This window comes from Chiloscyllium plagiosum, unplaced genomic scaffold (genome assembly GCF_037043375.1).
Source record: "Chiloscyllium plagiosum isolate Xiang-an unplaced genomic scaffold, Cpla_swu_hap1 HiC_scaffold_21, whole genome shotgun sequence".
Lineage (NCBI taxonomy): Eukaryota > Metazoa > Chordata > Chondrichthyes > Orectolobiformes > Hemiscylliidae > Chiloscyllium > Chiloscyllium plagiosum.
In genome coordinates this window covers 58,779,721-58,851,304 of record NW_028270159.1, presented here as the reverse complement: position 1 = coordinate 58,851,304, position 71,584 = coordinate 58,779,721, and the positions used below count along the sequence as shown (strand labels likewise).

Genomic DNA, 71,584 nt, shown 5'->3' with positions numbered 1-71,584 from the left:
TTTTTATGAACATAGATCAGGGCTTCTCGGAACATCTGGCTCAGGCAAATGACGGAGAGTGAAATTCAGTGAAACAGAACAGACCCCAGTTTCCAGCTTTGTAAATCTTTCAAAATTTTTCATGTACCAAGTGGAAGAAAATGGTTGAATAATCCGTCAATGGACAGGGCCCAGTCCCAGGGGAAAGGATACACTGGAAACAGAATGCAAAGGAGATGTTCTTGAAACTCTTCCCAGCTTCAAATTCCTGGAGCAAGGTGGGATGGACTTCGCTCTGAGCCAGTCTCAGCTGATAAGGCAAACGCTGCCCATTTTATCGGATGGTTCGTTGGAGGAACTCTGTGGTTCCCGCTTCGGGCTTTGTTATATTGGACACATGGGAGAGGTCAGCAGTTCCAATCCCGGACGAGCTCTTGTTGCTTGTTGCGACAAAATGCACGATCCGCTTTTCAACAAAATAGCTTCGCTCAATGCGGTTGGATTACCTGAAGTAGAGATGGGGCATTGGCTATCACTTGATCAAAGTGAAAACAAGTGTCTCCGAGTGTTCGCCCCCGCCATCCGACTCTGAGTGAATCCCCCCAGCTGCACCTTTGCTGAATTATGGGTGTGAAACGTCAGGAAGTGGTGAAGTGGTTGGAGACAGATTCAGAGGAAAGGTGCAGTGTTTGAGGAATGTCAGCAATGAAGAGAGATTGGGAAGTAGAGACACTTCTCCTTGGAGAACAGAAAGCAAAAGCTGGTCTGATTGAAGCTTTCCAAGTCATGGGGGATCTGGACAGAGGAAATACGGGAGTGAAAATTCTGCCACACCTGAAAGGATCGAGAACGATTAGACAGAGATTTGAAGTCTCCAGGAAAAGGAGTAAAAGTGCCATGAGGAAGACTGTTTTCACACAGGGAGTGGTCCGGGTCTGTGAGCGAGCTGCATGTTGCTGCATGTGTGCCCCGTCCCCGTCAGTGTTCCTCTGTAACACAACTCTGTTCTACTCACTGCATTTTTAATCAGCTTTCTGCTTCCCGTCACTCCATGGATCTGAAATAAGTCTTTCACATTGATACACGGGCCACATTTACACAGGGTGGGGTGAGGCGCTTGTGAAGGTCTGGATGCTCTTCTGTTCTCAATGGGTCTGCTCTGATCAATTTGCAAACGCTGCTCTCTGAGGCTGGAATAAATGGGTGAAGGTGAAAAACATCAGCTACGATGTGTTTGATGCTCAGGATGCCCTGCAGTAATTCCCCACGGTGTTTCACACAGCAACCTCCTCCCGGTGACATGGAAAGCGGTGAATGACAAGACGATCAGCATGTCAGAGATCACATCACCGCACAGACACAGTTCCCCATTATTCAGACAGATATCACCGATTGTGAATAACCTCAGAGAGATTGTGGTGACAGATAGCCGCCTTGGACACGATGGGCTGAACGGCTTCTGTCTGAGTGGGAATGAAACCACATGTTTGTGATGTCCCTCTCCCTGTCTCTGGGACAGAGCGGCTGAGGGAGAAACAATGGCCCATTTTTAACCCTACCTTCCGCGTTTGACTGTCTGCAGCCCCCTCCCCCGCCCCTCCCCCGAGCTCCAAACCGTGGGGGTGACTCTCCGGGAGTGAGGGGTTCCATCGGATTCTCCTAATCTGGGACCGTTGGGGATCAGATACTAACTGTTGCCCGATCACAGCAGAGAAAGCGACCCCCGCATTGTGAAGATCTCTCTGCAGGAATACTGTGTGAAGACGGATCCTCAACAGCAAACAGACTGCATAGAAAGATCCCATATTAAGTTACCCATGTGTCCCTGGTGTCCATTTATCTCTTTCCCACCAGCTCAGCACCTTTCTCTCTGTCTCAGGTAAATGAGGAAGTTCACAATCAAAGTTGGAGGAAGCAAAAGGGCAGCATTTGCCCTTCCCTGCCCTGGCGCTGCCTGTCAGTGGGAGAAAATGACTGAATTCTCCGCTAATGGAGACAGCTTGGTCCGGGGAGAAGGGGCAAACAGCACCGTCCCGAGAGCAAGGAGACTGAACGAGAAGCAGATATTCTTGACATTCTTTGCTGCTTGGAATTCCTGCTGCAACGTGGGATGTACTTCGCTCTGAGCGACTCTCAGCTGGTTCGGTGGTGGAAGTGCCACAGTTTCACCGGCTCCTTTGTCTCGGGGCACGATCGTCGCTGGGGAGCTTGTGTTAAACTGGCCTGACTTCATGATTTGGAGATGCCGGTGTTGAACTGGCGTGTACAAAGTTAAAAATCACACAACACCAGGTTATAGCTCAACAGGTTTATTTGGAAGCACACTAGCTTTCGGAGCGACGCTGCTTCATCAGGTGATTGTCCGCCGGCTTAAAGTGGAGAGGATCTCCAAGAAGATTGTACATATCGACACAGACAAAAAAGTACACCCCAGTCCAACACCAGCATCTCCAAATCACATCTGTTTGAATGACCGTGATAGTTTCACTGCTTTCATATGTAAATCGCAAAATATTTTTAAAAAGTTACATTCTCAAGTGAACTTTAACAATTGGTGTCAGCACAGATAATGTATTGGGTATTAGCACCTCTGTGTGCTGCTCTCTGTGCCAAAATATTTGGACTGATTCTAATCTAAAAATAATGAATTAACACTATCTTACATGGATTCATGCAGTTTTTCAGCAAAGCATCTACGCTGACCCCTGTCTTCGTTTAATTTTCAACATAACCTAACATCATCCTGATACCATTGCCCTTGCTTAGGATTTAAACGATCGGCTTAGGGCCAACCTTCTCTCCCTCAAAGTAAACGGGAAACTCAGTTACAGAGGGGGTCCTGCACTCTGAGGTCATTAATTACCTCTGTTTCATTTTCGTGGTTGCAGCTCGACAGTACTGCTCTGATAAATTAATAATTTACCTTCATGAACGAGCAGCACTCCCAAAGCTTGTGATTTCAAATAAACCTGATATCGTGAGACTTTTGACTTTGTCCATGCCAGTCCAACACCGGCATCTCCACATCGTCTTCATGAATGAGATTGGTTGAAATAGTTGGAAAAGTAAGGTGGTTTGATAAATTATGTGATAGCAATATATAGAACGGGATTCAAAAGGGATAACAGTGAGTGATAGCATTCTCAGAATTTGGTAAATCATTGTCCACAGTGAGTCAGTCAACTACATAATTCAGGAAAATTTACCATCCACAAACAAACGACAATGAGGAATGTAACTGTTGGGACAGCCTTTCTTGGAATCAGATTGTGAAATCTGGATATGACTCGAACTGCAATTGCCTTGGTTTTAATGAGCACACCGATGTCGGCCAGTGCGGTGATGATTACCAAACCCGGAGAAGGAGATACTCGCCTTCAAGATCATATCAGAAATATTCAGTGGATTCAGAGGAATGAGAAGATTGTCCTCGTCCTCTGGGAGCATACCAATAAAATCCGTCCATGTGCCATGGAGTTTAGAATAATGAGAGTTGAGGACAATATCTTTATCCACAAAAATTAATCATCGTGTAGAATTCAACAAAGGGAAAAATGAAGTGACACTGACACAAACGGGACACTGACACAGAAAGACAGCACACGATATATAGGACAGGTTTTTATTGAAGTGTCGATTTCCTAATCATAATGACAGTTTGAAGGTATTTATTGTCCTTATTCAACCTGCAGTAGAAGTGATTATATCCCACAGTGAAGTGGTTGAATCTCACTTACGTTTTGAAATAGTTGAAGTCACTCAGGTCACGGGGATTGACCTTCCAAGCCAGTCCCATATTCTATGAAAGTACAAAGAGAAGTGAGTGGAAAGATCTTGGTCGCCATAGAGACAATGTTCATGATGTGGTAAGATAATGAATTAGATTCGGGCTGAAAATGTGTTGCTGGAAAAGCGCAGCAGGTCATGGAGCATCCAAGAAGCAGGAGAATCGATGTTTCGGGGATAAGCCCTTCTTCAGGAATGAATTGGATTACTTGAGTTTATAAATGAATAAATCATACTACAGAAGCGTATAGATCATTGTACAAATGTATTATCCTTGGTTGAGCCTCACTTAGAGCATGGTGTGTAATCCTGATCTTCAATCTTCACCCACAAATGTGAAAAGTTTGGAAAGGACACAGAAGCGTTTCCTGGGATATGAAGACATCGAAAGGACACAGACGGGGTTTATCGGCATGGTGGGAAGGATGAAGGATTTTAGTCGCGAGATATTGGAAATGCTGTTGCAGAAACTTGAAAAATTGGTAAGTAAACTAATAGATTTTCCAGATGATGTGATGTTCGAACGAACTGAGTAGGAAGTGAAGTCCCTCTTTCAGGTGAATCAATAAGTTAGAGATTTAAAGTGGTGTATGATAAATATAGGGCGAGAGCAGAGTTTCTTTCACTCAGAGAATTATTTATCTCCTGAATGTTTTGTTTTTCTTTTCCCAGAAACTGTATACAGAAGCTGATTCCAGCATGTTTTAAAATTCACACGAGCATAGAATCACAGAATCATACAGCACTAAAACAAATGTTTCGGTCTAAACACTCCATGCCGAACACAATCCCAAACTAAACTCGTCCTACCTGCCAGATCCTGCTCTCTGTCCCTCTAAACTTTTTCCTATTCATGTACCTGTTCAAATGACTCTTAAACGTTGTAATTGTACCTGCATCCACACTTCCTCAAGCGGTTCATTCCACACGCAAAGCACCCTGTGTGAAACAAAAAAAGCCTCTCATGTTTTTTTAAAATATCTCTCAACTTAAAAATGTGCCTCTGCATCTTCAATCCTCCCGACCTAGGGAAAAGACAACTCTCGTTAACATCACCTATACCTCTCATGATTTTATAAACTTTTCTCAAGCTCCCCTCTCCATCTCCTATCCTCGAACACAAAAAGTCCCAGCCTGACCAACCTTCCTTTATAACTCAAATCTTCTATACCATGCAAAATCTTGGTACAGATCTGAAAATGTGTTGCTGGAAAAGCGCAGCAGGTCAGGCAGCATCCAAGGGGAAGGAAAATCGACGTTTCAGGCATGAGCCCTTCTTCAGGAATGAGGAAAGTGTGTCCAGCAGGCTAACTCTGAACCCTCGACAGCTTGATAATGCCCTTCCTATAACTGGGCAACCAGAACAGGATACAGCATTCCAGAAAAGCCCTCACTGGTGTCCTGTACAATCTCAACCTGGGTTCCGAATTCCATTCCTCTAACACTGAGCCAACGAAGGCAAGCTTACCAAAAGACTGTTAAACATTCTGTCGACTGTGCCTCAAACTTCAAAGAATTATGTGGCAGCACACCCCATTCCCTAAGGAGGGAATTTAACAGTGGGAGAAAGTCGATTAGTGGATGGGGAACAACTCTGAATTTCTTTGACTTCCCGTGTGGAGAAGTTTATTGAACACTTGTAGCTGTGTCGGATTGAGTATGAAAAAAGCTGATGGTTTTGAAAAGTTAGACCCTCGTGAGCCTGAAGTGAACCGTCTCTCGGAGATGCAATCCCGGCTTTACCCTGGTGCCTTAAAGGTTTGATCACACTCAGATGATGCTCGGTCCATTTGGAACACTCTGATCTCCGCCCAAGAAACCCACAAACAAGGCTCTGTCTTTTTCATTTTGAATCCTGTTCTTCTCAGCAGTTCTGTATTTGAAGCTGATAAATGTTCCAAAGTTGAAAACAACATTCACACTGTTCAATGAGATAAACCTAATTCATTTTTGATTATTAAAACGACCTGTGCGAGTTTGCTGCAAATTGAACTAAAGAGATACCAGCTAAACAGCTTTTCCCCGCAATTTAACTCAGTGCAGTCAGCTCTCTGAGAATCAACTTCGAATTGAACAAGATCACCTTCTCTTGCTTCGCCCGATATATTTCTTCACGTTTTGATTATTTCCAGGATGTGTTGGTTGATTGGTGAGCCATTTCTCAATCTACGGAAACTGGTATTTTTTAGACAACTCAGCATCGGCGATGAGAAGATAAAACTGCTCCAGGTGATGCTTAAACTCAGAACCTCGGCATAGCTCACTCTGCCATATAAGTACGGCGCGCTGTCCGATGACTCCACGGGAGCGAGATGCTTTTCGATTGCTTCATATGTCGGGTTATACCTCAGCGGTTGACAAATTGGCTGTGATGTACCATTTTCCGGTTCACATGTGGTTCCTCACTTATTTGAGGAATTTGCTTCATTACACAATGCTAAACTGGATTGATATTGAAAAATGTATTTTCAACATTTTCCTTGATTGTTCTCTGACCAGTTGAGGCCTTTAGTCAGTAGAAACCATACAATCTCATTCAGGGATAGACTCAATTACTGATCACCACCGTATCTTGGGCACCAAGTTCAAGAATTTGATCTTGCTCTGAGTTTTGGCAAGACAGACAAATAGAAACATACCCTTCGGTCCAATCCGTCCATGCCGAGCAGATATCCTAATCTAACCTAGTCTGTATGCCGGCATTTGTCCTATATCCCTCTCAAACGTTCCGATGTGAATGTGTTCAGAAAAGATTTACAAGGATGTTGCCAGGTTTAGAAGACTTGAGCTAAAGGCCGAGGGTGAACAGTCTTGGGCTGTTTTCCCTGGATCATTGGAGGCTGAGTGCTGACATTCAAACAACGTGTCTACGTGTGCCTCAAACCTCAAAGAATTATGTGACTACAACCCTCGGTTCCTCAGGAGGGAATTTAACAGTGAGAGAAAGCCACTTGCGGTGGTTGGGGAACAATTTCGAATTTCTTTGACTTCACGTGTGAAGAAGATTATTGAACACTTAAGATTGAGTATGAAAAAAGCTGAGAGTTTTGAAAAGTTAGACCCCCATTAGTCTGAAGTGAACCATCTCCCGGAGACGCACTTCCTACTTTACCATGGTGCCTTAAAGGTTTGATCACACTCACATGATGCTAGGTCCATTTGGAACACTCTGATCTCCGCCCAAGAAACCCACAAACAAGGTTCTGTATTTTTGCATTTTGATCCTCTTCCTCTCAGCAGTTCTTTATTTTAATCAGACAAATGTTCCAAGCAAAGCCGAATATAACATTCACACGGTTTAATGAGATAAATCTAATTCCTTTTTGATTATTACACCGACCTGTGTGAGTTTGTAGCCAATTGAATAAAGAAATACCAACTAAACATGGCTTGCCGGCAATTTAAATCAAGCAGGCCGCTGATTCGAAGCATTTTTGAGCTGAACAAGATCACCTGCTTATGTTTCTCCCGAGATATTTCTTCACGTTTCAAATATTTCCAGGAAAAGTTGGTTGATGGCCGAGGCATTGCTCAGGAAAGGTCATTTGTGAATCCAGAGAAACTTGTGTTTTCTAATAGACTGTTTGGTCATGAGGAGATAAAACTGCTCCAGGTGAGACTCAAATTCACAACCTTGCCATTGCTCTCGCCGCCAAACGTACCACGCGCTGACCGATTGCGCCAGTGGAGGTGCACGGCATTGCTAGTCCCAATATCACAAGTTATACGTCACCGGTTGACAAATTGACAGTGATGTAAGATTTTCCGGTTGTACTCACATGTGGTTCCTCACTTATTTGAGGAATTTGCTTCATTACACAGTGCTAAACTGGATTGATATTGAAAAATGTATTTTCAATATTTTCCTCGATTGTTCTCTGAGCCATTGAGGCCTTTCGTCAGTGGAAACATTACAATCTCATTCGCGGGTCGACTTCATTACTAATCACCACCGTATCTTGGGCACCAAGTTCCAGAAGTTGATCTTGCTCTGAGTTTTGGCATCACAAATAGAAACATACCCTGGCTGTGGAGTAAAAGAAAGACCTTGTAGATTGGAGATCAGGAGAAACCTCTTCAGCCAGAGAGTGGTGGAATTCAAAAAGCTGTAGAGGCCAGTGGGTGATTGAGTATGTTTAAGATTGAGATAGATTGGTTCCTGAGTATCAAGGGGATCCAGGCTTATGGGGAGCAAGCGGGAGAATGGAATTGAGAAACTTATCAGCCATGATTGAATGGAGGAGATTACTCGATGGGCTGAATGGCCTATTTTCTGCTCCTATGTCTAATGGTCTTATGGTCTACTCACCAAGTGAACATATGAAAGAATATTTTCATTTTAAACATAACAAATGCAAATAACACATGCAGCCACTCAGCCCATCGAACCCGCCTCACTGTTCAGTGAGATCATGGGCCGCTCCTACATCATCGCTACTTTTCTGTACTATCCCCTGAGCTCTTGGTGTTTTCAATCCATCAAAAACTACCAATCTTATTTGAAAACTCTGAGGCCTCGAATTCCATAGATTCCTCCCAATCTGAGTTCCCTCATCTCAGTGCGGGATTTGGTGAGTTTTTCTGGTGTTGTGTTTCCGGTGCTGCCCTTGGCATCTCCTCCAGCCCTGCATTGATTTGATGTTTCCTGGCGGCAGATTGCGTGGCGCCGAGATTGTACAATGGTTGGTATTCTGTGTTGTTTCAAATCCTGGTCATGGTCATGGGCACTGCTCCCTTTTCTTTCTCTTAACATGAGCAGCCGGAACACAGTTTGGGAATCAATTAATATTGCAATAAAACATTTACAAGGAGGCGTGGGAAAATGCCACAGCTGTCAGATCAAGTCTCACCCAAAGCAGTTATTATAAACATAGATCAGGGATTCGTGGAACATCTAGCTCAGGCAAATGACGGAGAGTGAAATTCAGTGAAACAGAACAGACCCCAGTTTCCAGCTTTGTGAATCTTTCAAAACTCTTCATGTACCAAGTGGAAGAAAATGGCTCAATAAACCGTCAAAGGACAGGGCCCAGTCCCAAGGGAAAGGACACACTGGAAAAAGAATGAGAAAGAGATGTTCTTGAAACCCTTCCCTGCTTCAAATTCCCGGAGCAACGTGGGATGGACTTCGCTCTGAGCCAGTCTTAGCTGATAAGGCACACGCTGCCCGTTTTATCGGATGGTTCGTTCGTGGAAGCCTGTGGTTCCCGCTTCGGGCTTTGTTATATTGTACACATGGGAGAGGTCAGCAGTTCCAATCCCAGACGAGTTCTTGTTGCTTGTTCTCAGTTTCGCCAAAATGCACGATCCGCTTTCCAACAAAACAGCTAGCTCAATGCAGTGGGACTACCTGAAGTAGAGATGGGGCATTGGCTATCACTTGATCAAAGTGAAAACAAGTGTCTCCGAGTGTTCTCCCCACCAGCCGACTCTGAGTGAATCCCCCCAGTTGCATCTTTGCTGAATTCTGGGTGTGAAACGTCAGGAAGCGGTGAAGTGGTTGGAGACAGGTTCACAGGAAAGGTGCAGTGTTTGAGGAATGTCAGCAATGAAGAGAGATTGGGAAGTAGAGACACTTCTCCTTGGAGAACAGAAAGCTGAAAGCTGGTCTGATTGAAGCTTTCCAAGTCATGGGGGATCTGGACAGAGGAAATACGGGAGTGATAATGCTGCCACACCTGAAAGGATCGAGAACGATTAGACAGAGATTTGAAGCCTCCAGGAAAAGGAGTAAAAGTGCCATGAGGAAGACTGTTTTCACACAGGGAGTGGTCCGGGTCTGTGAGCGAGCTGCATGTTGCTGCATGTGTGCCCCGTCCCCGTCAGTGTTCCTCTGTAACACAACTCTGTTCGACTCGCTGCATTTTTAATCCGCTTTCTGCTTCCCGTCACTCCATAGATCTGAAATAAATCTTTCACATTGATACACGGGCCACATTTACACAGGGTGGGGTGAGGCGCTTGTGAAAGTCAGGATGCTCTTCTGTTCTCGATGGGTCTGCTCTGATCTAATTTGCAAAACGCTACTCTCTGAGGCGGGAATAAATGGGTGAAGGTGAAATACATCAGCAACGGTGTGTTTAATGCTCAGGATGCCCTGCAGTAATTCCCCACGGTGTTTCACACAGCAGCCTCCTCCCGGTGACATGGAAAGCAGTGAATGACAAGATGATCAACATGTCAGAGATCACATCACCGCACAGACACAGTTCCCCATTATTCAGACAGATATCACCGATTGTGAATAACCTCAGAGAGATTGTGGTGACAGATAGCCGCCTTGGACACGATGGGCTGAACGGCTTCTGTCTGTGCGGGAATGAAACCACGTGTTTGTGATGTCCCTCTCCCTGTCTCTGGGACAGAGCAGTTGAGGGAGAAACAATGGCCCATTTTTAACCCGACCTTCCGCGTTCGACTGTCTGCAGCCCCCTCCCCCGCCCCTCCCCCGAGCTCCGGGCCGTGGGGGTGATTCTCCGAGAGTGAGGGTCTCCATCGGATACTCCTAATCTGGGACCGTTGGGGATCAGATACTAACTGTTGCCCGATCACAGCAGAGAAAGCGACCCCCGCATTGTGAAGATCTTTCTGCAGGAATACTGTGTGAAGACGGATCCTCAACAGCTAACAGACTGCACAGAAAGATCCTATATTAAGTTACCCATGTGTCCCTGGTGTCCATTTCTCTCTTTCCCACCAGCTCAGCACCTTTCTCTCTGTCTCAGGTAAATGAGGAAGTTCACAATCAAAGTTGGAGGAGGCAAAATGGCAGCATTTGCCCTTCCCTGCCCTGGCGCTGCCTGTCAGTGGGAGAAAATGGCTGAATTCTCCGCTAATGGAGACAGCTTGGTCCAGGGGGAAGGGACAAACAGCACCGTCCTGAGAGCAAGGAGACAGAACGAGCAGCAGATATTCTTGACATTCTTTGCTGCTTGGAATTTCTGCTGCAACGTGGGATGTACTTCGCTCTGAGCGACTCTCAGCTGGTTCGGTGGTAGAAATGCCACAGTTTCACCGGCTCCTTTGTCTCGGGGCACGATCGTCGCTGAGGAGCTTGTGTTAAACTGGCCTGACTGGGAGTGAGAGGCGAGCCCGAGCTGGTGGTTACACCTTTGCCAGGTCGCCTCATCAGCGTTTCAAAGACAAACACAGGTGCAGTCCTTGAAATAAGACTGAGCTTCGGGGCCAGAGGAATGGTTGGAGCGAACATGGCACATCAGAACACGCACTGAAAGGGAAAACAAGTGTTTCCGGATTTTCGCCTCCCAATCCGATATTCATTCAATCCTCCATCTGGATTACCGCACAGTTCAGGCGTCAGGCTTCAGGAAGCGGATAGGTGGTGATTGGAGAGAGGGCTGAGCAGGCTCATGGGAATGATGCCGTGTATAAGGAATGTCAGCAATGATGATAGATTGGAAATCTGGGACAGTTCTCCTTGGAGAATGGAAGGCTGATAACTGATCTGATAGAAGCTTACCAAGCCGTGAGGTGTCCAAACAGAAGAAATAGGGAGTCGATGTGCCCATACCTGAAAGGATCTAGAGCGATCAGGCAGAGATTTACAGACATGAGGTAAAGACGAAAAAGTGACATAAGGAAGAATGTTTTCACACAGGGAGTGATTCGCGTCTGTAAATCACTGTCTGACAGGGACAAAGAGGCAGATTCAATCGAGTTATTGAAAATGGAATACGACGGCTATGTTAAAAGCAATAATGTGCAGAGAGACAGGAGGAGGGAAGAAACTGATGCTAAAAGAGACACTCATTTCCGCACTGTGGAGAGCTAGCACAGCAAAGGTGGGCTGAATGGCCTCCGTCTGCACTGTGACCAATTTGAGATCCTGAGTCAAACAAAGTTCGAATGTGAGGAGTTGACACAGGCGGGACACAGCTACACAACAGAATATTACACATGTCCATGTCTCAGGGAGGATGGCGCTGTCTGAGTCAATGTGGGGGGTCCTGGGCATCCGACACAGTACACTGTACCATTCAGGGAATGTCAGAGTGAGAGAGCCAGAGAAGGCCAATCGGTCCATCATACCTGTGTCAGCTCGGGCGGTGGTGCAAAGGATTCGTGAAAGTGGAAACACGTGATAGATTTATTCGGCTTCGAAGTGTTCGCAGGAAGTTGGAAGGAGAGTAAGATATGGGGTGAAGCGATTGAGATTTGACTGCAGGAGCAGCAAAGACACTGTACAGTGCAGAGGAGAGCTTTTTTGTATTGAATTGGGGATGATGGGCACAGCATGTTTTCACTCGGCCATGCTGCTCCAGGAGAGAGTATGTCAGTGCGTCTCAGCGCTGTCATGTAGCGAGGCAAATATTCAGCTGCTCACCACAGTTACACTGCAGGAAATTCAGTTTCTCCAATGTGACTGCAGTCTGTATGGAGCAGAGGTTATATTAAGAATTCTTTCACACAAATAATTACACTTCACCTCAACGTGTTACATGTCTCCTTGACACTTAGTCTGGCAGTGTGCCTGTGTCTTTCTGTGGCTCTCTTTGCATGACCCTTACCCTCTGGGTGATGTGACGCAGGGGAATTGTGACGTCAGATTTAGGCTGCAAAAAAAAAATGTCCTTATCTTCAAACTGATAGAAATCTGACAAAGACCTTAAATTTTTGGAATATTCTGAAATATTCCTTATGCCTCCTTCTGAGTCTGCCATTGCATCTACATTTTCCACTTAACATCACCCTAACTCCATCCTGATATCTTTGCCCTTGTTTAGGTTTTAAACATTCATCTTAGATCCAACCTACTCTCCCTTAAAATTCAGTGAGTCTGTGATCACTGCCCCTGTACTCTGAGGTCATTAGTCGTCCCTGTTTCATTTTCGGTGTTGCTTCTAGATAGTACTGATGTAATAAATTTTAAAATTATCATGATGAACGTGCCGTGCTCCTCAAGCTTGTGATTTCAAAATAACTATTGGATTATAACCTGATGTTGTGTGACTTCTGACTTTGTCCCTCCCAGTCCAACACCAGCATCTCCACATCGTCATCACGAATGAGATTGGTTGGAATAGTTGGAAAAGTAAGATAAACTGACAAATTATGTGATGGCAAAATCTAGAACTGGATGCGAAGGGATCACAGTGAGTGATAGCATTCTGAGAATTTTGAAGATCACTGTACACAGTGAGTCAGGCAAACCGCACAATTCAGGAAAGTTTACCATCCACAAACAAAAGACAATGAGGAATGTAACTGTTGGGACAGCCTTTCTTGGAATCAGATTGTGAAATTTGGATATGACTCTAACTGCAATTGTCTTGGTTTTAATGAGCACACCGATGTAGGCCAGTGCGGTGATGATTACCAAACCCGGAGAAGGAGATACTCGCCTTCAAGATCATATCAGAAATATTCAGTGGATTCAGAGGAATGAGAAGATTGTCCCCCGGGAGCATACCAATAAAATCCGACATGGAGTTTAGAATAATGCGAGTTGAGGAGAATGTCTCCATTCACGAATTAATCATTGGGTGGAATTGGATAAAGGGAAACAGGAAGTGATGTAAAAGGGGACACCAACATAGAAAGACAGCACGGGATCAATAGGACAGCTTTTGGTTATTGAAGTGTAGATTTCCGATTCATAACAATTAAAGGCCTTCACTGTCCTTATCCAACCTGCAATAGAAGTGACGATAGCCACACAGGGAGGTGGTTGAATCTTACTTAGTTCAAATTCACACAATACCAGGTTATACTCCAACATGTTTAATTGGAAGCACGAGCTTTCAGAGCACCGTCCTTTTATCAGATGGTTGTGGAGGACGCAAATGTCAGACACAGAATTTATAGCAATATTTACAGTGTGATGTAACTGAAGTTATGCATTGAAAAATACCTTGATTGTTTGTTGAGTCTTTCATCTGTTAGAATGACCGTGATAGTTTCACTTCTTTCATACGTTTTTTTTAAGTTACATTCTCAGGTTAAGTGTAACAATTGGTGTCAGTCAGATAATATGTTGAAGGTGTTCGCCCCCTGTTTCCCTGTCTGTGCCATAATGTTTAGATTGATTCTAATATAAAAAGTGAGTTAACAGAGTCTTACATGGATTCATGCAGTTTTTGAGAAAAGTACTATGTAACTCTGCAAATACAAATTTACCCCACAAACGTATATGAAAATATGTGCATATGGAGTGTGGGGTTGTGAGTGTGAGAGAGAGTGTATATGTGTGTGTATAGGAGTGCCTGTGAGTGTGCGTGTATAGGAGTGCCTGTGTGTGTATGTATAAGAGTGCCTGTGTGTGTGTGTGTATAGGAGTGCCTGTGTCTGTGTGTGTTTATAGGAGTGCCTGTGTGTGTGTAGGAGTGCCTGTGTGTGTGTGTGTGTGTGTGTAGGAGTGTCTGTGTGTGTATAGGAGTGCCTGTTGTGTGTGCATGCTGTAGGGTGACATTAACCCAAGATCCAGGTTGGGGCCCTCCCTATGAGTATGGGAATTTAGCTATCAGCCACTTTACGCTGCTGCCTGTCCTGAAGTCCACCTTGGAGGATGGTCACCAGAAGGTCCGAGCTCGGATTTCCTGGACCACTGAAGTATTCCCCAACTGGGAAGGATCACTCCTGTCTGTTGATTGATGAGCGGTGCCCATTCATCTGTTGACCGTAGCCTTTGCTCAGTTTCCCCAGTGTACCATGCCTCAGGGCATCCTTGCCTGAAATGTATAAGATAGACAAAGTTGGCTGAGTCACACGAGTACGTGCCACGTACCTGGTGGGAGGTGTCCTCATGTGTAATGTTGGTATCCATGTCCACACTCTGACACGTCTTGCAGTTCCTACCGTGAGAGTGTTGTTTGGAGTTGTCCTGAAGGCCGGGAAGCTTGCTACGAACAATGATCTGGTTGAGGTTTGGCGGTTGTTTCAAGGCGAGCAGTGGAGGTGTGGGGAATGTCCTGGGAGGTGTTCATCCGAATTGTGTAGTTTTCAGCTACTGTGAAATACTGGACAACAAAGGGAACCCTGTCGGTTGAAGATCGTGTCCATCCCCTGAGGAGATCATTATGGATCCTTGCTGAGTCAGGTCGGAACACGTGTGGACACCTCCCACCCTGCAAGTGGCAGGAAATCGTGTGACTCAGCCACCGCTGTCTATCTTACACATTGCAGGAAAGGATACCCTGAGGCACGGTACATTGGGGAATTTCGAATTTCTGTGGCATCACATTTGTAGAAGATTATTGGACACTGAAGATTGAGTATGAAAAAAAGCTGCTAGTTTTGAAAAGTCACTTTACCCTTGGCTTGCCCGGAATTTAAATCGAAGCAGTCCACTGGAGCTGCCTGTGGCCAGCCCTTCCAATATCACAAGTTATACCTCAACAGTTGACAAATTGGCCGTGATGTAAGATTTTACGGTTGTATTCACATGTGGTTCCTCACTTATTTGAGGAATTTGCTTAATTACACAATGCTAAACTGGATTGATATTGAAAAACGTATTTTCAATACTTTCCTCGATTGTTCCCTGACCAATTGAGGCCTTTAGTCAGTAGAAACCATACAATCTCATTCAGGGACAGACTCAATTACTGATCACCACCGTATCTTGGGCACCAAGTTCCAGAAGTTGATCTAATGTATATGCCAGCATTTGGTCCATATCCCTCTCAAACCTTCCGATGTGAATGTGTTCAGAAATGATGTACAAGGGTGGCTTGCCCGCGATTTAAATGGAAGCAGTCCACTGTTTCGAAGAGTTACGAACTGAACAAGGGGATCTGCTCATGTTTCTCCCCAGATATTTCTTCATGTTTCAAATATTTCCAGGATAAGTTGGTTGATTGCCGAGGCATTGCTCAGGAAAGGTCATTTGTCAATCCAGAGAAACTGGTATCTTCCAATAGACTCTTTGGTCATGAGTCGATAAAGCTGCTGCAAGTGAGGCTCGAACTCACAACCTGAGCATTGCACACGCTGCTATACTGACATATGAACATCGCGCGCTGACTGATCGCTCCACGTCCTGCACTGCCCTGCGTCGGGAAGCAACGACAATAGTATTTTTGTGGAAACACCCTGTTCAGAGATGCTATTGTGCAGCTCTGAAGCAGATGGAGCTTGAATCCGGGGTCCTGCATCCGAGGTGGGGACATTGTCACCGTCTGAGTGTCACTGGGTTTATATCAAAGACAGCTATGGCATGGCGCACTCGTTGCTCTCCCGGTACGATTCTCGCTTGGGGTAAACTTTCGCATCTGTGAGATGTCCCGGGTTCAAATCCCCCACGAGCCCTGTCTCTTGCTCCCGTTGTGTGTGGAGTACATGACAGCTGTTCTAAACCTGCTGATACGTTTCAGCTGTTCTTGACTTGCAGCACTGTTGGGTTTTGTTAAATATCTCACGTTGTTTGCCCTCGCAATCCGACCTTGAATGAATCCTCCATAATAAATGCGTGAAGGTGAAACACATCAGTTACAGTGTGTTTGATGCTCAGGACGCCCTGCAGTAATTCCCCACGTTGTTCCACACAGCAGCCTCCTCCCGGGAAGATGGGAAATTGTAAATAACAACATATTGGAGACAGCATCACCACACAGACACAGTTCCCCATTATTCCGACAGATATCACCAATTGTGAATGACCTCAGAGAGACAGAAGCCACAGACAACAGCCGTGGATTCGATGGGCTGAACGGCTTCTGTCTGAGTGGGAATGAAACCACGTGTTTGTGATGTCCCTCTCCCTGTCTCTGGGACAGAGCAGTTGAGGGAGAAATAATGGCCCATCTTTAACCCTACCTTCCGCGTTCGACTGTCTGCAGCCCCTCCCCCGAGCTCCGGACCGTGGGGGTGACTCTCCGGGAGTGAGGGGCTCCATCGGATTCTCCTAATCTGGGACCATTGGGGATCAGATACTAACTGCTGCCCGATCACAGCAGAGAAAGCGACCCCCGCATTGTGAAGGTCTTTCTGCAGGAATACTGTGTGAAGACGGATCCTCAACAGCAAATAGGCTGCTTAGAAAGATCCCATATTAAGTTACCCACGTGTCCCTGGTGTCCATTTATCTCTTTCCCACCAGCTCAGCACCTTTCTCTCTGTCTCAGGTAAATGAGGAAGTTCACAATCAAAGTTGGAGGAGGCAAAATGGCAGCATTTGCCCTTCCCTGCCCTGGCGCTGCCTGTCAGTGGGAGAAAATGGCTGAATTCTCCGCTCATGGAGACAGCTTGGTCCAGGGGGAAGGGACAAACAGCACCGTCCCGACAGCGAGGAGACAGAACGAGAAGCAGATATTCTTGACATTCTTTGCTGCTTGGAATTCCTGCTGCAACGTGGGATGTACTTTGCTCTGAGCGACTCTCAGCTGGTTCAGTGGTAGAAGTGCCACAGTTTCACCAGCTCCTTTGTCTCGGGGCACGATCGTCGCTAAGGAGCTTGTGTTAAACTGGTCTAACTTCATGATTTGGAGGTGCCAGTGTTGAACTGGCGTGTACAAAGTTAAAAATCACACAACACCAGGTTATAGCCCAACAGATTTATTTGGAAGCACACTAGCTTTCCGTGTGCTGCTCCTTCAGCAGGTGGTTGTGGAGTCCACGATTGTAAGACACAGAATTTACAGCAAAAATTGACACTGTGATGGAACCGGAATTATAGATTGAAAAATACCTTGATTGTTTGTTAAGTCTCTCATGTGTTAGAATGACCGTGATAGTTTCACTTCTTTCATATGTGAATCGCAAAATATTTTTTAAAAAAAGTTACATTCTCAAGTGAACTTTAACAATTGGCGTCAGCCCAGATAATATATTGGCTATTAGCACCTCTGTGTGTTGCTCTCTGTGTCAAAATATTTGGACTGATTCTAATCTAAAAAAATGAATTAACACTATCTTACATGGATTCATGCAGTTTTTCAGCAAAGCATTTACGCTGACCCCTCTCTTTGTTTAATTTTCAACTTAACTTCAGCCCTAACATCATCCTGATACCATTGCCCTTGTTTAGGATTTAAACGATTGGCTTAGGGCCAACCTTCTCTCCCTCAAAGTAAACGGGAAACTCAGTTACAGAGGGGGTCCTGCACTCTGAGATCATTAATTACCTCTGTTACATTTTCGTGGTTGCCTCTAGAAAGTACTGCTCTGATAAATTAATAATTTATCTTGATCAATGAGCAGTGCTCCGAAAGCTTGTGATTTCAAATAAACCTGATATCGTGAGGCTTCTGACTTCGTCCATGCCAGTCCAACACCGGCATCTCCACATCGTCATCATGAATGAGATTGGTTGGAATAGTTGGAAAAGTAAGCTCGTTTGATAAATTATGTGATAGCAATATATAGAACGGGATTCAAAAGGGATAAGAAAAGTGACTTTTACTCTAGTAATGGAGAGGGATAAGTGTACACTGCAGGGCAAGAGTTATAGCTGGGGGCAGGGAAATTATGATGCGGTGAGGCACGACTTAGGATGTGTGGCTTGGAAAAGTCGGCTTCAAGGGAAGGGCGCAATTGGTATGTGGAGCTTGTTCAAGGAGCAACTATTGAGTGTCCTTGATAAGTATGTACCTGTCAGGTAGGGAGGAAAGGGTCGTGTGAGGGAGCCGTGGTTTAATAGGGAATTCGAATCCCTTGTTAAAGGGAAGAGGGCGGCATATGTAAAGATGAGGCGGGAAGGTTCAATTGGGGCGATTGAGAGTGAAAAGGGAGCCAGGAAGGACCTGAAGAGAGAGCTAAGAGCAGCAAGGAGGGGACATGAAAAGTCCTTAGTTGGTAGGATTAGGGAAAACCCAAAGGCTTTCTGTAGGTATGTCAGGAATAAAAGAATGACTAGGGTAGGATAGTAGTGGGAAGTTGCGTGTGGAGGCTGAAGAGATTGGGGAGACACTGAATGAATACTTTTCGTCAGTATTCACTCAGGAACAGGACATTGTTGTCGATGTGAATGCTGAGTCACAATTAATTAGAATGGACGGCTTTGAGGTATGTAGGGAAGATGTGTTGGAAATTCTGGAAAGGGTGAAAATAGATAAGTCCCCTGGGCCTGATGGCATTTATCCTAGGATTCTCTGGGAAGCAAGGGAGGAGATTGCCGAGCCATTGGCCTTGATTTTTATGTCCTCGTTGTCTACAGGAAAAGTGCCAGAAGACTGGAGGAGAGCAAATGTGGTTCCCTTGTTCAAGAAGGGGAGTAGGGATAACCCTAGTAACTATAGGTCAGTGAGTCTGACTTCTGTTGTGGGCAAAGTCTTAGAGAGAATTGTAAGGGATAGGATTTATGAACATCTGGATAGGAATAATGTGATCAAGGAGAGTCGGCATGGTTTTGTGAAGGGCAGGTCGTGCCTCACAAACCTTATTGAATTCTTTGAGAAGGTGACTAAGGAGGTGGACGAGGGTAAAGCGGTAGATGTGGTGTATATGGATTTTAGTAAGGCGTTTGATAAGGTTCCCCATGGTAGGCTACTGCAAAAATACGGAGGCATGGCATTGAGGGTGAGTTGGAGATTTGGATTAGGAATTGGCTGGCTGGAAGAAGACAGAGGGTAGTAGTTGATGGTATAGGTTCATCTTGGAGTGCAGTTACTAGTGGTGTTCTGCAGGATCTGTTTTGGGACCATTGCTGTTTGTCATTTTTATAAATGACCTGGAGGAGGGGCTAGAAGGTTGGGTGAGCAAGTTTGCGGATGATACGAAAGTCGGTGGAGTGTGTCCCAGATCAGGTCAGTGCAGGACTGTATCCCAGACCAGACCAGTGCAGGAGTATGTCCCAGACCAGGCCAGAGTGGAAGTGAGTCACAGACTAGGCTAGTGTGTGGTGAGTCCCAGAACTGACCAGTGCGGGAGTGTGTCCCAGACCAGGCTAGTGTGGGAGTGAGTCTCAGACCAGGCCAGTGCGGGAGTGAGCCCTCGACCAGGCCAGGGCAGGAGTGTGTTCCACTTCAGGCCAGTGAGTAAGTGAGTCCCAGACCAGGCCACTGCGGGAGTGTGTCCCAGACCTGTCCAGTGCGGGATTGAATCCCAGACCAGGCTAGTGTGGGAGTGAGCCCCAGACCTGTCCAGTGCGGGAGTGATTCCCAGAACTGACCAGTGCAGGAGAGTGTCCCAGCCCAGGCCAGTGCGGGAGTGAGTCCTAGACCAGGCCAGGGCGGGAGTGTGTTCCAGTCCAGGCCAGCGTGGGAGTGAGTCCCAGACCAGGTCAGTGCGGCAGTGTGTCCCAGACCAGGCCAGTGCATGAGCGAGACCCATACCATGGCAGTGCAGGAGTGAATCACAGACCAGGCCAGTTTGGGAGTGAGTCCCAGACATGTCCAGTGTGGGAGTGAGTCCCAGACCAGGGCAGTGTGTGAGTGAGTCCCAGAACAGGCTAGTGTGGGAGTCAGTCCCAGACCTGTCCAGTGCGGAAGTGAGACCCAGAAAGGTCCAGTGCGGGGGTGAGTCCCAGACCAGGCCAGTGCAGGAGTCTGTCCCAGACCAGGCCAGTGCGGGAGTGTGTCCCAGACCAGGCCAGTGCGGTAGCGTGTCCCAGCCAAGGCCAGTGCGGGAGTGAGTCGCAGACCGGGCCAATGCAGGAATGAGTCCCAGACCAGCCCAGGGCAGGAGTGAGTCCCACACCAGGACAGTGTGCGAGTGAGTCCCAGGCCGAGCCAGTGCAGGAGTGTGTCCAGGACCAGGCCAGGGTGTGAGTGGGTCCCAGACCAGGCCAGTGTGGGAGTGTGTCCCAGACCAGGAGGGTGCAGGCGTATGTCCCAGACCAGGCCTCTGCAGGAGTGAGTCCCAGACCAGGCCAGTGTGGGAGTGAGTCCCAGACTTGCAAGTGTGAGAGTGACTCCCAGACCAGGCCAGTGCGGGAGTGTGTCCCAGACCGGGCCAGTGTGCGAGTGCGTAGCAGAACAGGCCAGTGCAGAAGGGAGTCCCAGACCAGACCACGCAGGAGTGAGTCCGAGATCAGGCCAGTGCGGGAACGTGTTCCAGACAAGGCCAGAGCGGGAGTGCGTTCCAGACCAGGCCAGTGGTGGAGTGAGTCTCAGACCAGTCAACGCAGGAGTGAGTCCAAACCAGGAAAGTGTCGGAGTGTGTCCCAGACCAGGCCAGTGCGGTAGTTAGTCCCAGACCAGGCCAGGGCGTGAGTGAGTCCCAGACCAGGCCAGTGCAGGAGTGTGTCCCAGACCCGGAGAGTGTAGGAGTGAGTCACCGAACAGGCCAGGGCGTGAGTGAGTCCCAGACCAGGCCAGAGCAGGAGTGTCTCCTAGACCAGGAGAGTGCAGGCGTGTGTCCCAGACCAGGCCTCTGCAGGAGTGAGTCCCAGACCAGGCCAGTATGGGAGTGAGTCCCAGACCAGGCCAGTGTGGGAGTGAGTCCCAGACCAGGCCAGTGCAGGAGTCTGTCCCAGACCAGGCCAGTGCGGGAGTGTGTCCCAGACCAGGCCAGTGCGGTAGCGTGTCCCAGACCGGGCCAGTGTGCGAGTGCGTAGCAGAACAGGCCAGTGCAGAAAGGAGTCCCAGACCAGACCACGCAGGAGTGAGTCCGAGATCAGGCCAGTGCGGGAACGTGTCCCAGACAAGGCCAGAGCGGGAGTGTGTCCCAGACCAGGCCACTGCAGGAGTGTGTCCCAGACCAGTCCAGTGCGGTAGTTAGTCCCAGACCAGGCCAGGGCGTGAGTGAGTCCCAGACCAGGCCAGTGCGGGAGTGTGTCCCAGACCCGGAGAGTGTAGGAGTAAGTCACAGAACAGGCCAGGGCGTGAGTGAGTCCCAGACCAGGCCAGTGCAGGAGTGAGTCCCAGACCAGGCCAGTATGGGAGTGAGTCCCAGACCAGGTCACTGCAGGAGTGTGTCCCAGACCAGGCCAGTGCGGGAGTGTGTCCACGACCAGCCAATGTGGGAGTGCGTAGCAGAACAAGCCAGTGCAGGCGTGTGTCCCAGACCAGACCACGCAGGAGTGAGTCCGAGATCAGGCCAGTGAGGGAGCGTGTCCCAGACCAGGCCAGTTCAGGAGTGAGTTCCAGATCAGGCCAGTGCGGCGATGTGTCCCAGACCAGGCCATTGCAGGAGTGTGTCCCAGACCAGGAGAGGGCAGTCGTGTGTCCCAGACCAGGCCTGTGCCGGAGTGAGTCCCAGGCCAGGCCAGTGCGGGAGTGAGTCCCAGACCAGACCAGTGCGGGAGTGTGTCCCTGACCAGGCCAGTGTGGGAGTGAGTCGCAGACCAGGCCAGTGCAGGAGTGAGTCCCAGACCAGGCCAGTGCAGGAGTGAGTCCTAGACCAGGCCAGTGCAGGAGTGAGTCCCAGACCAGGCCAGTGCTGGAGTGAGTCCCAGACCAGGCCAGTGTGGGAGTGAGTCCCAGACCAGGCCAGTGCAGGAGTGAGTCCCAGACCAGGTCAGTGGAGGAGTGAGTCCCAGACCAGGCCAGTGCAGGAGTGAGTCCCTGACCAGGCCAGTGTGGGAATGAGTCCCAGACCAGGCCAGTGCGGGAGTGTGTCCCAGACCAGGCCAGTGTGGGAGTGAGTCCCAGACCAGGCCAGTGCAAGAGTGAGTCCCAGACCAGGCCACTGCAGGAGTGAGTCCCAGACCAGGCCAGTGCAGGAGTGAGTCCCAGACCAGGCCAGTGCAGGAGTGAGTCCCAGACCAGGCCAGTGCAGGAGTGAGTCCCAGACCAGGCCAGTGTGGGAATGAGTCCCAGACCAGGCCAGTGTGGGAGTGAGTCCCAGACCAGGCCAGTGTGGGAGTGAGTCCCAGACCAGGCCAGTGCAGGAGTGAGTCCCAGACCAGGCCAATGCAGGAGTGAGTCCCAGACCAGGCCAGTGCGGGAGTGTGTCCCAGACCAGGCCAGGACGGGTGTGAGTCCCAGACCAGGCCAATTCAGGAGTTAGTCACAGACCAGACCAGTGTGGGAGTGACTCCCAGACCAGGCCAGTGCGGGAGTGTGTCCTAGACCCGGGCAGTGCGGGAGTGAATCCCAGACCAGGCAACGCGAGAGTGAATCCCAGACCAGGCCAGTGCGGCAGTGAGTCCCAGACATGTCCAGTGCCGGAGTGTGTTCTAGACCAGGGCAGTGTGCGATTGAGTCCCAGAACAGGCTCGTGTGGGAGTGAGTCCCAGACCAGGCCTGTGCGGGAGAGAGTCCCAGACCTGTCCAGTGCGGGAGTGAATCCCAGACCAGGCTAGTGCGGGAGTGATTCCCAGAACTGACCAGTGCAGGAGTGTGTCCCAGACCAGGTTCGTGTGGGAGTAAGTTGCAGACCAGGCCATTGCGGGAGTGAGTCCTAGACCAGGCCAGGGCGGGAGTGTGTTCCAGTGCAGGCCAGTGTGGAAATGAGTCCCAGACCAGGCCAATGCGGGTGTGTGTCCCAGACCAGGCCAGTTCAGGAGTGAGTCACAGACCAGGCCCGTGCGGGAGTGAGACGCAGACCATGCCAGTGTGGGAGTTAGTCCCAGACCAGGCCAGTGTGGAAGTGAGTCCCAGACCAGGCAAGGCAGGAGTGTGTCCCAGACCAGTAAAGTGTCAGAGTGTGTCCCAGACCAGACCACTGCAGGAGTGTGTCCCAGACCAGTCCAGTGCGGTAGTTAATCCCAGACCTTGCCAGTGCGGGAGTGATTCCCAGACTAGGCCAGTGCAGGAGTGAATCCCAGACCAGGTCAGTGCAGGAGTGAGCCCCAGACCAGGCCAGTGTGGGAGTATGTCCCAGATCAGGTCAGTGCAAGAGTTAGTCCCAGACCAGGCCAGTGCGGGTGTGAGACGCAGACCAGGCCAGTGCGGGAGTGAGTCCCAGATCAGGCAAGGCAGGAGTGAGTCCCAGACCAGGTCAATGCGGGAGTGTGTCCCAGACCAGGCCAGTTCAGGAGTGAGTCCCAGACCAGGCCAGTGCGGGAGTGAGACGCAGACCAGGCCAGTGCGGGAGTGAGTCCCAGACCAGGTGTGTGCAGGAGTGAATCCCAGACCAAGCCTGTGCAGGAGTGTGTCCCAGACCAGGCCAGTGCAGGAGAGATTCCCAGACTAGGCCAGTGCAGGAGTGAATCCCAGACCAGGTCAGTGCGGGAGTGAGCCCCAGACCAGGCCAGGGCGGGAGTATGCCCCAGACCAGGCCAGTGCAAGATGGTGCCCCTGACCAGGCCAGTGCGGGAGAGTGCTCAAACCAGGCCAGTGCGGGAGTGAGTCCCAGATCAGGCCAGTTCGGGAGTGAGTCCCAGACCAGGCCAGTGCGGGAGTGAGTCCCAGACCAGGTGTGTGCAGGAGTGAATCCCAGACCAAGCCTGTGCAGGAGTGTGTCCCAGACCAGGCCAGTGCAGGAGAGATTCCCAGACTAGGCCAGTGCAGGAGTGAATCCCAGACCAGGTCAGTGCGGGAGTGAGCCCCAGACCAGGCCAGGGCGGGAGTATGCCCCAGACCAGGCCAGTGCAAGATGGTGCCCCTGACCAGGCCAGTGCGGGAGAGTGCTCAAACCAGGCCAGTGCGGGAGTGAGTCCCAGATCAGGCCAGTTCGGGAGTGAGTCCCAGATCAGGCCAGTTCGGGAGTGAGTCCCAGACCAGGTCAATGCGGGAGTGTGTCCCAGACCAGGCCAGTTCAGGAGTGAGTCCCAGACCAGGCCAGTGCGGGAGTGAGACGCAGACCAGGCCAGTGCGGGAGTGAGTCCCAGACCAGGTGTGTGCAGGAGTGAATCCCAGACCAAGCCTGTGCAGGAGTGTGTCCCAGACCAGGCCAGTGCAGGAGAGATTCCCAGACTAGGCCAGTGCAGGAGTGAATCCCAGACCAGGTCAGTGCGGGAGTGAGCCCCAGACCAGGCCAGGGCGGGAGTATGCCCCAGACCAGGCCAGTGCAAGATGGTGCCCCTGACCAGGCCAGTGCGGGAGAGTGCTCAAACCAGGCCAGTGCGGGAGTGAGTCCCAGATCAGGCCAGTTCGGGAGTGAGTCCCAGACCAGGCCAATGCGGGAGTGTGTCCCAGACCAGGCCAGTTCAGGAGTGATTCCCAGACAAGGCCAGTGCGGGAGTGAGACGCAGACCAGGCCAGTGCGGAAGTGAGTCCCAGACCAGTCAACGCAGGAGTGAGTCCCAAACCAGGAAAGTGTCGGAGTGTGTCCCAGACCAGGCCATTGCAGGAGTGTGTCCCAGACCAGTCCAGTGCGGTAGTTAGTCCCAGACCTGGCCAGTGCGGGAGTGAGTCCCAGACCAGGCCAGTGCGGTTGTTACTCCCAGACCAGGACAGTGCAGGAGTGATTCCCAGACGAGGCCAGTGCTGGAGTGAATCCCAGACCAGGTCAGTGCGGGAGTGAGACCCAGACCAGGCCAGGGTGGGAGTATGTCCCAGATCAGGTCAGTGCAAGAGTGTGTCCCTGACAAGGCCAGTGCGGGAGAGTGTCCCAAAGCAGGCCAATGCGGGAGTGAGTCCCAGATCAGGCAAGGCAGGAGTGAGTCCCAGACCAGGCCAATGCGGGAGTGTGTCCCAGACCAGGCCAGTTCAGGAGTGAATCCCAGACCAAGCCTGTGCAGGAGTGTGTCCCAGACAGGCCAGTGCAGGAGTGATTCCCAGACTAGGCCAGTGCAGGAGTGAATCCCAGACCAGGTCAGAGCGGGAGTGAGCCCCAGACCAGGCCAGGGCGGGAGTATGTCCCAGACCAGGCCAGTGCAAGAGTGTGTCCCTGACCAGGCCAGTGCGGGAGAGTGCCCAAACCAGGCCAGTGCGTGAGTGAGTCCCAGATCAGGCCAGTTCGGGAGTGTGTCCCAGACCAGGCCAATGCGGGAGTGTGTCCCAGACCAGGCCAGTTCAGGAGTGATTCCCAGACAAGGCCAGTGCGGGAGTGAGGCGCAGACCAGGCAAGTGCGGAAGTGAGTCCCTGACCAGGCAACGCAGGAGTGAGTCCCAGACCAGGTCAGTGCGGGAGTGTGTCCCAGACCCGGGGAGTGCAGGAGTGATTCCCAGAACAGGCCAGGGCGTGAGTGAGTCCCAGACCAGGCCAGTGTGGGAGTGTGTCCCAGACCTGGAGAGTGCAGGCGTGTGTCGTGAACAGGCCTGTGCAGGAGTGAGTCCCAGACCAGGCCAGTGCAGAGGTGAGTCCCTGACCAGGCCAGTGTGGGAGTGAGTCCCAGACCAGGCCAGTGCATGAGTGAGACCCAGACCATGGCAGTGCAGGAGTGAATCCTAGACCAGGCCAGTTTGGGAGTGAGTAGGTTGAAATCTTTGAGGAGAAAGTGAGGTCTGCATCTGCATCTGCATCTCCAGCATTTGCAGACCTCACTTTCTCCTCAAAGATTTCAACCTACTGCGAATCCTCTTACAAGGATGCCTTCCTTGAAGAAGCTCTTTTCCTCCCTCTACATCTCCAGCATCTGCAGACCTCACTTTCTCCTCAAAGATTTCAACCTACTGCGAATCCTCTTACAAGGATGCCTTCCTTGAAGAAGCTCTCTTCCTCCCTCTACATCTCCAGCATTTGCAGACCTCACTTTCTCCACGCAGGAGTGAGTTCCAGACTAGGCCAATGCAGGAGTCTGTCACAGACCAGGCCAGTTCAGGAGTGTGTCCCAGACCAGGCCAGTGCGGTAGTGAGTCGCAGACCAGGCCAGCGCGAGAGTGTGTCCCAGACTGGGCCAATGCGGGAATGAGTCTCAGACCAGGCCAGTGTGGGAGTGAGTCCCAGGCCGAGCCAGTGCAGGAGTGAGTCCCAGATCAGGCCAGTGCGGGAACGTGTCCCAGACCAGGCCAGAGCGGGAGTGAGTCGTGACCAGGCTAGTGTGGGAGTGAGTCCCAGACCAGGCCAGTGTCAGAGTGTGTCCCAGATCAGGTCAGTGCAGCAGTGTATCCCAGACCAGGCCAGTGCGGAAGTGAGTCCCAGACATGTCCAATGCAGGAGTGAGTCCTAGACCAGGGCAGTGTGCGAGTGAGTCCCAGAACAGGCTAGTGTGGGAGTGAGTTCCAGACCAGCCCAATGCGGGAGTGTATCCAAGACCAGGCCAGTGCGGGAGAGAGTCTCAGACTTGTCCAGTGAGGGAGTGAGTCCCAGAACTGACCAGTGCGGGAGCGTGTCCCAGACCAAGCTAGTGTGGGAGAGAGTGCCAGACCAGGCTAGTGTGGGAGTGAGTCCTAGACCAGGCCAGTGCGGGAGTGAGTCCTAGACCATGCGAGGGCGGGAGTGTGTTCCAGTCCAGGCCAGCGTGGGAGTGAGTACCAAACCAGGCCATTGCAGGAGTGAGTCCCAGACCAGGCCAGTGCGGGAGTGTGTCCTAGACCAGGCCAGTGCGGGAGTGAGTCCCAGACCAGGTCAGTGTGGCGGTGTGTCCCAGACCAGGCCAGTGCATGAGTGAGACCCAGACCAGGGCAGTGCAGGAGTGAATCCCAGACCAGGCCAGTTTGGGAGTGAGTCCCAGACATGTCTAGTGTGGGAGTGAGTCCCAGACCAGGCCAATGCGGGAGTGAGTCCTAGACCAGACCAGGGCGGGAGTGTGTTCCAGTCCAGGCCAGTGCGGGAGTGAGTCCTAGACCATGTGAGGGCGGGAGTGTGTTCCAGTCCAGGCCAGCGTGGGAGTGAGTCCCAAACCAGGCCATTGCAGGAGTGAGTCCCAGACCAGGCTAGAGTGGGAAAGAGCCCCAGACCAGAGCAGTGCGGGAGTGAGTCCCAGACCAAGTCAGTGTGGCGGTGTGTCCCAGACCTGGCCAGTGCATGAGTGAGACCCAGACCAGGGCAGTGCAGGAGTGAATCCTAGACCAGGCCAGTTTGGGAGTGAGTCCCAGACATGTCCAGTGCGAGAGTGAGTCCTAGACCAGGGAAGTGTGCGAGTGAGTCCCAGAACAGGCTAGTGTGGGAATGAGTCCCAGACCAGGCCAGTGCGGGAGTGAGTCCTAGACCAGGCCAGGGCGCGAGTGTGTTCCAGTCCAGGCCAGTGCAGAAGTGAGTCCCAGACCTGCCAGTGCAAGAGTGTGTCGCTGAACAGGCCCGTGCGGGAGAGTGTCCCAGACCAGGCCAGTGTGGGAGTGAGCCCCAGACCAGGCCAGTGCGGGAGTATGTCCCAGACCAGGCCAGTGCAAGAGTGTGTCCCTGACCAGGCCAGTGCGGGAGAGTGTCCCAAACCAGGCCAGTGCGGGAGTGAGTCCCAGATCAGGCCAGTTCAGGATTGTGTCCCAGACCAGTCCAATGCGGGAGTAAGCTCCAGACCGGGCCAGTGTGGGAGTGCGTAACAGAACATACCAGTGCGGGAGTGTGTCCCAGACCAGGTTAGTGCAGGAGTGAGTCCCAGACCAGGCCAGTGCAGGAATGAGTCCCAGACCATGCCACAAAGGAGTGTGTCCCAGACCAGGCCAGTGCAAGAGTGTTTCCCTGACCAGGCAAGTGCGGGAGTGAGTCTTAGATCAGGCCAGTTCAGGAATCTGTCCCAGATCAGGCCAATGCGGGAGTGTGTCCCAGACTGGGCCAGTTCAGGAGTGAGTCCCAGACCAGGCCAGTGCGGAAGTGAGTCCCAGACCAGGCAACGCAGGAGTGAGTCCCAAACCAGGAAAGTGTCGGAGTGATTCCCAGACCAGGCCAGTGCAGGAGTGAGTCCCAGACCAGGCAAGTGCAGGCGTGTGTCCCAGACCAGGCCTCGCAGGAGTGAGTCCCAGACCAGGCCAGTGCGGGAGTATGTCCCAGACCAGGCCAGTGCAAGAGTGTGTCCCTGACCAGGCCAGTGCGGGAGAGTGTCCCAAACCAGGCCAGTGCGGGAGTGAGTCCCAGATCAGGCCAGTTCAGGATTGTGTCCCAGACCAGTCCAATGCGGGAGTAAGCTCCAGACCGGGCCAGTGTGGGAGTGCGTAGCAGAACATACCAGTGCGGGAGTGTGTCCCAGACCAGGTTAGTGCAGGAGTGAGTCCCAGACCAGGCCAGTGCAGGAATGAGTCCCAGACCATGCCACAAAGGAGTGTGTCCCAGACCAGGCCAGTGCAAGAGTGTTTCCCTGACCAGGCAAGTGCGGGAGTGAGTCTTAGATCAGGCCAGTTCAGGAATCTGTCCCAGATCAGGCCAATGCGGGAGTGTGTCCCAGACTGGGCCAGTTCAGGAGTGAGTCCCAGACCAGGCCAGTGCGGAAGTGAGTCCCAGACCAGGCAACGCAGGAGTGAGTCCCAAACCAGGAAAGTGTCGGAGTGATTCCCAGACCAGGCCAGTGCAGGAGTGAGTCCCAGACCAGGCAAGTGCAGGCGTGTGTCCCAGACCAGGCCTCGCAGGAGTGAGTCCTAGACCAGGCCAGGGCGGGAGTGTGTTCCAGTCCAGGCCAGTGCGGGAGTGAGTCCTAGACCATGCGAGGGCGGGAGTGTGTTCCAGAGCAGGCCAGTTCAGGAGTGTGTCCCAGACAAGGCCAGTGCGGTACCGAGTCCCAGACCAGGCCAGTGCGGGAGTGAGTTGCAGACCAGGCCAGCGCTGGAGTGAGTCCCAGACCGGGCCAATGCGGGAATGAGTCCCAGACCAGCCCAGGGCGGGAGTGAGTCTTAAACCAGGCCAGTGTGGGAGTGAATCCCAGACCAGGCCAGCACTGGAGTGAGTCCCAGACCAGGCCAATGCGGGAGTGAGTCACAGACCAGGCCAGTGTAGGAGTGTGTCCCAGATCAGGTCAGTGCAGGAGTGTGTCCCTGACCAGGCCAGTGCAGGAGTGTGTCCCAGACCAGGACAGTGCGGAAGTAAGTCCCAGACCAGGCCAGTGCAGGAGTGTGTCCCAGACCAGGCCAGTGCAGGTGTGAGTCCCAGACATGTCTAGTGTGGGAGTGAGTCCCAGACCAGGCCAATGCGGGAGTGAGTCCCAGACCAGGTCAGTGTGGCGGTGTGTCCCAGACCAGGCCAGTGCATGAGTGAGACCCAGACCAGGGCAGTGCAGGAGTGAATCCCAGACCAGGCCAGTTTGGGAGTGAGTCCCAGACATGTCTAGTGTGGGAGTGAGTCCCAGACCAGGCCAATGCGTGAGTGAGTCCTAGACCAGACCAGGGCGGGAGTGTGTTCCAGTCCAGGCCAGTGCGGGAGTGAGTCCTAGACCAGGCCAGGGCGGGAGTGTGTTCCAGTCCAGGCCAGTGCGGGAGTGAGTCCTAGACCATGCGAGGGCGGGAGTGTGTTCCAGTCCAGGCCAGCGTGGGAGTGAGTCCCAAACCAGGCCATTGTAGGAGTGAGTCCCAGACCAGGCTAGAGTGGGAAAGTGTCCCAAACCAGGCCAGTGCGGGAGTGAGTCCCAGATCAGGCCAGTTCAGGATTGTGTCCCAGACCAGTCCAATGCGGGAGTAAGCTCCAGACCGGGCCAGTGTGGGAGTGCGTAGCAGAACATACCAGTGCGGGAGTGTGTCCCAGACCAGGTTAGTGCAGGAGTGAGTCCCAGACCAGGCCAGTGCAGGAATGAGTCCCAGACCATGCCACAAAGGAGTGTGTCCCAGACCAGGCCAGTGCAAGAGTGTTTCCCTGACCAGGCAAGTGCGGGAGTGAGTCTTAGATCAGGCCAGTTCAGGAATCTGTCCCAGATCAGGCCAATGCGGGAGTGTGTCCCAGACTGGGCCAGTTCAGGAGTGAGTCCCAGACCAGGCCAGTGCGGAAGTGAGTCCCAGACCAGGCAACGCAGGAGTGAGTCCCAAACCAGGAAAGTGTCGGAGTGATTCCCAGACCAGGCCAGTGCAGGAGTGAGTCCCAGACCAGGCAAGTGCAGGCGTGTGTCCCAGACCAGGCCTCGCAGGAGTGAGTCCCAGACCAGGCCAGTGCGGGAGTATGTCCCAGACCAGGCCAGTGCAAGAGTGTGTCCCTGACCAGGCCAGTGCGGGAGAGTGTCCCAAACCAGGCCAGTGCGGGAGTGAGTCCCAGATCAGGCCAGTTCAGGATTGTGTCCCAGACCAGTCCAATGCGGGAGTAAGCTCCAGACCGGGCCAGTGTGGGAGTGCGTAGCAGAACATACCAGTGCGGGAGTGTGTCCCAGACCAGGTTAGTGCAGGAGTGAGTCCCAGACCAGGCCAGTGCAGGAATGAGTCCCAGACCATGCCACAAAGGAGTGTGTCCCAGACCAGGCCAGTGCAAGAGTGTTTCCCTGACCAGGCAAGTGCGGGAGTGAGTCTTAGATCAGGCCAGTTCAGGAATCTGTCCCAGATCAGGCCAATGCGGGAGTGTGTCCCAGACTGGGCCAGTTCAGGAGTGAGTCCCAGACCAGGCCAGTGCGGAAGTGAGTCCCAGACCAGGCAACGCAGGAGTGAGTCCCAAACCAGGAAAGTGTCGGAGTGATTCCCAGACCAGGCCAGTGCAGGAGTGAGTCCCAGACCAGGCAAGTGCAGGCGTGTGTCCCAGACCAGGCCTCGCAGGAGTGAGTCCTAGACCAGGCCAGGGCGGGAGTGTGTTCCAGTCCAGGCCAGTGCGGGAGTGAGTCCTAGACCATGCGAGGGCGGGAGTGTGTTCCAGAGCAGGCCAGTTCAGGAGTGTGTCCCAGACAAGGCCAGTGCGGTACCGAGTCCCAGACCAGGCCAGTGCGGGAGTGAGTTGCAGACCAGGCCAGCGCTGGAGTGAGTCCCAGACCGGGCCAATGCGGGAATGAGTCCCAGACCAGCCCAGGGCGGGAGTGAGTCTTAAACCAGGCCAGTGTGGGAGTGAATCCCAGACCAGGCCAGCACTGGAGTGAGTCCCAGACCAGGCCAATGCGGGAGTGAGTCACAGACCAGGCCAGTGTAGGAGTGTGTCCCAGATCAGGTCAGTGCAGGAGTGTGTCCCTGACCAGGCCAGTGCAGGAGTGTGTCCCAGACCAGGACAGTGCGGAAGTAAGTCCCAGACCAGGCCAGTGCAGGAGTGTGTCCCAGACCAGGCCAGTGCAGGTGTGAGTCCCAGACATGTCTAGTGTGGGAGTGAGTCCCAGACCAGGCCAATGCGGGAGTGAGTCCCAGACCAGGTCAGTGTGGCGGTGTGTCCCAGACCAGGCCAGTGCATGAGTGAGACCCAGACCAGGGCAGTGCAGGAGTGAATCCCAGACCAGGCCAGTTTGGGAGTGAGTCCCAGACATGTCTAGTGTGGGAGTGAGTCCCAGACCAGGCCAATGCGTGAGTGAGTCCTAGACCAGACCAGGGCGGGAGTGTGTTCCAGTCCAGGCCAGTGCGGGAGTGAGTCCTAGACCAGGCCAGGGCGGGAGTGTGTTCCAGTCCAGGCCAGTGCGGGAGTGAGTCCTAGACCATGCGAGGGCGGGAGTGTGTTCCAGTCCAGGCCAGCGTGGGAGTGAGTCCCAAACCAGGCCATTGCAGGAGTGAGTCCCAGACCAGGCTAGAGTGGGAAAGAGCCCCAGACCAGAGCAGTGCGGGAGTGAGTCCCAGACCAAGTCAGTGTGGCGGTGTGTCCCAGACCTGGCCAGTGCATGAGTGAGACCCAGACCAGGGCAGTGCAGGAGTGAATCCTAGACCAGGCCAGTTTGGGAGTGAGTCCCAGACATGTCCAGTGCGAGAGTGAGTCCTAGACCAGGGAAGTGTGCGAGTGAGTCCCAGAACAGGCTAGTGTGGGAATGAGTCCCAGACCAGGCCAGTGCGGGAGTGAGTCCTAGACCAGGCCAGGGCGCGAGTGTGTTCCAGTCCAGGCCAGTGCAGAAGTGAGTCCCAGACCTGCCAGTGCAAGAGTGTGTCGCTGAACAGGCCCGTGCGGGAGAGTGTCCCAGACCAGGCCAGTGTGGGAGTGAGCCCCAGACCAGGCCAGTGCGGGAGTATGTCCCAGACCAGGCCAGTGCAAGAGTGTGTCCCTGACCAGGCCAGTGCGGGAGTGAGTCCCAGATCAGGCCAGTTCAGGATTGTGTCCCAGACCAGTCCAATGCGGGAGTAAGCTCCAGTCCGGGCCAGTGTGGGAGTGCGTAGCAGAACATACCAGTGCGGGAGTGTGTCCCAGACCAGGTTAGTGCAGGAGTGAGTCCCAGACCAGGCCAGTGCAGGAGTGTTTCCCTGACCAGGCAAGTGCGGGAGTGAGTCTTAGATCAGGCCAGTTCAGGAATCTGTCCCAGATCAGGCCAATGCGGGAGTGTGTCCCAGACTGGGCCAGTTCAGGAGTGAGTCCCAGACCAGGCCAGTGCGGAAGTGAGTCCCAGACCAGGCAACGCAGGAGTGAGTCCCAAACCAGGAAAGTGTCGGAGTGAGTCCCAGACCAGACCAGTGCAGGAGTGAGTCCCAGACCAGGCAAGTGCAGGCGTGTGTCCCAGACCAGGCAACGCAGGAGTGAGTCCCAAACCAGGAAAGTGTCGGAGTGAGTCCCAGACCAGACCAGTGCAGGAGTGAGTCCCAGACCAGGCAAGTGCAGGCGTGTGTCCCAGACCAGGCCTCGCAGGAGTGAGTCCCAGACCAGGCCAGTGCAGGAGTCTCTCCCAGACCAGGCCAGTGCGGGAGTGTGTCCCAGAGCAGGCCAGTTCAGGAGTGTGTCCCAGACAAGGCCAGTGCGGTACCGAGTCCCAGACCAGGCCAGTGCGGGAGTGAGTTGCAGACCAGGCCAGCGCTGGAGTGAGTCCCAGACTGGGCCAATGCGGGAATGAGTCCCAGACCAGCCCAGGGCGGGAGTGAGTCTTAAACCAGGCCAGTGTGGGAGTGAATCCCAGACCAGGCCAGCACTGGAGTGAGTCCCAGACCAGGCCAATGCGGGAGTGAGTCACAGACCAGGCCAGTGTAGGAGTGTGTCCCAGATCAGGTCAGTGCAGGAGTGTGTCCCTGACCAGGCCAGTGCAGGAGTGTGTCCCAGACCAGGACAGTGCGGAAGTAAGTCCCAGACCAGGCCAGTGCAGGAGTGTGTCCCAGACCAGGCCAGTGCAGGTGTGAGTCCCAGACATGTCTAGTGTGGGAGTGAGTCCCAGACCAGGCCAATGCGGGAGTGAGTCCCAGACCAGGTCAGTGTGGCGGTGTGTCCCAGACCAGGCCAGTGCATGAGTGAGACCCAGACCAGGGCAGTGCAGGAGTGAATCCCAGACCAGGCCAGTTTGGGAGTGAGTCCCAGACATGTCTAGTGTGGGAGTGAGTCCCAGACCAGGCCAATGCGTGAGTGAGTCCTAGACCAGACCAGGGCGGGAGTGTGTTCCAGTCCAGGCCAGTGCGGGAGTGAGTCCTAGACCAGGCCAGGGCGGGAGTGTGTTCCAGTCCAGGCCAGTGCGGGAGTGAGTCCTAGACCATGCGAGGGCGGGGGTGTGTTCCACTCCAGGCCAGCGTGGGAGTGAGTCCCAAACCAGGCCATTGCAGGAGTGAGTCCCAGACCAGGCTAGAGTGGGAAAGAGCCCCAGACCAGAGCAGTGCGGGAGTGAGTCCCAGACCAAGTCAGTGTGGCGGTCTGTCCCAGACCTGGCCAGTGCATGAGAGAGACCCAGACCAGGGCAGTGCAGGAGTGAATCCTAGACCAGGCCAGTTTGGGAGTGAGTCCCAGACATGTCCAGTGCGAGAGTGAGTCCTAGACCAGGGAAGTGTGCGAGTGAGTCCCAGAACAGGCTAGTGTGGGAATGAGTCCCAGACCAGGCCAGTGCGGGAGTGAGTCCTAGACCAGGCCAGGGCGCGAGTGTGTTCCAGTCCAGGCCAGTGCAGAAGTGAGTCCCAGACCTGCCAGTGCAAGAGTGTGTCGCTGAACAGGCCCGTGCGGGAGAGTGTCCCAGACCAGGCCAGTGTGGGAGTGAGCCCCAGACCAGGCCAGTGCGGGAGTATGTCCCAGACCAGGCCAGTGCAAGAGTGTGTCCCTGACCAGGCCAGTGCGGGAGAGTGTCCCAAACCAGGCCAGTGCGGGAGTGAGTCCCAGATCAGGCCAGTTCAGGATTGTGTCCCAGACCAGTCCAATGCGGGAGTAAGCTCCAGACCGGGCCAGTGTGGGAGTGCGCAGCAGAACATACCAGTGCGGGAGTGTGTCCCAGACCAGGTTAGTGCAGGAGTGAGTCCCAGACCAGGCCAGTGCAGGAATGAGTCCCAGACCATGCCACAAAGGAGTGTGTCCCAGACCAGGCCAGTGCAAGAGTGTTTCCCTGACCAGGCAAGTGCGGGAGTGAGTCTTAGATCAGGCCAGTTCAGGAATCTGTCCCAGATCAGGCCAATGCGGGAGTGTGTCCCAGACTGGGCCAGTTCAGGAGTGAGTCCCAGACCAGGCCAGTGCGGAAGTGAGTCCCAGACCAGGCAACGCAGGAGTGAGTCCCAAACCAGGAAAGTGTCGGAGTGAGTCCCAGACCAGGCCAGTGCAGGAGTGAGTCCCAGACCAGGCAAGTGCAGGCGTGTGTCCCAGACCAGGCCTCGCAGGAGTGAGTCCCAGTCCAGGCCAGTGCGGGAGTGGGTCCTAGACCAGGCCAGGGCGGGAGTGTGTTCCAGTCCAGGCCAGTGCGGGAGTGAGTCCTAGACCATGCGAGGGCGGGAGTGTGTTCCAGTCCAGGCCAGCGTGGGAGTGAGTCCCAAACCAGGCCATTGCAGGAGTGAGTCCCAGACCAGGCTAGAGTGGGAAAGAGCCCCAGACCAGAGCAGTGCGGGAGTGAGTCCCAGACCAAGTCAGTGTGGCGGTGTGTCCCAGACCTGGCCAGTGCATGAGTGAGACCCAGACCAGGGCAGTGCAGGAGTGAATCCTAGACCAGGCCAGTTTGGGAGTGAGTCCCAGACATGTCCAGTGCGAGAGTGAGTCCTAGACCAGGGAAGTGTGCGAGTGAGTCCCAGAACAGGCTAGTGTGGGAATGAGTCCCAGACCAGGCCAGTGCGGGAGTGAGTCCTAGACCAGGCCAGGGCGCGAGTGTGTTCCAGTCCAGGCCAGTGCAGAAGTGAGTCCCAGACCTGCCAGTGCAAGAGTGTGTCGCTGAACAGGTCCGTGCGGGAGAGTGTCCCAGACCAGGCCAGTGTGGGAGTGAGCCCCAGACCAGGCCAGTGCGGGAGTATGTCCCAGACCAGGCCAGTGCAAGAGTGTGTCCCTGACCAGGCCAGTGCGGGAGAGTGTCCCAAACCAGGCCAGTGCGGGAGTGAGTCCCAGATCAGGCCAGTTCAGGATTGTGTCCCAGACCAGTCCAATGCGGGAGTAAGCTCCAGTCCGGGCCAGTGTGGGAGTGCGTAGCAGAACATACCAGTGCGGGAGTGTGTCCCAGACCAGGTTAGTGCAGGAGTGAGTCCCAGACCAGGCCAGTGCAGGAATGAGTCCCAGACCATGCCACAAAGGAGTGTGTCCCAGACCAGGCCAGTGCAAGAGTGTTTCCCTGACCAGGCAAGTGCGGGAGTGAGTCTTAGATCAGGCCAGTTCAGGAATCTGTCCCAGATCAGGCCAATGCGGGAGTGTGTCCCAGACTGGGCCAGTTCAGGAGTGAGTCCCAGACCAGGCCAGTGCGGAAGTGAGTCCCAGACCAGGCAACGCAGGAGTGAGTCCCAAACCAGGAAAGTGTCGGAGTGAGTCCCAGACCAGACCAGTGCAGGAGTGAGTCCCAGACCAGGCAAGTGCAGGCGTGTGTCCCAGACCAGGCCTCGCAGGAGTGAGTCCCAGACCAGGCCAGTGCAGGAGTCTCTCCCAGACCAGGCCAGTGCGGGAGTGTGTCCCAGAGCAGGCCAGTTCAGGAGTGTGTCCCAGACAAGGCCAGTGCGGTACCGAGTCCCAGACCAGGCCAGTGCGGGAGTGAGTTGCAGACCAGGCCAGCGCTGGAGTGAGTCCCAGACCGGGCCAATGCGGGAATGAGTCCCAGACCAGCCCAGGGCGGGAGTGAGTCTTAAACCAGGCCAGTGTGGGAGTGAATCCCAGACCAGGCCAGCACTGGAGTGAGTCCCAGACCAGGCCAATGCGGGAGTGAGTCACAGACCAGGCCAGTGTAGGAGTGTGTCCCAGATCAGGTCAGTGCAGGAGTGTGTCCCTGACCAGGCCAGTGCAGGAGTGTGTCCCAGACCAGGACAGTGCGGAAGTAAGTCCCAGACCAGGCCAGTGCAGGAGTGTGTCCCAGACCAGGCCAGTGCAGGTGTGAGTCCAAGACCAGGTCAGTGCAGGAGTGAGTTCCAGAACTGACCAGTGCGGGAGCGTGTCCCAGACCAGGCTAGTGTCGGAGTGAGTCCCAGACCAGGCCAGATTGGGAGTGAGTCCTAGACCATGCGAGGGCGGGAGTGTGTTCCAGTCCAGGCGAGCGTGGGAGTGAGTCCCAAACCAGGCCAGTGCGGGAGTGTGTCCTAGACCAGGCCAGTGCGGGAGGGAATCCCAGAACTGTCCAGTGCGGGAGTGAATCCCAGACCAGGCTTGTGTGGGAGAAAGCCCCAGACCAGTCCAGTGCGGGAGTGAGTCCCAGACCAGGTCAGTGTGGCGGTGTGTCCCAGACCAGGCCAGTGCATGAGTGAGACCCAGACTAGGGCAGTGCAGGAGTGAATCCCAGACCAAACCAGTTTGGAGTGAGTCCCAGACATGTCCAGTGCGGGAGTGAGTCCTCGACCAGGGCAGTGTGCGAGTGAGTCCCATAACAGGCTAGTGTGGGAGTGAGTCCCAGACCAGCCCAATGCGGGAGTATATCCCAGACCAGGCCATTGCAGGAGAGAGTCCCAGACTTGTCCACTGTGGGAGTGAATCCCTGACCAGGATAGAGAGGGAGTGAGCCCCAGACCTGTGCAGTGCGGGAGTGATTCCCAGAACTGACCAGTGCAGGAGTGTGTCCCAGACCAGGCTGGTGTGGGAGTGTGTCCCAGACCAGGGCAGTGCGGGAGTGAGTCCTAGACCAGGCCAGGGCGCGAGTATGTTCCAGTTCAGGCCAGTGCAGAAGTGAGTTCCAGACCAGCCAGTGCAAGAGTGTGTCGCTGAACAGGCCAGTGCGGGTGTGAGCCCCAGACCAGGCTAGTGCGGAAATGAGCCCCAGACCAGGCCAGTGCGGGAGTGAGTCTTAGATCAGGCCAGTTCAGGAGTCTGTCCCAGACCAGGCCAATGCGGGAGTGTGTCCCAAACCGGGCCAGTTCAGGAGTGAGTCCCAGACCAGGCCAGTGCGGAAGTGAGTCCCAAACCAGGAAAGTGTCTGAGTGAGTCCCAGACCAGGCCAGTGCGGGAGTGTGTTCCAGGCCAGGCAAGTGTGGGAGTGAGTCCCAGACCAGACCAGTGTGGGTGTGAGTTACAGACCAGGACAGCGCAGGAGTCTGTCTCAGACCAGGCCAGTGCGGGAGTCTCTTCCAGACCAAGCCAGTGCGGGAGTGAGTCCCAGACCAGGCAAGTGCGGGGGTGATTCCCAGACCAGGCCAGTGCGGGAGTGTGTCCCAGACCAGGCCAGTGCAGGAGTGAGTCCCAGGCCAGGCCAGTGCGGGAGTGTGTCCTAGACCAGGCCAGTGCGGGAGTGAGTCCCAGGCCAGGCCAGTGCAGGAGTGTGTCCCAGACCAGGCCAGTGCGAGAGTGCAGAGGGATCTGCGTGTCCTTGTGCATATCATAGAAAACCCTCTCCACTGGGTGGAGTGTGGGGTCTGTACTGACATTGAATCTGTGTATGAGCTGACCCTGGTGGAGTGTGGGGTCTGTACTGACATTGAATCTGTGTATGAGCTGACCCTGGGTGGAGTGTGGGTTCTGTACTGACATTGAATCTGTGTCTGAGCTGACCCTGGGTGCGGTTATGGGGGATTGCGTTCACAGTGAAACTGGGTCTGAGCTGACCCTGGGTGCAGTATGGTGTCTGTATTCATAGTGAATCTGAGCTGAGCCAGGATGTGGTTATTGGCGATGGATTCGCAGTGAATCTGGGTCTGAGCTGACCCGCGTGTACGAGGGGGGCTGTATTCACATTGAATCTGGGTCTGAGCTGACCCGGGTGTACGAGGGGGGCTGTATTCACATTGAATCTGGGTCTGAGCTGACCCGGGTGTAGTATGAGGCCTGTATTCACAGTGAATCTCGGTCTGAGCTGACTCTGGGTGGAGTATAGTGTCTGTATTCACAGTGAATCTGGGTCTGACCTGACCATGGTTGGGGTATGGGGGCTGAATCCACAGTGAATCTGGGTCCGTGCTGACAGTGTGTGCAGTGTTGTGTCTGTATTCACAGTGAATCTGGGTTGTGAGCTGACCCTTGTTGGGTATGGGGTCTGTATTCACAGTGAATCTGGGTCTGAGCTGACCCTGTGTGATGTGGGGAGGATGTATTCACTGAATCTGGATCTGAGCCTACATTTTTTGGAGTATGGGGGCTGTATTGACATTGAATCTGCGTCTGAGCTGACAGTGGGTGCGATTATGGGCAATACATTCACAGTGAATCTCAAACTGAGCTGACCTGGGTGAGGTATGGAAGCAGCATTAAGAGTAAACCTGGATTTGAGCTGAACCTGGGTGGGGTATAGCATCTGTATTCACAGAGAATCTGGATCTGAGCTGAACCTGTATGTGCTGGGGGGCTGTATTCGCAGTGAATCTGGGTCTGAGCTGATCCTGGGTGGGGGATGTGGGCTGTATTTGCAGGGAAACTGGGTCTGAGCTGACCCTGAATGGGTCTGGGATTGGCTTCACAGTGAATCTGTGCCTGAGCTAATCATTGGTGTATGATGGCTGTATTCACAGTGAATCTGGGTCTGAGCTGACCCTGGGTGTGGTGTGGTGTCTCTCTTCACAGTGAATCTGGGGGTGAGCTGACCCTTGTTGGGGTATGGGGACTGTATTCACAGTGAATCTGGGTCTGAGCTTACACAGGGTGGGTATGGGGGCTGTATTCACAGCGAATCTGAGTCAGAGCTGAACACTTGGGAGGGTCGGGGGATGCATTTGCAGTGAATTGGGGTCTGGGCTGACCCGGGTGTAGTATGAGGCCTGTATTCACAGTGAATCTCGGTCTGAGCTGACTCTGGGTGGAGTATAGTGTCTGTATTCACAGTGAATCTGGGTCTGACCTGACCATGGTTGGGGTATGGGGGCTGAATCCACAGTGAATCTGGGTCCGTGCTGACAGTGTGTGCAGTGTTGTGTCTGTATTCACAGTGAATCTGGGTTGTGAGCTGACCCTTGTTGGGTATGGGGTCTGTATTCACAGTGAATCTGGGTCTGAGCTGACCCTGTGTGATGTGGGGAGGATGTATTCACTGAATCTGGATCTGAGCCTACATTTTTTGGAGTATGGGGGCTGTATTGACATTGAATCTGCGTCTGAGCTGACAGTGGGTGCGATTATGGGCAATACATTCACAGTGAATCTCAAACTGAGCTGACCTGGGTGAGGTATGGAAGCAGCATTAAGAGTAAACCTGGATTTGAGCTGAACCTGGGTGGGGTATAGCATCTGTATTCACAGAGAATCTGGATCTGAGCTGAACCTGTATGTGCTGGGGGGCTGTATTCGCAGTGAATCTGGGTCTGAGCTGATCCTGGGTGGGGGATGTGGGCTGTATTTGCAGGGAAACTGGGTCTGAGCTGACCCTGAATGGGTCTGGGATTGGCTTCACAGTGAATCTGTGCCTGAGCTAATCATTGGTGTATGATGGCTGTATTCACAGTGAATCTGGGTCTGAGCTGACCCTGGGTGTGGTGTGGTGTCTCTCTTCACAGTGAATCTGGGGGTGAGCTGACCCTTGTTGGGGTATGGGGACTGTATTCACAGTGAATCTGGGTCTGAGCTTACACAGGGCGGGTATGGGGGCTGTATTCACAGCGAATCTGAGTCAGAGCTGAACACTTGGGAGGGTCGGGGGATGCATTTGCAGTGAATTGGGGTCTGGGCTGACCCGGCATAGAGTATAGAGGCTGTATTCACATGACCAGGATATGAGCAAACACTGGCTGTGGTCTGGAGGATTTGTTCTCACTGAATGGGTCTGAGCTGATCCTGGGTGTGCTATGCGGGATGTATTCACAGTGATTCTGTGTCTGAGATTACCGTCATTGGGGTATGGAGGATGTATTTACAGGAAACCTGCAACTTAGCCGGCCCTCAGTTGGTATGCGGACAGTATTCAAAGTGAATCTGGGACTGACGAAACCCTAGTGGGGTATGTGAGCTGTATTCACATTGAATCGGGCTGAGCTGACCCTTGGTGGGGAATGGGGGCGGTATTCAGAGTAAATTTGGGTCTACGCTGACGCTGGTTGGGGTATGATGTCTGTCTTCACAATAAATCTGGGTCTGAGCTGACCCTAGTTGGGGTATGGGGGCTGTATTTACAGTGAATCTGGCTCTAAGCTCACTCAGAGTGGATTTGAGGGCAGTATTCACAGTCAATCTGGGTGTGAGCTGACCCTGGCTGTGGTAAAGGCAATGTATTCACAGTGAATCTGGATCTGAGCTGACCTTGTGTGACGTATGGGGGCTGTAATAACAGTGAATCGGAGTCTGAGCTGACCCTGGGTACGGTTATGGGCGATGCATTTGCCGTGAATCTAGGTCTGAGCTGACGCTGAGTGAGATATGGGGACAGCATTACCAGTGAATCTGGGTCTTAGCTGAACTTGGGTGCACTAGGTGTGTTGTATTTACAGTGAATCTGGGTCTGAGCTGACCCTGGGTGAGGAATGTGGACTGTATTTGCCGGAAATCTGGGTCTGAGCTGACACTGAGTGGGTATGGGGGTTGGTTTCACAGTGCATTTGTTTCTGAGCTAACCATCGGTGGCGTATGTGTGATGTATTCGCAGTGAATCTGTTTCTGAGCTGACCTTGGATGGGATAGCGGGGCTGTATTTATAGTGAATACTCTATACCTCTCACTCGCAGTACAAGAAAGATTGAAACAAATTAAAATCTGAGATTACAAAAAAGATATATGAAAGGTGAGCAGATTTGTTTGTCTAAAATAAAGAATATTAAATTTGGGAGGGCGAATAGCTTGCGCTCTTGTCCTATTGGTGATTGGAGGCAGATGTTCAAAGGTAAAGGGACGGCTGGAAAATGGGAAGCCTTCAGGAATGAGATAACAAGAATCCAGAGAAATTATATTCCTGTCAGGGTGAAAGAGAAGGCTGGTAGGTATGGGGAATGCTGGATGACTAAAGAAATTGAGGGTTTCGTTAAGATAAAGAAGGAAGCATATGTCAGGTCTCGACAAGGATTGATCGAGTTAATCCTTAGAAGAGTATAAAGAAAGTAGGAGTATACTTAAGAGGGAAATCAGGAGAGCGAAAAGGCGACATGAGATAGCTTTGGCAAATAGAATTAAGGAGAATCCAAAGGGTTTTGCAAATATATTAAGGACAAAAGGGTAACTAGGGAGAGAATAGGGCCCCTCAAAGATCAGCAAGGTGGCCTTTCTGTGGAGCCACAGAAAATGGGGGAGTTACTAAACGAATATTTTGCATCAGTATTTACTGTGGAAAAGGATATGGAAGATATAGACTGTAGGGAAATCGATGGTGACATCTTGCAAAATGTCCACATTACAGAAGAGGAAGTGCTGGATGTCTTGAAACAGTAAAAGGTGGATAAATCCCCAGGACCTGATCAGGTGTACCCGAGAACTCTGTGGGAAGCTAGAGAAGTGATTGTTGGGCCTCTTGCTGAGATATTTGTATCATCGATAGTCATAGGTGAGGTGCCGGAAGACTGGAGGTTGGCAAATGTGGTGCCACTGTTTAAGAAGGGCAGTAAAGACAAGCCAGGGAACTATAGACTGGTGAGCCTGACCTCAGTGGTGGGCAAGTTGTTGGAGGGAATCCTGAGGGATAGGATGTACATGTATTTGGAAAGCAAGGACTGATTAGAGATAGTCAACATGGCTTTGTGCGTGGGAAATCATGTCTCACAAACTAGATTGAGTTTTTTGAAGAAGTAACAAAGACGATTGATGAGGGCAGAGCAGTAGATGTGGCCTAGATGGACTTCAGTAAGGCGTTCGACAAGGTTCCCCATGGGAGACTGATTGGCAAGGTTAGATCTCATGGCAAGAAGGGAGAACTAGCCATTTGGTACAGAACTAGCTCAAAGGTAGAAGACAGAGGGTGGTGGTGGAGGGTTGTTTTTCAGACTGGAGGCCTGTGACCAATGGAGTGCCACAAGGATTGGCGCTGGGCTCATGACTTTTTGTCATTTACATAAATGGTTTGGATGTGAGCATAAGAGGTACAGTTAGTAAGTTTGCAGATGAGACCAAAATTGGAGATGTAGTGGACAGTGAAGAGGGTTACCTCAGATTAAAACAGGATCTTAACCAGATGGGTCAATGGGCTGAGATGTGGCAGATGGAGTTTAATTCAGATAAACGCGAGGTGCCGCATTTTGGGAAAGCAAATCTTAGCAGGACTTATACACTTGGTGGTAAGGGCTGAGGGAGTGTTGCTGAACAAAGAGACCTTGGAGTGCAGGTTCATAGCTCATTGAAAGTGGAGTCTCAGGATGGTAGGATAGTGAAGAACGCGTGTGGTATGCTTTCCTTTATTGGTCAGAGTATTGAGTACAGGATCATGCTACGGCTGTACAAGACAATGGTTAGGACACTGTTGGAATATTGCGTGCAATTCTGGTCTCCTTCCTATCGGAAAAATGTTGTGAAACTTGAAAGGGATCAGAAAAGATTTACAAGGATGTTTCCAGGGTTGGAGGATTTGAGCAAAAGGGAGAGGCTGAACAGGCTGGGGCTGTTTTCCCTGGAGTGTCGGGGACTGAGGGGTGACCTGATGGATGTTTACAAAATTATGAGGGGCATGGATAGGATAAATAGAGAAGGTCTTTTCCCTGGGATGGAGGAGTCCAGAACCATAGGGCATAGGTTTAGTGTGAAAGGGGAAAGATACAAAAGAGACCTAAGGGGCATCTTTTTCATACAAAGTCTGGTACGTGTATGGAATGAGCTGCCAGAGGATGTGGTGGAAGCTGGTGCAACTGCAACATTTAAGAGGCATTTGGATGGGTTAGGGATTTGGAAGAACAGGAAGGGTTTGGAGGGATATGGGCAGTGTGCTAGCAGGCGGGACTAGATTGGTTTGGGATACCTGGTCGGCATGGGCAGGTTGGACCGAAGAGTCTGTTTCCATGCTGTACATCTCTATCACTCTATGACTCCATGAGTAAAAGGGTCTTTCTATCTGAATGAAAATTTCTCAAATATTGATATTCACTGAAATAAATGTTAACCCTTTGTGATCTGAACTTACATGTATTTGCAATGTGGGTCTTATTTGAAATCGGATTAGATTTCCATTGTTTCTCTTCCTCCCCTGCACATTCGCGCTCAGCTTCATGTAGTGACTTTATAACTTACAGGACATCATAATTCATGGATGCATGGAAATATGAAAGTTAAATATGAATCTGCGGTTCTTGTGCCAGTTCTAAACAAAGGGATGTCAGGTTAACTTGCAGATTTAAGTGTACAATATAGTGTTGGGACTATATTAAGACCCCCCAATCTGAAGGAAGTAAGTTAAAGTAAAATATAAATCAATTAAAAGATTGTGAGGTTTTGTGGTCTGTCACGTTAAGGACATCTTAGTGGTCAAAAAGAGACTTTAATGTGAAGTTGGAGTTTAAAAATGTTTGTAAGAACTTCACTCAGCTACAATTAGTTCTAAAAGACTGTGGCCAGATGAGCCACTCACAATGATGGATTTATGAAAAATAGACATTAAATGAGGCATTCGAGGAAATTGAGACAAACCTTGACCAAAATGACTGCGCTCAAAGACTCTGCAATAAACATGTTGCAGAATCCACACAGACTGCAGCTACAATCATCATCGAAGAGTGTCGTGCTTGAAAAGCACAGCTGGTCAGGCAGCATCCGAGGAGCAGGAGAGTCAACGTTTCAAACATAAGATCTTCATCAGGAATGACACAGCAGCTGAAGACCATACAATATACACTTGAATTTGAATTGAATGGAATCGACCTGAATGCCATCCCCAGGACAACTGGAAATATTGAGTTGTTTGCCAGACACAGGGATCCTCATGCCCTTATTTGGAGAGGGCTACCTGACCTATGTTTACCCAACACCTCCAGGAATGGATGAGCAAGTACCACCCTGCCATCCACATGTCAATGCCTGGTTGGATTCAATCGATCAAGTGATGAAGTCCTGAGCATTCTATTGGAGGACACTAAAGAGCCTCCCAAAAGGCTGGACAACTCCTGAATAGAAGAATTGCTGCAACACTAGGGTCAGGAAGCCCTTTATCAGGAATGCGGAGTGGTAAGGGATAAATAGAGTGGTAGGACTGGGGGGAGGTCGGTGCAAAGGTGATAGGTGGATGCAGGTAGGGAGTAATTGTGTTAGGTTGGTGGGAAGGGAGGGGTGGATAGGTGGAAAGAAAGATGGGCATGTAGGACAAGTCATGAGGGTGGTGCTGACCTGGAATTCTGCAACTGCGATGAGGTGTGGGGAGGGATAATGAGGAAACTGGTGAAATCCACATTGATGCCAGGGGGTTGGAGGGTCCCGAGACACATTCTTCCTCCAGGCATCGGGTGGTTAGGGAGTGGCGATGGAGGAGATCCAGGACCTGCATGTGAGTGGGAGGGGTTATTGAAGTGTTCAGCCACAGGGCGGTGGGTTTGGTGGGTGTGGATGTCCCAGAGATGTTCTCTGAAGCACATTGCAAGTAGACATCCTGTCTCCCCAGTGTAGAGGAGACAGCATCAGGAGCAACGGATACAATAACCGACATGTGTAGAAGTGCAGGTAAAACTTTGATGGATGTGGAAGGCTCCTTTGGGACCTAGGACGGAGGTGAGTGGGGAGGTGTGGGCGCGGGTTTTGCAATTCCTGTGGCGGCAGGGGAAGGTACCGGGAGGGCAGGGTGGGTTCTCAGGGGGTATGGACCTGATGCGGAGGGAATGGTATTTACAGAAAGCGGATAGAGGTTGGGAGGGCAATATATATCTGGTAGTGGGGTCCATTTGTAGGTGGTGGAAATGTTGGTGGATGATACGAAGTATATGGTGGTGGGTGGGGTGGAAGGTGAGGACCGTAGGGAGGGGGGAAGGTTCCATCTTTGATGCAGTTGGAGAGATGGGGTTCAAGGGTGGTAGTGCGGGAAGTGGATGAGATGCGTTGGAGGGCATCATCAACCATGTGGGAGGGGAAATTGCAGTCTTTGAAGAAGGATGCCATCTGGTAAGCTCTGTGTGGTCCTCCTGGGAGTAGATGCAGTGGAGGCAGAGGAATTAGTATTAAGGGATAGCATTTTTACAGGAGGCAGGGTGGGAGGAGATGCAATCCAGGAGTTATCATTGTACAGATGCAGATATAGAGATGCAAATTCATTAATAGAGGAACACACATAACACACACACACACACACACACAGAGGCATGTATAAAGACAAAGAAAAAACATAATTACAGACAGAAGCACACAGACACATATCAGACACACAAACACACATGGAGTTATACAGCACAGAAACAGAATAGGTCCAGATTAATTTCAGAGATCAGATTATCATGAACGAGGTGGACTGCAGGGTCTGGGTCCACACTGTACAACTCTATAGCTCTGTGATCCAATTGATCAACAATTATTTGTGACCTTAGGCAATGTCCTTCACTGTCCACTGTACAACTAACCATGGTGGCATCTGCAGACTTGCTAATCATGCCTTCTGTATTCTTACCTAAGTCATTGGTATAAATGACCAGCAAAAGTGGATGCAGCACCGGCCCCTGTGGATCACCGCTGGTCACAGGCCTCCACACTGAAAAACAGTCCGGCATGATCAAGATCATGCTCTGTGTTCTGCTGGTAGCACAAACACACAGAAAGAGACACACGCACATAGCACATTCATACAGAGACGCAGTTATGTCTTGAAGGCTGTGGTTGATATGTTTTGATTATTAAGGAGATTGGGGTTACAATGAGAAGGCAGAATAATTATACTGTGATACATGCCAGCCACGAACAAACAGCGAATCCTACTCAATAGGCTAAATGGCCTAATTCTGTTCCCAATTTCTTGTGCTCTCGGGTCTTAAAGTAGCAGAAATGTCTTCTACAGAGAGCAGTGACGACTGAGTTTGATAAATGATACTGAACAGAGTCAATGGAAATATGGGATAGTTTTGAGGGGCTGAATCCCCCAAGTCTTTTCCTATTTGATCTGCACTTATTCCTCAACAGAGGAGGTGACTTGCTGTGCGGTTAGCATACTTTAAAATAGATGATTTAAGATGATGATAAGGATGTTTGTTTTTCATTTGGGCTGTGCTGTCCATGGTGTCCTCATTCTCAGGGAACAGTGAAGATTGGGTCATTGAAGATATTCAAGGCTGAACTCGATTGACCTTTGATGGACAGGAGAGTGAAAGTTTGTTGGGAAAAGACAGGAAAGGGATGTTCAGCCGCAATGAGATCAGATCAGACGTGATCTTTCAAAATTGAGCAGCAGGCTCGAGGGGGCGAATGGCTAACTGCTGCTCCCAACCCTTGCATTGCTCTCTCAATCACAGAGGTTGAGGAAGACCCCATTCAGCCAGTCAGGATGATTGCAATGAGACAGAAGGAGACCATTCTATCCCTCTAAGGAGCTGGTCAGGAATAGAATAAAGTATTTGAGTGATTATACATTACTGGAGGAGGCCATGCAACCTTCCCAGGTTTCTACACAGGGACAGGGGATCCTTGGTTTGCTAACAGGAAATACAGAGTAGAGATTATTATTTGTTTCCAGGTTGGAAAGCTGTTAGTAGTGGAGTGTCTCAGGAATCAGTATAAGGTCATCAACAATTTATAATGTAGATGAATGATTTGGATAAAGGGGCTGAATGATTTAGAGCTCAATTTGCTAAGACGCAAGAATAATCATTCGATAAGATGTCAAGTGGAGGCAGAGCATTTGCACTAGGATACAGACAGGGGAGGTTAATGAGCAAACCTTCAGTAAAAAAAAAACACGAAATGTGGGTGATGAGAAGTTTGTATTTTGGTGAAAAGATAAAACAGCCATAAATTACACAACTGGAGAGAGATTTCAGAACAAGGTAGTACAGAGGGATTTGTATATTCTCGTTCATAAATTATATCATATTATTCAGAAGATGCAGCAAGTGACTTAGATAGTAAATGGAATGGTGCTTTTTTGACAAGAGTATCAGGTTTTATCTGAGGGATATGTTTGTGCATCTGTCCAGAAATATTGCTGAGACCACATTTGAGGCAGGATGTCAGGTTGTGATAAGATTAGATTACTTACAGAGTGGAAACAGACCCTTTGGCCCAACAAGTCCACACCAACCCCCTGAAGAGCAACCCACCCAGACCCATTCCCCTATGTTAACTCCTTCACCTAACACTACGGGCAAATAAGCATGGCCAATTCACCTAACCAGCACATCTTTGGACTGTGGGAGGAAACCCGCACAGACTCGGAAAGAATGTGCAAACTCCACAGTTGCCCGAGGTGGGAATTGAACCCAAGTGTCTGGCCCTGAAAGACAGCAGTGCGAAGCACTGTGCCACCATGCCACTTGTTAGGATGCCTTAACTGAAAAAAAAAAACATACAATTGGATTTGAAGCTTCTCAAGGATGTTTGTCTTTACTCAGTCTTGTGATGAAGGCATTCTGTTCTGAAGGATAATCAGTTCAGATCTGAGAAGCTAAAATGTTCTTATTGATCATATAAGTCTTGAGGAGAGGGTAGCTGGTAAATAGCCAATGGATATTTCCTCTTGCATGGGAGAACAAAACTGGGGAAGTAATTTAAGAATACAATACAAACATTTTAACACAAACATTGTGAAGACATCAAGCGTTTTATTTTTAAATGATGCTGCACATATAAACACATCTTCAAATCAAATAGGGGTATTTGTTGCTAACGAAATGGTTTTATGTACAACAACAGCAATGATATAGCTAAACGAAGCAGGGGATGTGGCAGAGTCATACAGTTCAGACAATGTGCAGGGAGACCTCACAGGGTCCAGTTTGCCTTCAGATAACATTATTGTGCAATTAAAATCAGAGAGGGAAAAAAATGTAACTTCCTTAAGAAGGAATGGCCTATTGCTCCCTCTCTCTTTTCCTCTTCCTCCTCACAGCAATGTGTGCAAGCTTATACACTTGTTATTTATCTTTACCACTCTTGGAGGTTTCCTGTTGAGCATTTATTGCAATCTTCCCACTGCCTAAAGCAAAGTGAATTCAGCCAAATCCAACAGTTCAAGGAAGACATCTCATTGACAGCAGCTTGTATAAGCAGGAAAACTTCAGATACCGAATAACGTTTTGGATAATATATTAGTTTTCCCTTTATCTTGAGTTCAACTCGTAGTTGGCCAAAGTTCTTTCACGTTAGCACTCTGCATAGTCTGTTTGTCTGTTCAACGTCAGATGTGTGTATGTGTGTGACTTTTTTGTATGTAGGACTGAGTGTATGACAGACAATGTACTGTTCTCCCTTTAACAAGGCTATTTTGTCCCTTTTTTAATTAAGAGAGGTCATAAAAACAGAGGTGAAGAAATGTCTACTTTACTAATGGCAGGGGGAGGCCAATTCTCCGAGTTCAGTTTTTTTTTCTAATTTGTAACAGAGAAGCAGCTGCAGAAAAAAACAATCCATGCTTAGCAGATGAGTCTTGCCTGTCTTTTCACTTTGCAATCTCTCCTGCCTGTAAGAACCTGTGTTGGTATTTACCTTTTTCCAAGGGGTGTGTTTACAGGATATTATGTAAATTGGAACAGTTGCTTAGATAATTTTCTGAATCGAGTCAGTTGAGTTCTGAAATAGTTAAGTTATTCTAAATTCTGTTTTCCTTTCTTCGGTGTTTTAGCTGTAGTATTTAAATAAATTTTGCTTTCTGAAAGCTGATCAGCCACATCACCCCTGGAATATCCACTTCACATCCACCTTTACAATAACAAAAAGTTAAAATTTAGGCCACATTGTAAAAATATTTTAAGGGGGTCTGTATGTATGTGTGTTTGTGAGTGTTTCCGTATTTGTCTGTGAGAGTGTGTGTGTGACTGTGTGTCCATGTCCATGTGTATCTTTGTGTGAGTGTGTATGGGTGTGAGTATGTGTCTCTGTATGTGAGTGTGTATGTGCGTATGGGTGTGAGGTTGTGTCTGTGTGTGAGTTTGTTTGTGTGTGTGTATCCTGTTTGTGTTTGTGCGTGCCTGTGTGTGAGTGTGGTGGTAGAAGATTGTTTTTCAGATTGGAGGTCTGTGACCAAGGGTATGACGCAAGAATCAGTGCTGAGTTCATTGTTTTTCATCATTGGTAAAAATGAAATGAATGTGAATATTAGAGGCTTGGTTAGCAAGTTTGCAGATGACATAAAACAGGTGGTTTTGCAGACAGTGAGTAATATCTCAGAGTAGATAAGATTTATAATCATCTAGCAAGCAACAATTTGATTTCAGATAGTCAACATGGTTTCATCAAGGGCAGGTCGTGTCTCACAAACCACATTGAGTTTTTTGAGAAGGTGACCAAGCATGTAGATGAAGGTAGGGCAGTTGACGTGCTATGCATGGACTTCAGTAAAGCTTTTGATAAGGTTCCACACGGTAGGCTGTTGGAGAAAATGCAGAGGCATGGGATTAAGGGTGATTTAGCAGTTTGGATTAGAAACTGGCTTTCTGAAAGAAGGCAGGGTGTGGTGGTAGATTGAAAATATTCAGCCTGGAGTCCGGATACGAGTGGTGTGCCACAAGGAGCTGTTTTAGGACCACTTTTTTTGTCATTTTTATAAATGACTTAGATGCAGGCATGGGTGGATGGCTTAGTAAATTTGCAGACGACACTAAAGTCGGTGGACAGTTTGGAAAAATGTTACAGGTTGCAGGGGGAGTTGGATAAATTGCAGAATTGGGCTGAGAGGTGGTAAATGGAGTTCAATGCAGCTAAATAACAGGAAGGCAGAATATTGGGTCAATGGAAAGATTCTTGGTAGTGTGGATGTGCAGGGGAATCTTGGACTCCATATACATAGATCCCTGAAAGTTGCCACCCAGATGGATAATGCTGTTAAGAATTTCCTTTTCCTCCGCTACATCGATGACTGTATCGGCGCCGCCTCGTGCTCCCACGAGGAAGTTGAACAGTTCATCCACTTCACCAACACCTTCCACCCCGACCTCAAATTCACCTGGACAGTCTCAGATTCCTCCCTCCCCTTCCTCGACCTTTCTATTTCCATCTCAGGCGACCGAATCAACACGGACATCTACTACAAACCTACCGACTCCCACAGCTACCTGGACTACACCTCCTCCCATCCTGCCCCCTGTAAAAACGCCATCCCATTCTCCCAATTCCTTCGACTCCGCCGCATCTGCTCCCAGGAGGACCAGTTCCAAAAACGCACAACACAGATGGCCTCCTTCTTCAAGTACCGCAATTTCCCCCCCGACGTGGTCGACGATGCCCTCCACCGCATCTCTTCCACTTCCCGCTCCTCCGCCCTTGAACCCCGCCCCTCCAACCGCCACCAGGACAGAACCCCACTGGTCCTCACCTACCACCCCACCAATCTCCATGTACAGCGCATCATGCGCCGTCATTTCCGCTACCTCCAAACGGACCCCACCACCAAGGATATATTTCCCTCCCCTCCCCTATCAGCATTCCGTAAAGACCACTCCCTCCGTGACTCCCTCGTCAGATCCACACCCCCCACAAACCCAACCTCCACTCCCGGCACCTTCCCCTGCAACCGCAGGAGGTGCAAGACTTGCGCCCACACCTCCCCCCTCACCTCCCTCCAAGGCCCCAAAGGAAACTTCCATATCCGCCACAGATTCACCTGCACCTCCACACATATCATCTATTGCATCCTCTGCACCCGATGTGGCCTCCTCTATATTGGGGAGACAGGCCGGCTACTTGCGGAGCGTTTCAGAGAACACCTCTGGGACACACGGACCAACCAACCCAACCACCCTGTAGCTCAACATTTCAATTCCCCCTCCCACTCCACCAAGGATATGCAGGTCTTTGAACTCCTCCATCGTCAGACCACAACAAAACGACGGTTGGAGGAAGAACGCCTCATCTTCCGGCTAGGAACCCTCCAACCACAAGGGATGAACTCGAATTTCACCAGTTTCCTCATTTCCCCTCCCCCCACCCTGTCTCAGTCAAATCCATCAAATTCAGCACCGCCTTCTTAACCTGAGATCTTCTTCCCGACCTCTCTGCCCCCACCCCAGTCTGACCTATCACCCTCACCTTGACCTCTTTCCACCTATCACATTTCCGACGCCCCTCTCCCAAGTCCCACCTCCCTACCTTTTATCTTAGCCTGCTGGACAAACTTTCCCCATTCCTGAAGAAGGGCTTATGCCCGAAACGTCGATTCTCCTGTTCCCTGGATGCTGCCGGACCTGCTGCGCGTTTCCAGCAACACATTTCCAGCTCTGATCTCCAGCATCTGCAGACCTCACTTTCTCCTCAATGCTGTTAAGAAGGCATACAGTGTGTTAGGTTTCATTGGTAGAGGGATTGAGTTCTGGAGCCGCAATATCATGCTGCAACTATACAAAACGCTAGTTCGGCCACACTTGGAATATTGTGTACAGTTCTGGTCCCCGTATTTCCGCAAGAATGTGGAAGCATTGGAAAAGGTGCAGAGGAGATTTACCAGGATGTTGCCTGGTCTAGAGGGAAAATCTTATAAGGAAAGGCTGAGAGACTTGAACCTGTTCTCATTGGAAAGAAGAAGGCTAAGAGGGGCTTCGATAGAGACATACAAGATGATCAGAGGATTAGATAGGATAGACAGGGAAAGTCTTTTTCCTAGGATAATGACGTCAGCATGTACAAGGGGGCATAACTACAAATTGAGGGGTGATAGATTTAAGACAGATGTCAGAGACAGGCTCTTCACGCAAAGAGTGGTAAGAGCATGGAATGCCCTACCTGCTAATGTAGTCAACTCAACCACATTAGGGAGATTTAAACAATCCTTAGATAAGCACATCAATGATTTTGGGATAGTGTAGCTGTGAATAGGTCACAGGTCGGCGCAACATCGAGGGCCTGTTCTGCACTGTATTGTTCTATGTTCGATGTTCTATGTTCTAAAACAGGAGGTTGATCAGATGGAAAAATGAGCCAAGGAGTGGCAGGTGGAATCTAATTTTGATAAGTGAAGTTTTGCATTTTGGAAAGATAAACCAGAGCAGGACTTATACTTATGGTATGTTACTGAGGAGTGCTGCTGAACAAAGAGACTTCGGAGTGCAGGTTCATAGTTCCTTGAAAGTGTAGTCGCAGGTATACAGAATAATGAAGAACACATTGGCACGCTTAATTGGTCAGTGCATTCAGTATTGGAGAGGCGATAGCATGCTGCAGCTATGCAGGATCCTTGGTTAGGCTATTTTATAAAGCCTGAGTACAATTTGGTTGGCTCTGTTAAGGAAAGGATGTTGTTAAATTTGAGAGAGTCCAGCATCTGCATTCCTCACCTTTGCCTTTTAAAAATGAATGTAAATCTTACCACTGAGAATTCTCTACAATAGCTTCCCAACCACCGATGTAAGGCTCACTATAGTATCCTGGACTGTCCCTATTTGACTTTGTGAGCAGAGGGAAAACTTTAGCTTCTCGCCAGTCCTCCGGAACCTCTCCAATGGCTGACGAGGTTACAAAGATCATGCTCAAGGCCCCATTCTCCTCCTCTCTTGGTTCTCTCTGAACCTGTACTCAATACCAATGGGCCTTGGGTACTAATGCTTTTCAAGAGACCCGACATCATTTCTTTGATGATCTCAAAATACCCCATCATATTATCATGCTCCACATTAGTCTCCCTCTCATCCATATCAGTGTCCTGAGTGAATACTGATGCAAAGTACTCATTTAAGATCTTACCCATACCCTCTGCATCAAAGCACAATTTCCCTTCTTTATCATTGAGTGGACCCACTTCCTCACAGTTATCCCCTTGCTTTTACTGTCAGTACAGAATGCCTTTGGATTCTCTTTAGCCCTACTTGCCAAGGTAATTTCGTGGTACCTCCTTGCTTTCCTAATTCTCTGCTCGAGTTCTTTCCTACTTTCTTTAAATTCCTCACGGGATCTGTTTGATTTTACTTTCTTGAAACTTACATATGCTTCCCTTTTCCTGCTGACTAATTTCACACCTTCTCTTGTTATCCAATGGTCCCTGACCTTGCCATTCCTGTTCTTCCTCCCTGCTGGAACATGCTGATCCTGAACCCTGATCAGTAGATTTTTCAACAATTCCCACATGTCAAATGTGGACTTGAACTATAATAACTCCTCCCAATTAATGCCCATTAGCTCCTGCCTAATACTGATATAATTTGCTCTCCCCCAGTTGAGTCCTTTCCCATATGGTCCTGACTTATCCTTGTTCATAGCTATCATACAACTTAACCAGTTCTGATCACTGTTTCTGAAATGCTATCCTACTGGTGGGTCAGTCACTGGCGAGCTCATTAGCCAATACAAAGTCCAGTAATGGCCCCTCCTCTCATTGGATTATTCACATACTATTTCAAGAAGCCCTCTTAGATGTGCTTAAAAATTTTGCCCCATCCAAAGCTCTTACTTTAAGGGAGCCCCAGTCAATATTGGGGAAGTTAAAGTCACCCACGCTGACAACCCTGATATTATTGTGTCTTTGCAGAACCTGCCAACATAGGTGTTCATCAATGCGACGGTGCCTGTTGGGTAGTCTATAGCATCAACATATTAGAGTGGTTGTACCCATCTTATTTATGAGCTCTACCCATATTACCTCAGTGGATAAGCCCTCCAGTATCTCCTCTCTGACTGCAGCAGTGGCATTCTCTGTAATTCGTAATGAAAATCCTCCACCTCTTTTATCTTCTTGTCTTCCTCATCTCAAACACAAAACCCTGACAATTTGAGCAGCTAGTTGTGTCTCTGTCTCAATCAAATCTCTGTAACGGTGACAATATCATAGGCTTATGTCCTCCGCAAGGCTCCAAGATAATTTGCCTTACCCATAGTGTTCTTTGGGTTGAAATAAACACACTTCAGCCCATCAGCACCAGTGTTCATGAACCTGTCTCTGTCCTTCCTTTTGGAATTACTGATTCTAACATCTACCTTCACTTCAATCCCTCCACTTCCTAACCTGCTGCTCTGTTTCCCAGCTGAAATGAAACTGTTTGTTTCGTGGCTGTAATTAATGTTAGTCTCCATGGATTCAACCGGTGACACTGGAGTAATTTGTTTTTCTGTTAAAAGCAGGCTCATTTTAATGTGACACTCCATAGGGTCAGTGGCCGCATCATCTCCGACACTCAACAGCTCTAGAGACGGGGAAAGGAGAGATTAGAATCTGAGAACAAAGTTGGCTGGAATATTTCATCAATGGACCAGAATCTAGTAATACTGGGCATGAATGATACAACAATGGACAGGACTGTATACTGGGATCTGTTGGCCCTTTCTGCTTTTTATGATAAGATTCCATTATCCTTGCGAATCCATTACATAATGTACATGACTGAATTCTTTTATTATCCAATCCTGGCTATTGTTGGTGTTCCTGGTAAGTCTCACTGTCCAGTTGTTATTTCTATAAACCATGTTTAACTCTATTGTTATTCTTTTCATTTATTCTACTGCCCTTGCTGCTGTTATTGCTGCTGATGAGACTCTGAATTTATACATCACTCTGCAAACCATTGTTTATTGTCTGTCTTCTCTTTGATTCTGGGCGACACACAAGAGGGACATTGCTCAGCTTCATCTGTAAACTACGATTCATTTTGATCCTGTCACCATTCTTTACAGATTAGGAACATAAAAATCACTGTCTTCAGTTCAGGCAATGAACTACTTTTCCTTCTTCGGATTCCATTCCATCCCTGTCCAATATCAGAAAGTGCAACAGCTTTTCCACATATATAGTCCTCCCTTTATCCCTGGCTTGATTTCCTGGCCCCATATCCTGACCATTATTCATTGTATTCAATAAACCCTCAAGAACATCTTTCACCAGATCAACCCAGCTGCTGCTTAAAGCATGAAATGTGAAATCCAGTTTGGGTATTCCCAGGACCCTGCTGACCCCGTTCCCGTTCACAAAACTGCATCACCAAAGCTCACCCAAAGATTCCACAGCTTTTTCCCGAGGTTCGACCGAAATCCGTTCCCTTTCGCATTCCCTGTGAGCTTCAATGTTAACTCCTGCAGTGTCTCCACTTTAAAATTCTCACACACGTGATGACGTCTGTTAATGATATCGCTCTCTGTCTCGTTCTGTCTCATTCCCAAATCTCTATTAGTTGCTTATGTTTAAACTGATTTCCCTCTGCTCTGTGTCTAATAGCGATTTTCACATCTGCACTCCCTCAGTATTTGTCTTTTACTAGTGTATCGCAGATACAGAGACATGAACTCAAGGAAGCACCACTTCCAGTCATTTACAGCAGAACCTGGAAATTTCCCCATGCTCGGTCACTATCTAGTGCAGGTATACCGAGCAAGAGAGTGATCAGTGCCTGCTTCCGTGCTGCAACTAGTCCAATTTACTGACCAATGCATCAGCGTGGTCGGCAAAGTGTCTTCTGCCTGGTTTGGTTATGTCTCGATGTGTTCTGCTCGCTAGATTCAGATTACGATATAACTGATCATTTCACATGATCTCACAGTCTCATTATTTAATAGTTCCATTTTGTATTGGACTCACGAAGGCCACACTCCTCCAGTTAGTCCGAATACCCTGATTGTACCCCATATTTCGGAAACTTATACTCCAGTAAGTAATGACCCTACTCTATATTAAGGTGAATGATTTTCCTTGCTGTATCTTTCCCTGTCCTCGTTATTTTTCTCCTGTGATACATTGCTGTGTTATGAAGCTCAGAAACAATGAATTTGAATGTGTTGGGGTCTCACCCATTTCATCGGGAGTTGGCTGTGAAGCTCCATATTGGAAAGGGGTTTCAACCCCACATTGACTCCCGGGTTTGAAACTTGCTCTGTGCCTGTGCACTGAGCGCCAGTGTTAGTTACTCTGAGCTGATCACGTGGATAGCAACATGCTGAAGACCTGCAATTATTATTGCAATGGACCCAGCAAGTAACTTGCTGGAAATAGGCATTCCAATTAATTCTGTTCCTGGAAAGATAGTGGAAGGACTTGAATGTTTTGCTGGAGACTGTGCTGTGATCTGCTGGAGATATTTCAAGGAGACCTGAGCGTGTGACCACACAATGCAGAATGAAACTTGGGGAGGGCAGTTACAATGTGTCTTGGTTTTGAACATGCACAAAAAATGGAGCAGAGGCTGTAGAGTGTGGAAGCTCTGAGAGCACAGCCTGAGTGGCTGTGGGCAAAGAGATCTGTCGGATCCATCCTGGGTTTGCGAGGAACAGCTTACCAAGCTCCAGCAAACCCAGGACCAAAGTGGAAAGGGACCCTGGAAGGATGGGACCGAGCTCTGTGGTCACCTCTGTGCTAAATCAAACAACATCTGAATTTAGTTTCCATGATTCCACACGAGATTGTTGTTGGAAACTGTGAGAAAATCATTTCCCAGGATTGCGGAACACCTCTTGTCAAACCCAGCCAATCCAGCAAACCCTAACACATAGCAAATGTGAGCAGGAGTAGGGCATTCAGAGCGTGCCTGAACAATGAGTATCATTCTGGCTGATCGTCTATCTCGGTATACTGCTCCTGCATTCTTCTGAGATCCTTTGATCCCTTGCGATCTATAAACTATTTCTGAAACCTTCTTGAATATTTTTGCCTGATCAGGTAAGAATTCCACATGGTCACCACTCTCTGGGTGAAGAAATTTCCACTTATTTCAGTGCTGAAAGCTTATGCCATAACCGTAGACTGTGACAGATGATTCCTGACTCACTTGTCATTCGAAACATCCTTCGTCTGTTAACCTGCCCAGGTCTATTTCCAATGTTACAAATTTGATGAGATTCCCCTCTCACCCTTCTGAAGGTCAGTGAGTATAATCTTAATTGATAGTCTCTCTTCATAGCACAGTTCTGCTCTGCCAGGGGTTAATGCAATAACTGTAGATAATTGCGCTTTGTACTGGAATCCTCCCACTATGAAAGCCAACATGTCACTTGTCTTTGTCTCCTCCTGCTCACCTGCATGTTAATCTTCATTGTCTGGAATTGGCCATGCCAAATTGGCCATGCCAAATTACCCGTAGTGTTAGCTGAAGGGGTAAATGTAGGAGTATGGGTCTGGGTGGTATACGCTTTGGCGGGTCGGTTTGGACTTGTTGGGCCGAAGGGCCTGTTTCCATACTGTAAGTAATCTAATCTAATCAAGGGCACTCATCTCATTACACCTCCCACTTTATCAATCTATCAATATATCGATAATAATCTGCCTTTCCGATTTGCTAAAATGGATAACCTCACATTTATCCACATTATACGTCATCTTCTTGCATTTGTCCATTCACTCTCCTTGTACAAAACACACTGAAATATCTCAGTTTATTCCTCAAAGCTCACCATCCCAACCAACTTTAGTTATCTGCAGTGCCAGAGTAAGATGTTAAGTTCCCTCATGTAAATCATTAATATGTATTGTGAATAGATGAGGTCAATTATTGATCCCTGTGCTACCTGACCAGTCACTGCCTGTCTCTCAGATGAATTCCCAATTCTTCCTGTTCTTTTCTGTCGTCCTCCAATTGGCACGTTCATCATGACAGTACACTTCCCTCAATTCCACGCCCTTTAGTTTTACATGCTAATCTCTATGTGGAACTTCGAAAAAGCCCTCTGAAAGTCCAATAAAGCCTTACAATTGTTCCTCCGACTCACTTTATTATTTATGTCCATGAAAACGTCTAGTAATGTTCAAGGATGGAATAAATTTCGTAAATTCGCGCTGAGTTTATCTGATCTTGTCACTGCTAGCAAATGTTTTCCAATGGACTTCAAGATTTTCCCGACTAACGGTGTCAGTCTAACTAGTCAAGAATTCCCTTTGACTGCATTTAAATAAAAGGCCCATTTCTCAACTTGAAATTCATAGCAACTAATCCAGGATGTCAGAATTTTGAAAGACAGCCACCAATGCACTGACTATTTCCAAGGTCAATTCCTTAAGTTTTCTGTGATGCGCCCTATTGGCCCTGAGGATTATTGGTGTTTATTCTCATCAAGTTCCCCACCACCTTTTGCCTCGTAATCATTCAATTCATCTCCCTTCAAGGAATCTGTGTTCTCCAACAATTGTGTTGTCTTGTTTTGTGTCTTTCTTAGTGAAGACAAAACCAAGATATCATGTGAAGATTAAAAAAAAGTGAGTTAATTGAAGTCTCTGATAAAATAAACACCTTCACAATAAGTTGCCTGTGAGATGAAGATTAAAATAAACTAAACATAAAGAGAATAATTGAGCTGTAAATGCTGTTGCTGGAATAATTGTAAATGATTTAATTTCACAAAGCTTTAGCAAATTGAAATATAAAGGGTAGAATTGAGATCTGATTTAGAAAATCATTCTTTCTGTTATTCATTTTGTGGGATATGGACGTCACTGGCTGGCTCGCATTTGTAGCACATCCCTACTTGCCCTTGAGAAGATGGTGGTGAGTTGCCTTTTTGAACCGCTGCAGTTAATGTGCATTGTGTTTGGACAAATGCCATTTGGAAGGTAACTCTAGTGCTTTGACCCAGTGACAGTGGAGAAACGGTGATATATTTTCAAGACAGAATGGTAAGTAGCTTGGCACTAGGAGTTTGCGGTGTGGGGGTGAAATTGAAAGTGATGATGTTCCTGTGTATTTGCTGCTCTTGTCTTTCTGGATGGAAGTGGCTGTGAGTTTAGGTGAGTGCTATCTGAGGATCAGCCCAACTTGTAGATGTTACACTTTGTTGCCACTGAGCATTGGTGGTGGAGGGAATGGATGCTTGTTGATGTAAAGCTAATCAAGCGGGCTGCTTTGTCCTGCATGGTGTCAGGTTACTTGAGTGTTGTTGGAGCTCCACCATCCAGGCAAGTGGGAAGTATTCCAGCACACTTTGACTTGTTCCTTGCAGGTGATGGACAGAGTTTGGGGATACACATTGTGAGTTACTTGCATCAGTATTCCAAGCCATGACCTGCTCTTGTAGCCAGTGTGGTGATGTGGTGAGTCCAGCTGACTTTCTGTTGGATAGTAATGCCCAGGCTGTTGATCGCAGGAGAATCAGTGCTGGTAACACCATTGAATATTACAAGGCAGTCGTTATATTGTCTCTTATTGGTCATGGTTGTAGCCTGGCCTTTATGTGATGTGATTGTTACTTGCCAGTTGTCAGTCCATGTCTAGGTACTGTCTAGAACTTATTGCATTTGAAAATGGACTGTTTCAGTATCTGAGAAGTCTGGAATGGTGCTGAACATTGTGCACTCATCTGAAAATATCCCCACTTCTGAACTTAGATGAACAGAAGGTCATTGATGAAGCAGCTGAAGATGTTTAGGCCTAGGACACGACACTGAGGAACTCACACAGAGATGTCTTGGAGCTGAGATGATTTCAGTTTTGCAAGGGTTGCTTGATGCCACACTCAGACAGTTTTGATTGAGGACAGTTCTGACGATAACCCTTTTCTGAAAGTACCAGCAGGCAAGTTATTTTAGAGCTGGGAAAAAATATTGTGGCAGGATAAATCATAAAATCCTATTAGAGACAGAAGTGAACATAAAATGCTGTAGTATTACATACAGACTCAATTTGGAAAGACTTGAATTAGATAAGTCTAAAATAAAACATTACAATAGTGTGAAGACGTCTTGACAAAGGTCGAATGTGGAAACATAAGGCAGAGAAGAAATGGAAATGTGCAAGGAGATATTCCATAACTCTTCAGGAAGATATAAGAGATGTATATTAGATGATGAAATGAAACTAGTAGATCAGAAAAAAGGAATTCCAACATTTGAAAAAAAAACATTTTTAAAGTACAGAATGGCAAAAGTAAAATGTTATTCTTTGGATGGGCTGTAAATATATTGCTACCGTCTGTCTCAGCGAAAGCTAATTTAACCAAAAATGTTGAAGTCACCTGGTGTTAGAGATCATATGCATTCACATGTAAAGGATTGTTTAACATGCACTAAACACATTGACCAAATAATGATGGCACCTTCACATTGTAAAATAAAAACGTGCTCCTTGTTGTGAAGCTTGGGGAATTCTGAAAGACAAAATGCTGGGTTGCTGCGTCCTGACTGGGAATGGTCTATTTTCATTTCCTGAAGCTGATCGGTCTACAAGTGAAATGGCAACAGTTGTATGTCATGTGTTTCCAGAGAAGTGATCTCAAAGGCCACTTGGCCATGTGGGTCTGACCCTGCTTGTACTGCAATTGCAGAGGAGTACGCAAAGTATTTCTTCGGCTAAAATTGTACTGAATTTCAGTAACAGCCACTTGTTGCTTGTTTGATGCTAATGACGCTGTACTGCTGAAAATGACATGCATTGTAGTTATGTATCTGCCCCAAGAGCAGTGAGATAACAGGTTCAGAAGGAGAGACTAATGTTTGAGGTTGTTTTATTTGTGACATGGTCCCAGTGCACGTTTTCTGTATAAATATAATCTGTACCTCAGCTCAGAATTGATTTTATTTGTCCTTGAAAGATTAAGTCTGCTCACCAGGTTTTTTTTTTTTGCAGTTAACTTAATAGCAATTGTGATCCTGTCCCAGGGAAAGTGTGGACTTTCCACTTGCACCACTCGTTACCTGGTGGCCATGGCATTGATGGATTTCCTGGTAATTATCACTGAGGTCATACTCCGTCGAATCAACAATTATTTTTTCCCATTGAATGTCGTGAAGCTCACTTCCGTGTGTCGACCTCTCTATGTTGTGATCCGTGTAGCCATAGACTGTTCTATCTGGTTCACTGTGACTTTCACTTTTGATCGATTTGTTGCCATTTCTTGTCAGAAACTGAAATTGAAATATTGCACCAAGAAAACTGCGACTGTGATTCTAGCAACAACTGGCATTCTCCTATGTTTAAAAAACATTCCCATTTACTTCAGATATAAACCTAAACGGGTAATTAACAACGTACAATGGCGCTGTTCTAATAAGCAAATCTACTTTAGAGATCCAAGGTGGTTTGGATTTAGGATGTTTGAAAAGGTTTTGACACCATTATTACCATTCGGTTTAATTCTGTTATTCAATGCTATGACAGTCAGACACATTTTAATGGCCAGTCGAGTTCGTATGGGACTGAAGCATCACAAAAGGGATGAAAAACACAGTGACCAAGAAATAGAGAGCAGAAGGAAGTCGATGATTTTACTCTTTACGATATCGGGCACCTTCATCCTCCTGTGGTTTGTTTACATTATATACTTTTTTGATATTGATGGTTCCATAGTCAGTTCTGATGGGATGCTTGAAGTGCTTGCCTATATGCTGAGAAATTTAAGCTGCTGCACAAACACATTCATTTATGTGGCTACTCAGTCCAAGTTCAGAGAGCACTTGAAGAGCATGTTGAAATATCCCCTAATATCTATTCATAAATTCGTGAATAGACAAAACAACTGAGAGCAGCACAAAGTAAGAGTGTCACCTCTATTGACAAAGCCCTAGCCAGAGAAACAATAGCCAACCTGCTGAACAGACATAACAGACAACAGGACGTTGAACCCATCAACAAAGATGGCATACTTAAACTACTGGACTTATGCCTCACAACACACTTCACATTCAACAACCAGATATATGAACAAATCAACGGAACACCCATGGGCTCACCGATCTCGGGATTCATAGCAGAAGCAGTAATGCAAAGGTTAGAACAAACAGTCTTACCACAAATTCAACCCAAACTCTGGGTCAAATACATTGATGACACCTTTGTAATCATTAAAAACACGGATATCGAGAAAACACACCGGATCATCAACTCCACACTCACAGGAATCCGATTCAGAGAGAAGAAGAAAAGGGCAACCAACTCCCATTCCTAGACGTGAGGGTACAGAGAACACAAAACGGAGAATTCACCACTAAGATACACAGGAAAACCACACACACAGACCAAGTCCTGAACTATGAAAGCAACCACCCCAATACACACAAACGAAGTTGCATCAAGACACTATTCAAAAGGGCCACAACACACTGCAGCACACCAGAACTGCAAAAAGAGGAAGAGTAACACCTATAAAAGGTATTCGCCAAAAACGGATATCCTCGCAATTTCATCAACAGATGCCGAAGGGAAAGACAACAGAACGAGGACATGCCGAACCCAAAGGACTAACCACACTGCCATACATCAAGAACATTTCTGAAATGACAGCCAGACTACTGTGACCACTAGGACTTATAACAGCACACAAACCAACAGCCACACTCAGACAAAAACTCACCAGAATGAAGGACCTGATACCCAGCATGAGCAAAACTAATGTAGTGTACAAAATCCCATGGAAGGACTGCACAAAACACTATATAGGACAAACAGGAAGACAGCTAACGATCCGCATCCACGAACATCAACTAGCCATGAAACGACATGACCAGCTATCCCTAGTAGCCACACACGCAGACGACAAACAACATGAATTTGACTGGGACAACACTACCATTATAGGGCAAGCGAAACAAAGAACAGCCAGGGAATTCCTAGAAGCATGGCACTCATCCATAAACTCCATCAACAAACACATCGACCTGGATCCAATATACCGACCACTACAGCGGACAGCTGAAACTGACAACCGGAAGCAGCAGGGACAGGCCACTATATATGCCAGAGGAAACACCACAGAAACGCTTCACAGGAGGCTCCCAAGCACTGAGGATGTCACCTAGACAGGGGACGAAACGTTTGCAACAAAAACTTGCAGTTCGGCGAACAGAACCACAGCAACGAGCACCCGAGCCACAAATCTTCTCACAAACTTTGGTTAAATATTCACTTTGGAAGAACAGGGGTTAGAAACAGTTGGAGTCAGAGCAACACACAATGATGGGATACGTGGCAAACAGGGTCACAAGAAGACCAGTAAATAGAGAAGTGCTGTTGAAAGAAAATAATAGAACAAATAAGGAAACCATAGGATGTAACTCTTGAAAGAGGACGTGAACAGGAGTGCTGAGGAGAATGTTGGAAGGTATAATAAGAATCAGTCACAGGTTTCACTCTTACTTTCTCAAAACTGTGCATTTATAAAAACAATTGGACTTTGTGAGCAGCATATTCTTTAAGTGTTTTCTATTGTTTTGCAAATATGTTATTGTTGGTAATCAAATGTTTAAGATGGCGGTGAAGAGGACATTCATCTCTAAGAGGGTAGTTAATCTGTGCAACTCTTGAACACAGAAGGGTGTCAAAGTTAGAACAATTAGTATATTAAAGCTAAGACAGACAAAATTGCAATTATTCAGGGACTTAATGGCTCTGGGTCAAAGACAGCAAAGTGGATTTGAGGATTACCAGATCAACTCAGTGAATGGAGATGCAAATTCAATTGATGAATGGTATAATCCTGTTCCTATGTCTCATGGTTTTATAATAATTGATTCCATGAATACCATTCTCCTGTATTCCTACTCTGCTGTCTCTGTTTTTATCAGCAATTAACTCAAAAGTTTGTCTTTACCTCAATCATTTAACACAAGTCCACAAACAATTGATCCCAATGTCATAGGACGTCTGGAAGTTCTCTGCAAACCAAGGACATGGTTTAATCCTCTGATCATCTTGTATGTTTCTATCAAATCCCATCTTAGCCTTCTTTACAATGAGAACAGGCCCAGTTCTCTCAGCCCTTCCTCATAAGACCTTTTCTCCTGGTAAATCTCATCTGCATCTTTTCCAATGCTTCCACATCCTTCCAGAAATATGGGGACCAAAATATGGTTACAGTATGATATTGCGGCTCTGAAACTCAATCCCACTGTGAATAAAACTGAACACACCGTATGCTTCCTTAACAGCACTATCCACCTGGGTGGCAACTTTCAGGGATCTGTGTACATGGTCTCCAAGATTCCTCTGCACATCCACACTACCAAGAATCTTTCCATTGACCCAGTACTCTGCCTTACTGATTCTTCCCAAGGTGCATCGCCTCACATTTAGCTGCATTAAACTCCATTTGCCACCTCTCAGCCCAATTCTGCAGTTAATCCAAGTTCCCCTGCAACCTGTAACATTCTTCCAAACAATCCACTACTCCACCGAGTTTAGTGTCCTCTCCAAAATTACTAATCCGACCACTGATACCTGTGTCTAAGTCATTTATAAAAATGACAAATAGCAGTGATCCCAAAACAGATCCTTGTGACACACCACTAGTAACCACACTCCAGGATGAATATTTTCCATCAACCACTACTTGCTGCCTTCTTTCAGAAAGCCAATTTCTATTCCAAACTGCTAAATCACCCTCAATTCCATGATTCTGCATTTTCTCCAACAGCCTACCATGTGGAACCTTATCAAAGGCTTTACTGAAGTCCATGGACACCATGTCAACTGCCCTACCCTCATTTACATGCTTGGTCACATTCACAAAAAAATTCAATGAGGTTTGTGAGACAAAACTTGCCCTTGATGAAACCATGTTGACTATCTGAAATCAAATCGTTACTTGCTAGATGATTATAAATCTTATCTCTTATCATCCTTTTGAAACCCTTTCCTACAACAGAAGCAAGGCTCACTGGTCTATAATTACCTGGGTCATCTCTACTGCCCTTCTTGAACCAGGGCACAGCATTTGCAATCTTCCAGTCGTTGGTACCAAACCTATAGACAATGATGACACAAATATCAAAGCCAAAGGCTCTGCTATCTCCTCCCTAGCTTCCCAGAGAATCCTCAGATAAATCCCATCCAGCCCAGGGGACTTGTCTACTTTTACTCCTTCCAAAATTGTTAACACCTGTTCATCACTAGCCTCGATCCTTTCTAGTCGAATATCTCGCACCTCATTCTTCTCCTCTACAATATTCTCCTTTTTCTGAGTGAAAACCAATGAGAAATGATCCTTTTGCACCTCTCCGATCTCCACAGGGTCCACAGCCAACTTCCCACTTCTGTCTTTGACTGGCCCTATTCCTACCCTAATCATCCCTTTATTCCTCACTTACCTATAGAAAGCTTTGGGGTTCTCCTTCATTCTATTTGCTAAAGACTGCTTGTATCCTCTCTTTGCTCTTCATAACTCTCTCTTTAAGTCCTTCCTTGCTGATCTGTAACACTCCATCGCCTTATCTGAACCATCTTGCCTCATCAACACATAAGCCTCCTCCTTATTCTTAACAAGAGATGCAATTTTTGTAGTAAACCACGGTTTCCTTACCTTATCACTTCCTCCCTGCCTGACAGTGACATACCTATGAAGGACATGCAATATCTGCTCCTTAAACCAGCTCCACATTTCCATTGTCTACATCTCCTGCATTTTAGTACCCCAGTCTATGCATCCCAATTCTTGCCTAATTGAATTATAATTGCCCTTGCCCCATCGATAACTCTTGACCTGTGGCATGTACCTATCTCTTTCCATCGCTAAACTAAACATAACTGAATTGTGGTCACTCTTTCCAAAGTGCTCACACACAACTCAATCAAACACCTGGCCTGGTTCATTACCAAGCACCAGATCTTGTGTGCCCTCCCCTCTTGTCGGCCCTTCGACATACTGTGACAGGAAATCATCCTGTACACATTGGACAAAACTGATCGATCCGATGTACTAGAGTTATAGCATTTGCAGTCAATGTTGGGGAAGTTAAAGACCCCCATAATGACCACCCTGTTCCTTTCACTGCTACCCAGAAATAATGTTGCTAATCTCTCTTCCACCTCCCTGTAACTCTGCAGAGGCCTATAAAAAAACTCCAAGAAGTGTGCCTTCTCCTCTCCTGTTTCTAACCTCAGCCCAAGCTACCTCAGTAGACGAGTCCTCATCAAACATTCTGTCAGCCACCGTTATACTATCCTTAACTAACAAGGCCATGCCTCCCCCTCTTTTACTGCCTTGCCTGTTCTTAATGAAAGATCTAAACCCTGGAAACTGCAACATTCCTCACCCTGCTCTATCCATGTCTCTGAAATGGCCACAACAGCGAAGTCCCATCCCAAACTTATTTTGGATACTTCTGGCATTGAAGCAGACACACTTCAAACCAGTTTGCTGTCTGCCAGCACATTCCTGTAACCCTGAAATCCTGTCCCTGTCCTTCCAACTCTCATCCTCCTGTGCACTGCAACTACACCTCCGGTTCCCACCCTCCTGCTGAGCTAGTTTAAACCACCCAAATAGCACCAGCAAATTTCAAGTACCCCTCTAGTTCATGTGAAGACCGTCCTGTTTGTACAAGTCCCACCTTCCCCAGAATGAGCCCCAATTATCCAAAAGCCTGAAACCCGCCCTCCTGCACCATCCTTGCAGCCACGTGTTCAGCTGATATCTCTCCCTATTTCTTGCCTCGTTATCACGTTGCACGGTAACAAACCAGAGATAACAACTCTGTTTGTTCTAGCTCTCAGCTTCCACCCTAGCTCCCTGGAATCCTGCCTTACATACCTAGCCTTCTTTCTACCCATGTCGTTGGTACCTACATGAACAACAACTTGAGACTGGTCACCGTCTCCCTTCAGGACTCCAAAGATACGATCCGAGACATCACGGACCCTGGCACCTGGGCGGTAACACACCAACCACGAGTCTTGTTCATTCCCAACAAACCTTCTATCTGAGCCTCTAACTATTGAGTCCCCAATGACTAACATTCTCCTCCTTTCCCTCCGTCCCTTCTGTGCAACAGGGCCAGGCCTGTGCCAGAGACCTGGGCCCCACTGCATACCCCTGGTAAGTCGTCCCCCTCAACAGTATCCAAAACAGTATACATATTTTTCAGGGGCACGACCATTGGGGATCCCTCCACTGACTGTTTGTTCCCCCTTCGAACAGTCACCCAGCTTTCTTCGTACCTAGGAGTAACTACTTCCCTGTAAATCTTAACTATCACAGCCTCTGCCTCCCGAATGATCCGAAGTTCATCTAGCTCCCGTTCCAGTTACCTAAAGCGGTCTTGGAGGAGTGAGAGTTGGTGCACTTCCTGCAGATGTACTTGGATGGGACACTAATGGCATCCCTCACCTCAAATATCATGCAGGAGGAACATTGTCTCCCTGCACTGCCATTCCTGCTAGTCCCCCTATGTCATCTCGGGTAACTCAACCAAATCTACTCGTCTCCCCGAATGCAACATTTCACAGCAAAACAATAAAGAGAATAAAGTTACTTTCCAATAACAGAAGAAAACAAGTTACGAAAAAGGAATCGCAGCATCCATTCAGCTGCTCAAGACTTCTCCTACAATCAGTGAGGTTTTGGGTGTTCTGCACCAGGGCACAACGCCACATTCATGCTAACTCCTTGTATCCTTCAACTCTCTGATGGATCAAATCTACATCCCTCTTCACAATCTCTCGGGTACGGAATTCCCCAAGTTCGCTGCGTAATATTCACCACCAGCAGCACTCACTCCCTGAAACAGCAACTTCCAAGGTGAACCACTGAAACTCCCTCCCTAATAACACTGTGGGTGCATCAGCTCCAACTGGTTTGCAGCTTCTCAATGGTAACTCATGGATGGCAGTTACTGCCTGGCCAGACACATCACAATTTCAATAAAACATTGAAATAAAATACCAATTTCCAACAATTCATGATCAATACAGATTGTTGTTCTTAATTCTATCAGCCCCTGAGCATTTTTGAAGTTATGTGCATTTGCAGAACAGAATTCTTGCATAGAAAATTACTGAAATGAAATACCAACTGACAGCTCAGCTCACTGAGAATACAAGGTTTTTTTTGAAGAGAGAAAATATGGTCTCACTATTTTCCCTTTAACAAGGCCAATTTGTCCCTTTTTATTTATTCAGAGTGGTCATAAAAACAGAGGAGAAGAAATGTCTACTTTCACAATGGCAGGGGAGAGGCCAGTTCAGGTTTTTTTCTAGTTTGGTTCAATTGTAGCAGAGAAGCCACTGCAGAAAGAAATGATTCCATGCTTCAGCAGAAGACTCTTGCCTGTCATTTCACTTTGCAATCTCTCCTGCCTGAAAGAACCTGTTTTGGCATTTACCTTTTTCCAAGGGGTGTGTTCACAGGATATTTTGTGAATTGGAACAGTTGCTTAGGTAATTTTCTGAATCGAGTCAGTTGAGTTCTCAAATAGTTGTAATTCTAAATTCTGTTTTCCTTTCTTCAGTGTTTTAGCTGTAGTATTTAAATAAATTTTGTTTTCTGAAAGCTGAGTGGTTTGATCAGTTACATCACCCCTGGAATACCCACTTCACATCGACCTTTACAATAACAAATTAGTTAACATTTAGGCCACCTTTTGAAATATTTTAAGGAGTGTCTCGCCTGGTCCATACCTCTGTGTGTGCATGTGGGTGTGTGTCTGTGTGTCAGTGTGCGTGTGTTTGTGTGAGTTTGATTGTGTGGGTGTGTGTGTAACTGTGTGTCTGTGTATGCCTGTGTGTGACTGTGTCTGTGTGTCTCTGTGTGTGTATGATTGTGATTATGTCTGGGTGTGTCTGTGTGTGAGTTTGCGTGTGTGTCTAGGTGACTTTGTGTATGTGTGCTTGAGTGTGTGAATGTGTGTGTCTGTCTGTGCGTGTGGTGTGTGTGTGTATTTTCTACAGCATTTTTAGAAAGAGAAATATCAGTGTACATATTTGTGGCGTTACATTTGCAATATCTAATCTGTTTGTCATTCATCTTTCCATCATATTTTGAGTAACTTTGCTTTGGTCATAAACTGGCTATTTTAGCAGATTAAAGAAACCTACCTGAATTGTTTCTAACACTGAACCTGACCCACTCTCACCATATCACCAAGGTGGTTACAATGAAAATTTGTTGTGACCAATGGAAGAGTGGCATAAGAAACAGTGACCAGAAAACCTACAGAACCACAGATCGGTGAAGCTGACATCAGTGTTGGGTAAGCTATTGGAATGCACTCTGAGGGATAGACTTTACATGTATTTGGAAAGGCAAGGACTGATTAAAGATAGTCAACAGAGATTTGCACATGGCTAATCGTGTTTCAGTAACTTGATTGAGTTTTTTGAAGAGGTGACAAAGAAGATTGATGAGGGCAGTGTGGTAGATGTTATTGATGTGGACTTCAGCAAAGTTTCAAAAAGGTTTCAATGGTGAACAGATTATTAAGGTTAGGTCACATGGGATTTAGAAAATCTGGAGAATTGAATACAAAATTGGGATGAGGATAGACAATAGAGGATGGTGACAGAAGATTGTTTTTCAGATTGGAGGTCTGTGACCAAGGGTTATCTGCAAGAATCAGTGCTGAGTTCACTGTTTTTTATCATTGGTAAAAATGAAATGGATATGAATATTAGAGGCTTGGTTAGCAAGTTTGCAAAATACATTGAAACAAGTGGTGCAGTGGACAGCGAGTAACATCTCAGAGTAAAATGGGAGGTTGATCAGATGGAAAAAATTGGCCAAGGTTTGGCAGGTGGAGTCTAATTTAGATAAGAGAAGTTTTGTATTTTGTAAAGACAAACCAGGGCAGGACTTATACAGTTAATGGCAAGTTACTGGGAGTGTTGCTGAACAAAGAGACCTTGGAGTGAAGGGTCATAGTTCCTTGAAAGTGGAAACGCAGGCATGTGGTGCACGCTTGCCTCCATTGCTCAGTGCATTGAGTATTGGTGATGTGCTGTCATGTTGCAGCGAGACAGCTGCCTGGTGAGGTTGTTTTGCGAAACCTGAGTATAATTTGGTTGGCTCTGTTAAGGAAAGGATGTTGTTAAACTTGAGAGAGTGCAGAAAGATTGACAAGGACTTTGCCGGTACTGGAGCCTTTGAGCTCTTGGGAGAGGATGAATAGGTTGTGGCTTAATTCCATGGAGTGTCGAAGGCTGAGCTGTGACTTTACAGAAGTTTATAAAAACATGAGAGGCATGGGAAGAGTAAATAGACAAGTTCAATTTCTCTGGGGGTGGAGGCGTTCACTAGAAAGCATAGCTTTATGGTGAGAGGGGAAAGATTTTAAAAGGACCTTCGGGGCAACATTTTCACATGGATGGTGGTGTGTGTATGGAATGAGCTGCCAGAGGAAGTGGTGGAGGCTGATACAATTATATTGAACAGGCATCTGGACAGGTACATGGACAGGACGGATTTAGAAAGATATGGACCAATTGCTGGCAAATGGAACTCGATTAGGTTAGAATACCTGGTCCTGGATTAGTGGTGCCTGGCTGGCGTGGCCAAGTTATACTGGTGGGTCTGTGTCCTATCTACATCACTCCATAAGAGGGATTAGGAGAATTTTTAAAAGGGACGTTTGAGCGAAAGGTCTCTTCCACAGATGTTTGTGGCACCTCTTTGTTTATGTTTATGCAACGCTAACTTAGTTAAATATTTGACAGAGAAGTGAATCGCAGGTAATGGGATACAGACAGGCACATGGGGCTGAAACCACAACCTGATCTTTGTGACTAGTGGGCAAGGCCCACAGTGTCGAATGACCAATTCCTGCTCCACAGTCCCATGTTCCTGTGTTCCATTCAGCCCCTCAAACCAGCTAGAGAGGAGCAGTTGGAGGCCACTCACTCCTATAACCTGGTACACAGAAACAGAGGAGACCATTCAGCCTCTCAAAACTGTCAGACACGGTTTGGGATGGTTTGGAATAGGTAACTAGAACACACAAGCTGATTATGAAAGATGTCCCTCATCTCTCTTTACTGAGCTTCCCCTCTCTGTAACATGCTTCATTTGTTGGTCATGTTATAGACCCAGATGCACTGTGTGTATAGGCCCCATAGCTTAGCCAGAGTTGGCTTACAAAACCCTCTGGTCTCCCTGACTGCAACATTCAATAATAGAACGTCCAGGTAAATAGCACCCACTACATTTCCAATAACAGAATGTGAGAACATCAGAAACAGGAGCAGGCCATTCACCTCCACACCACCCCCAAGCTTGTCTTGCCTTCATTCAGATCATGTCTGATCTGCTCTAGGTTGCAAATGCTCTTTAATGTCCAATTCTTCATCACCCTCAACTCTCTAACAGGTCAAAATCC

General features: G+C 48.8%; 1 protein-coding gene across 1 annotated transcript; it reads left to right on the top strand.

The window, feature by feature from the left end:
• Window positions 1-54,885: 54,885 nt before the first annotated feature.
• LOC148146260 (putative G protein-coupled receptor 139) lies at window positions 54,886-62,026 on the top strand. Its single transcript, XM_087998619.1, has 2 exons — window positions 54,886-55,024; window positions 61,134-62,026. The coding sequence occupies exons 1-2, from the start codon at window positions 54,886-54,888 to the stop codon at window positions 62,024-62,026; spliced, it is 1,032 nt and encodes a 343-aa protein (XP_087854745.1).
• Window positions 62,027-71,584: the final 9,558 nt, after the last annotated feature.

Bases quoted from the DNA above. Each gene is read 5' to 3' on its own strand.
- LOC148146260 (XM_087998619.1), top strand. From the start codon at position 54,886: ATGGACAGGACTGTATACTGGGATCTGTTGGCCCTTTCTGCTTTTTAT. The intron at 55,025-61,133 runs GTAAGTCTCACT...TTTTTTTTGCAG, and splicing joins GGCTATTGTTGGTGTTCCTG to TTAACTTAATAGCAATTGTG.